The following is a 65,031-nucleotide window of genomic DNA, read 5'->3' as shown; positions in this document are numbered from 1 at the left end:
GCTAAGCTTTGTTAAGGGATAGTTACTAGTACCTTCTGTGGATCACCTCACCTAGACTTCTTAGCGTCTTTAAGAGGAACATACTCTTCTCACTCCCTTTTTACACAGAGACATAGGTGCTTCAGAGTAAAGGAACCTGCCTAAGGGCAGACGGCCGACAGAGACTGACCTCGAACCAAGTACTGTGCTTCTGAAGTCCTCGTTTTTAGCTGCTGTGCCATATGCTGCTCAGATCATAGGCTTTGCTCGTAGATGTTGATCAAAGTAACTCTGTCCTTGGCAGGTTCTGGGTTGCTGCCCGAGCACCCTGCACCATTCATTAGGTAAATAGAGATTTTGGATCAGAAGCCTTGGGGTATGTAATTGGAGAAAACTCTTGATCATAAAGAACTTGCTTCTAAGTCAAACACCACACAAAACAAAACACTCCCCACCCCTGCCCCCAGAATGTGCTTCCCAATTGGGTCCCAAACGTCACCTGCTCTGCTATACTGAGAGGGTAGTCTTGTGAACATGCTTTAATGGAAAAGGAGATGATGCTGCGGGAGTGAAGGGGGTGAAACCTCCCACACCCTTCCCCATGCCAGCTGAGTGCTGCTTCTGCTCTGCTCTTACTCCTGGGAGTGCTCTCTCAGCGCAGCACACTTCTCTTTTGTCCCATTTCCCAGGGATGATTCTGTTCAGTGAAGCAAAGCAGAACGTGTTTGCCCCCGCGCATGTCAGGTGGACCAGATGCACCGTTTGTGTCTGACTAGAGAAGAAGAGTTCTGTTCTCTGGGCTCCACTCTCACTAAACCGTTTGCCTTGGATTCTTCCAGTGGTCCTGAGTTCATCACATTTTATTCTTCTGGATAAAAATGATTTATGAAAGAGAAGGTGGTGGTTTCATTTGGATACCTTCATAAGATTTCCACATGAGCATATCCTCAAATCAGGGAAGAAAAGAAAAACCTTTGTTGGGTTAAATGGGACAGTATTGCATCTGTATCTCTGGCACAGGCTATGTCGTGCCTCAGTGAGTTGATACTTCAACGTTGTTCATTCTGGATGAAGTGTTTCTTCATGTTTATATTGTCCCTGCCCCATCTCTGCAATGATAATTCCGACTGTGTAGAGCAGCAGTGGGTGGTGGAGGTGGTTGAATTTCCAATGTAGATAAACTTCCTTTGTCCTTTGGGGATGGCTGACGGGAAAGTTTCCTTTTGGAGCTCTGCTAAGCAAGACTTATTATTATTATTATTATTTTTAATTTCCCCCCAGGAAGGAAGTAGAACAGTTTCCCAAATATCCCTGCTTGTCAGGAAGCTCTGGGAGCAAACTGTTCCAGATCTTTTGAATCCAAGGGCAGAGTACTTTTCATAACAGAAAATTTTCCCCAACCATAGAGATTGTTTTAACTGGAAAAGAATGAGTGGAATTCATTTATACCTGGGTTTTCCAAAGTGAAATCTGGAGACAGTTCCTGAGGAATTAAAAAGACTGCAGAACCAGAGTACAGAGAGGCTATTCCCTAAAAGAAAATGCTAAGGAGGGGCGCCTGGGTGGCTCAGTGGTTTGGTCTGCTGCCTTCGGCTCGGGTCATGATCTCAGGGTCCTGGGATCGAGCCCCGCATCGGGCTCTCTGCTCCGCAGGAAGCCTGCTTCCCTCTTTCTCTCTCTCTCTCTGCCTGCCTCTCTGCCTACTTGTGATCTCTGTCTGTCAAATAAGTAAATAAAATCTTTAAAAAAAAAAAAAAAAAAGAAAGAGAGAAAATGCTAAGGAATCAGAGCTGCCCTCCCTTTTCCTGCTGAAGGAGCCATCAGGACACAAAAACATAACTGGAGGAGAGTGGGCATCTGAAGGCCGGAGGGTGAAAACGTGCCCCTGTACCAGGAAGAAATATCGCCAGTGTGGAAAAAGAAATGAAGCCACCAGGGCTGAAATGCTCACCTTCAACCCGGATGTCCTTGGCAAGAACACTCGAGAACAACTACCTTGTCAAAATGGAAGACCCATTTGGGAAAACCATCTCCTATTCGGATAAACAAGAGCACTGAATTCAGGATATTGCCTTAAAAGTGTCCCTCTCTGTCTCTGTCACCTCCTACAAGATAAAGAGAGTTTCTGTAAAATAAGGGTGGGTGTTTTAAGAGTGACAGTTTAGTCAGGAGACAGAAACATGTGACATGAATAAAGAACTTATTACAAAGAACTGTTGACTAGGTGTGCTGGGAATCTAAGGTGTCAAGTAGCAACTGCCAGAAGCAACCAGCGCCAGAGCGGGAAAACAAAAGGAACAAAGAGGAAAACAAAAAGATTTCGAGAGGGCACCGCAGAGCAGAAACTGCCCCCCTCCCGCCCCAGAGGGTGCTACCCAGCGGGTGCTGGCGCCCGAAGAAGGATGCCGCGTAGCTGGTTCCGCGCATGCTCTTTGGAAGACCTGTGAACCGGGCTGTTGGGACTGCCCATACCAATACGAAGAAGCGCCACTGGGGGGCGCTCACAGGCTCAGGAAGCGGACAAGAGGAAGCACGTCCCTTTTCTTCTCCAGCCCTGCAGTCTCTTGCGGGAGCCTCCCCTTGACATAAACTAAATGAGAATAGCTGGCAGAACAGAAATGTGGTTTGCAGGGTGGCCCAGAATAGAAGGTGGGTTTGGAGCTGAGGGATGATTACTCCATAGCCGGCACAGGCTAGGTCTCAACTATAAGGATTCTAGAATCCTTCCTCACTGTTTGACTTAGATTTATTTATATTTGCTCACCTATTGTCAGTGAGATGCTGGTAAATGTTCAACTGACTCTGCAGGTGAGGCTGGGGAGACCTTGAGGGACAGACAGTGGCCCGTCTGCCTTGGAAGGGTCAAGACTGGCCACAGGCATTCCTGACTGACAAAGGAGCAAAGGTGTGGACTGAGGAACGTACAGGGGTACAGGTCTGTGATTCACCAGTCTTACACAATTCACCCACTGTTCAGGGGTACAGGTCTGTGTTTCACCAGTCTTACACAATTCACAGTACTCACGATAGCACATACCCTCCCCGGTGTCCATCACCCAGCTACCCCATCCTTCCCACCTCCCTCCCCTCCAGCAACCCTCAGTTTGTTTCCTGAGATTAAGAGTCTCTTATGGTTGTCCTCTCTGGTTTCGTCTTGTTTCATTTTTCCCTTCCTTCCATTATGATCCTCTGTCTTGTTTCTCAAATTCCTCACATCACTAAGATCATATGGTAATTGTCTTTCTCTGACTGACTTATTTTGCTTAGCATTAGTACCCTATAGTTCCATCCGCATCATTGCAAATGGCAAGATTTCTTTTTTTATGACTGCACAATATTCCATCATATGTATGTGTGTATATATATATGTGTGTGTTGTGTGTATCTATATGTATGTATATATGTGTGTGTATATATGTGTTTGTATATATATATATATGTATGTATATGTGTGTGTATCTATACACACACACACATATCTCACATCTTTTTTTTTAAGATTTTATTTATTTATTTGACAGAGAGAGATCACAAGTAGACAGAGAGGCAGGCAGAGAGAGAGAGGGAAGCAGGCTTCCTGCTGAGCAGAGAGCCCAATGCGGGCCTTGATCCCAGGACCCTGAGATCATGACCTGAGCCGAAGGCAGCGACTTAACCCACTGAGCCACCCAGGCACTCTCACATCTTCTTTATCCATTCATCTGTTGATGGACATCTAGGCTCTCCATAGTTTGGTTATTACGGACATTGCTGCTATAAACGTTCAGGTGCATGTGCCCCTTTGGATCACTACATTTGTCTCTTTAGGCTAAATACCCAATAGCGCAATTGCTGGGTCATAGGGTAGTTCTATTTTCAACTTTTTTTTTTTTAAGATTCTATTTATTTATTTGAGAGAGACAGTGAGAGAGAACATGAGCGAGGAGAAGGTCAGAGGGAGAAGCAGACTTCCCATGGAGCTGGGAGCCTGATGTGGGACTCGATCCTAGGATTCCAGGATCATGACCTGAGCCAAAGGCAGTCATCCAACCAACCGAGCCACCCAGGCGCCCTATTTTCAACTTTTTGAGGGAATGCCATACTGTTTTCCAGAGTGGCTGTACCACCTTGCATTCCCATCATTGGCTTTTTAAAAAGTTGGTTGGATACACAGGTAAGGCTACAGTGCCTCAGGGAAACATCACTGGGGCTTGGGACTTGGATTTCATCCCATCTGGCAGTCTGGGGTATGGGGAGTTTACTGGGCAGAGACTTGCAGCTGTCAAGAACAAAGAAAATCAGGGCCCAGAGAGGAAGACGGGCAGGGGTGTGGTAAGATGCAGTGCAGATATGGCCTATTTGCTCTTTCCCTTTTTTTCCTTTGTTTATTTATTTATTTTAAAGTTTGCTTATTTAGATGGTCTCTACACCCAAAGTGGGGCTCGAACAACCCTGAGATCAAGAGTTGCATGTTCTTCTGACGAAGCCAGTCAGCTACCCCTGTTTTTGTTTTTAAAAGCTCTACTCTGCAATGGAAACTGGAGAGAATGGGATAGTAGGGAGAGGGAAAGCCTAACAGGAGCTTCCCAGGGCAAGTAGGAAACTCAGCTTGTTTCAACTGTCTGTCCTCCATCTGTGGCAGAAGCCAGTCCTTGAAACTGCAAGCCACCAGGGGCCTCATTGGGAATGGATCCCTCACAGAACCAGTATGAGCCACACCTTGATATGTGGCTGGCTTTACAAGGAGTCCACCTCATATATGGTTAGGACATTATTCCATTTCTCAACAAGCATATGGCAACCTGCCCTCCAAAATGAGTTCTCAGGAGGCCCTGCGAATCAATCACCTGGTGAGGTGACATGCTTAGCCTAACAACGTGGCCCCAACCCACAACATTCTGGCAAGGCCACCCAACCTATAGCCACGCTACTGGGTATTCCTTGTCCTGGCCAACTGTCATCTCCCACGTGATGGCAGGAGTTTGGAGAAGAGCCAACAGCCATTCAGAGCCAAGTCTTGGGTGGAAGGGCCATGGAGTAAAACCATTTATAATAAACAAGGGTATGACAGAATGAGACAGCTTTCCCATGTTCAATTACAGACTGCCTCCAGATACAAAGTACTTCATAAATGCTTTTGAGAAATGCAGCTCTGTCGGACAGTCCTTTACCCTTACTATTTCTTGGCGGAGTTCTAGGTGCCCGGCACCCCTAAGGAGTAGGTAAAACTATCTCCATTCAACAGGGGGTGCACCTGAGGCAGCAAGAACAGACCTAAGATTGCACAGTTGGGAAAGGGTGAAGCTGGGATTTGAACCCCAGCAGTCTGACACAAGAGATCATGCTTTTAATCACTACATCAAACTGCCTCTTGGTTAAAACAAGGACATTGCTTCCTATGGCGAAGACCTGGAAGGGAGCAAAGCCTGTTTAGAGATGTACAACAGATGAATTAATTAGGAAATCAATTTTGTCACTACATGGTTCAATCTTAAATAGTCACCTGCCTAGAATAGGTCTTGTTTGCTGGTGCAGGCCTGGAACCTGGTGTGATGACTGGCACAGAGGAGACAATGAAATTTTGCTAAATGAAGAAGTAAAGGAATGGAGTTCAAAAGTGTGCATGACTGGGTGAACTGATATTCTAGGCAAATGCAGACGGAACGTCCATCTACTGAATCCCTTCTCCACGAAGGACATGGTGTTTACTGGGGTCATTCAAGTCAACTTCATTCAAACCCCAGAATGTTAATGTTCAATCCTCATCAGGAGGCATTTTACCACCTAGCACACAAGTTTCCAGGGGCTTTTTGGTGACCCAGTACTCCTCTTATCCAACCTCCATAGTTCCAGAAAACTAAGGGCTTCCTGGACACACCAGAGACACGCCAAATCCCTTTGAATTTTGCTTCCCTGTCTAATGTTCCATTACCCCTGCCTGTGGTACGCCCATCAGGTACACATCTCTTGCTGTGCCTCCTTCAGTAGCCCTCCAGCTGTACTTCCTGTTTCTGATCCCCCCTCTACCCCAGTCTCTCAACTACACCTTACCTAGCAATATGGGAATCACCTTCCTCATGCCCACCTCTGGGAGGAAGCCTCTGTACAGGGGATCTGGGATGAGACAGCCTGGCTTTGAGGTAGGTGAGGCCAGGCAAGTCAGTTATCTTCTCTGGGCCTTGCTTTCTTCATTGATAAAATGGGGGAATTATATCTAATAGGGCTTTATGGGGATTAAATAAGACCATGTATGCTAAAGTGGTACTAGGCAAATCCTTGCCATGTGATAAATTGTAAGTTTTTGCTTAACCTAGATGTATTCCCTCTAATCTAACACCTGCAATAAAGCTGCAAAGAACAAACAACCCCCTCCCTGCCTGCCCAGAAATCTGTATGGGTTCCCATGGTCTCCTAAAGTAAAAACTCTCTGCAATGGCATTATGTTTTCAAGAGATTCTAAATTTTATCTATCCAAATTATATTACATTGTTCCATTCCTTACATTTGCCCTTCACTCAACTGAATTGAGTTCCTAACAGTTCCTAGGACATGTGCTTGTCTTCCCACCTTCATCCTTTGCTTCTTCTGTGTTGCCTTGAAATCTCCTTGCCTCTATTGAAATCCTAGCCATCCTTTACGACTGTAAACTCTTGCTCATGCTCCTGAATCAAGTGGCTTCTCTGACCTCCCACAACGCCCCCTTGTGGCTATTGCTGCACCGTTGTTTTTTTGGCGAGGGCGGCGGGGGCGGGGGGCGGGGGGGGGGGCGCTGTTTTTATGAGGAGCTAGTTTCCTGAATACCCTCCAATGGACAGGGGGTCAGGATAGGAAGGAGAGACTTTCTGACAGAGGTGGTGCTGGGGGGCTGTAGTTAAGGGGAAGAGGTGAGGAGGTATGGATCACATGGGATTTTTCTTTTTTGGTAACTTTCACTTTTTAAATTTATTTTTTAAAGATTTTATTTATTTATTTGACAGAGTGAGCGAGAGAACGCACAAGCAGGCAGGGCGGCAGGCAGCGAGAGAGGGAGGAGCAGGTTCTCTGTTGAGCAGAGAGCTCCTATGCCAGGCTTGATCTCAGGACCTTGGGATCATGACTTGAAAGGAAGGCAGAGACTTAACTGACTGAGCCACCCAGGGGCCCCAGCTTTTTTTTTTTTTTTTTTTTTTCCTTAATTAAAACTTTTTGTAAAGGGTTTATTTATTTGAGAGAGAGAGAGAGAGAGATGAGGGGGTGCAGAGGGAGAGGGAGAGAGAGAATCTTGAGTAGACTCCCTGCTGAGCGTGGAGCTTGACATAGGGATCCATCTCAAAACCCTGAGATCCTGACCTGAGCCAAAACCAAGAGTTGGATGCTTAACTGACTGAGCCACCCAGACACCCTCACTCAGCTTTTTAATTGCAGTTACTGTTACATTTCATTTCTCCAAGACTATAACTTCTCAAAGGTTCTAGCTGCATTTTGTTTTTCTCTGAGTCCCTAACAGTGCTCACAAAGTTTAGTGCACATATTTGAGAGGTTACTAAATGAAATGACAGGTCTTAAGGTACAGGAATGCAGGGTCTAGGAGCCTGAGTAACCCTGTGTCCAGGCATGGCACTAGGGAATGTTGAATTCTGAATCTCTGGGCAGAGGCAGCACAATGGGGCACACATAAACTGGAAGAAAATTAAAGTTGAACCCAACTTGGTAAGGAACACCCCCCACCAAGGGCCTGTGCTTGTCAGGGTGTCTGGGTCCTTCAGCTTCCTGGGGATAACCCTGTTAAAATTAAAAAACAAAACAAAACAAAACACCTTCACCGAGATATAATTTATGTACCACACAATTCTTTCACTTAAAATGTATGATTCAGGGGTGCCTGGCTGGCTAAGTCAGTTAAGCGGCTGCCTTTGGCTCAGGTCATGATCTCAGGGTCCTAAGATCGAGCCCCGTATCAGGCTCTCTGCTCAGCGGGGTCTGCCTCTCCTTCTCCCCCTGCTCTTGGTCTCTTGCTTGTACTCTCTCAAATAAATAAAATCTTTTTTTAAAAAGATGTATGATTCAATGATTTTTAATATGCATTGAGTTGTGCACCTATCCCCATAATCTAAAACATTACCAAGACCCCAGCAAGAAAACTTGTTCCCATGAGTAGTCAGTCACTCCCCACTCCTCCTCTGTTTCACAGATAGGTCCACAGCCCAGGCTTGTCTGTGAACATGAATACCACTCCTATAGAAACACAGAAGAGAATCCCTGAAATATTTTTCTGATACGTTTGTGTCAGGTGAGTGAGCCACAGGATGGTCACAAAATAAAAGTCAGTCTTGAGGATTCAGATTTAAATAACCTTCAGTGAGCCCCCACCTTGAGTCAGGCAATTAATTCATTGGGGCTTTTAAACACACTACCTCACTGAATCACAACACATACAGGGGGAAAGTTATACTGCCTCAATTTTAAGAATGACAAAATGATGCTTACCCCAAGAGACCAGGGGACCTCACAGTCACAAAGCCACTGAGGAGCAGAGCTGCCACAAGGACTTGACTGTCCCTTGGAAGGCCCAGGTAGACAAAAATAGGGTCGGGGCTGCAAACTACATGTCTCCAGGAGCCAGGTATGAGAAAACAGGAGCAGTGGGAGGAGCATGTGTATCCTCGAAGACAGCAAATTGCTGATTAGCACTGGACAAGGAGGCCAAGGAGGAACGTGGGTCTCATGCGGCCAGCTTTCTCATTTCTCCATAAATGCTAAAAGTCCAGATTTTTCATGAACTACTTTAAGTAAGGAGTCAACAGCCAAAAATACCCCTGCAGGTCAAAATTGGCCCAGAAACTGCTATAGAGGATGTGCATTCCTTTGGCTTACTATTATTTCCCCTTTCATTCCTTTTTCAACAGGCTCTAAGTGAGGTAACGTTCAGCTCGTAGTTGCCATTCTACAGGCGAGAACAGGTTGGTTAACTCGGGGTGGGAAGGCAGCGGTGCCTCGTGGCCCCGGGGCTCTCTGATGCTGAGGAGGAAATTAAGTCACTGCCTTCAGGGAGCTGGTCCTGCCAAGAGGGCAGCTAGCTGCCTTGGGCTCTGTGAAGGAATGAGACAAACATTTGGGTGCGAATAGGGGCCCGGGCCGGCCCAGAACGAGGGTCTTGTTGACACGTATGGGTTTCAGGTGGAACGGGTGAGAGTTTTCTTTCAACTGTTAAATACAGAATTGAAACCCAAAGGAGGATACCAGTAATTCCCACACACACAGTCTTAAATCTCTCGCTGGGTGGGTGCTTCGGGTTCCTCAACTGGAAAAGGAGCGGGCTGCCACCCCTCGCCAGCACAGCTCACACGGGACGGTGGCCAGTGAGGAAGAAGCAGGTAGAAAAGCTCTTGGGCGAGGAGAGGGGGCTAAGCAGGAGGACGTTTCGCTATGATGTGAGGGCTCCGGGAAGTAGTACCGCGAAGACAGCCTATCCGCGGTGGGCCTGAAGTCGCAAGAAGGGGCCAGAACCCGAGTCGGGGGTGACCGGATTCGCTGATCTGGGCGCCTCGGCCCCGCCCACCCCACCCAGAAGGCCGCGGGTCAGCTCCGAACGTTCACCGGAGACACGCCCCACTCACGCTTCTGGCGCGCGACCCGGAAGCGGAAGGGGCTCGTCTCTTTCCCTCTCCTGTGCGTCCATCCTGCGTTGTTGCGGCGGAGCGGGAGCCGGAGCGGGCTGCAACGGTTTTGGTAGCTTGCGGTGAAGGGAGCGGACTCTGAGATCCCCGAACAGCCGCCGCCATGGCGGATGTGACCGCCCGTAGCCTGCAGTACGAGTACAAGGCGGTGCGTGTGGGCTTGGGGAACGACCCAAGCTAGGAAACCCATTGGGGAGCGGGAGGCGGAGGTTCTAGTCTGAAGGCCTGCAGGTGAACCACGAAAACGGAGTCGAAATCAGATCCGGGAGAAGGTGGGGGTACATGGCGACATGAATAACCCCTGTAGGGACTAGGGCGGGAGGGATAGGCTAAGAGCTCTGCTAGGAGTGTTTGTTCCCTGTCCCCTCGGCTCCATACCCGCTCCCTTTTGTGTCACCCCCAGCGTGCCAACACTTTTCCCAGGTGTGGGTTATCGCGGGCAGTGTTAGGAGCCAGGATCGTTCAGTTGATTTGATCGCTCTTTTCTCGTGCGCAGTTGTGTGGCGCTCTTCCATCTTAAGGAAAGTCTCTTATTCCGAATGTGCTTATCAGCACTTAGTTGCTGCAGTTCTTACTAATTTTGATATTATCAAGTCGTATTCCTGTGATACAGGAAGTGGCCCTACTCGTGTCAGTACTTGGATAACATTGTGATCTTTTCAGAACTCGAATCTTGTCCTCCAAGCTGACCGCTCTCTCATTGATCGGACCCGGCGGGATGAACCCACGGGAGAGGTGCTGTCCCTGGTTGGGAAGTTGGAGGGCACCCGGATGGGAGATAAGGCTCAACGGACCAAACCACAGATGCAGGAGGAAAGAAGAGCCAAGTGAGTATTAAGGAGAAAATGATTTTGGGGGGATACAAAATCCACCTCTTCTTGAGCATTTGAGCAGTGTTTTTGCCAAAATGTTTAGTGCAAGATGAGTACTGAAGTGAGAAAACAACTCTTATAATGATTTTATTTATTTATTTATTTATTTATTTATATATTTAGGAGACAGAGCAAGGGTAGGAGCAGAGGGAGAGGGACAGACAGGTTCCCTGCTGAGCAATAGCCAACTCAGGGCATGATCCACCACTCTGAGATCATGACCTGAGCCAAAATCAAAAGTCGGATGTTTAACCAATTGAGCCACCCAGGCGCCCTGAGAAAACAACTTTTAGATCTTTTTCTAATATAAATGTTTCTGATCCATAGGGAGATCTTAATTTTTTCCATGGTATTTTCAAGACCCTTGCTATTCCCTGCCTCATTAACTCTTTTTCTTCCATTATAAACTTCCCACCCCTGCTTCTTTCCTCTGATGTTGCCCACTTCTGCTTTCATTGGTGTGGACTAATACTGAAGTATCCATAATATGAAAGACAGGTTGTTTGTTTTTTTGTTTTTGTTGTGTTTTGTGTTTTTTTTTTTCTTTTTGGGGGCTATATTTCAAAACTGAAATGGTCATTGAACTTTACTTGATCCTTATATTTTGAAATCCCTGATATCTTTGTCTCTTTCCTCCCATGATGAAGTCTCAAAAAATTGGTAGGCCCAGTTTTAATTAGTTATATTTGGGTTTGTTTGTTTTAAGATTTTATTTTTAAGTAATTTCTGCAGCATGGGGCATGAACCCACAACTCCCGGATCGAGTTGTTTGCTCTTTCCTCTGAGCCAGCCAGGCCCCCTTGATTAGATATATTTGGAATGAGTTAATACGTCACTGGTTCTCCACTTTGCAGATTATGGCTTCCTTTCCAGGTTTGTTACAATTTGTTGGTAATCAGTGGCAGTAGATTCTTTTGGAGCCTCTTTCTCTGGCTGGAAAAAGAAAATGTATGTGAGAGTCGAAATTCGATTAAATAGTGTTGTCATGCCAAGTAACAAGGGTTGTCCTTTTTCAAATGAATGAGGAGGCTATCTCATTGCAACGTTTATTGCATCTAAAGAGAATAACAAAGGATTCCCTTCCTGCTACTAGATGGCCTAGTGGAGGGACACCTGGGTGGCTCGGTTGAACATCTGCCTTTGGCTTGGGTCATGATCCTGGGGTCCTGGGATCAAGTCCCATATTGGGCTCCCTGCTCAGTGGGGAGTCTCTGTCTCCCTCTTTCCCTCCCCTGCTCGTGCTCTTTCTCTCACCCTCTCAAATAAATAAAATTTTTAAAAAAGAAAAAAAAAAAGATGGCTGAATGGGAATCATTTGCTGAAGTACAGATTCATGGGTTTTTTGTTTGTTTGTTTGTTTGTTTTTAAGATTTTATTTATTTGGGGCACCTGGGTGGCTCAGTGGCTTAAAGTGGGTTAAAGCGGGTTAAAGCCTCTGCTCTCTGCTCGGGCTCTCTGCTTGGTGGGGAGCCTGCTTCTTCCTCTCTGCCTGCCTCTCGGCCTACTTGTGATCGCTCTGTCAAATAAATAAATAAGATCTTTAAAAAAAAAAAAATTTATTTATTTATTTGATAGATATCACAAGTAGGCCGAGAGGCAGGCAGAGAGAGGGGGAAAGCAGGCTCCCTTCTGAGCAGAGAGCTCCATGCGGGGCTCGGTCCCAGGACCCTGAGATCATGACCTGAGCCAAAGGCAGAGGCTTAACCCACTGAGCCACCCAGGTGCCCCAGATTTATGTTTTTAAATATTACCTGTGTGCCATGAAGCTGAGGAGAGGAGGGTAGGCTTGATTTAGTTTTGCCTTTTGGGATGTAGGTTGTGCTTGTTAAACATCATGTGTTCATTAGGCGAAGAAAGCGTGATGAGGACCGACATGACATTAACAAGATGAAGGGTTATACCCTGCTGTCCGAGGGCATCGATGAGATGGTGGGCATCATCTATAAGCCCAAGACTAAAGAGACCCGGGAGACCTATGAGGTGCTGCTCAGCTTCATCCAGGCTGCCCTTGGAGACCAGGTGAGGAAGCCAGAGGGTGAAGCTGTGTTTTTGGAGAGGGAGAGAGTCACAGTGGGGAGGTACCAGAAGAACCTTGTCTGTGGATTTTTCTTTGTGGGCCATAGCAGTTTGTAGAAGTGGCTGATATTTAGTGAGCATTCACCTTTCATGCTTGCTTACAGTCCTCACGTTAGCTCTGTGACTAGGTGCAATTAATACTCATTTTCCATTTTATCAATGAGAGATAAGAGGCAAAGAATAGTTGGGTAATTTTCCCACATCACAGAGGTAGTATTTGGCAGGGCCACCATATGAGCCTGGGTGTTCTATATTCGGAATCCCTGCTCTTGATCCTTATACATGTGGGATTAGATTAAGGGTCTTTATAAGTCTCGGAGGCTCTGGTGAGGATGAAGAATTACCAAAAGTTTGATGGGCTGGAGGAGCACTGAGCAGTGTCTCTGTCGCCTGGAGAAAGGCGCCAGACTGTTATGGAAGTTGGGTCCTAATCTTTTAAAATCCACCTACCTAATCTTTTTAAAAACAGATGGGTTTTCCTACAGTTGTTGCGTTGTTTTTTGTTTTTGTTTTAAAGATTTTATTTATTTATTTGACAGACGGAGATCACAAGTAGGCAGAGAGGCAGGCAGAGAGAGGAGGAAGCAGGCTCCCTGCTGAGCAGAGAGACCAATGTGGGGCTGGATCCCAGGACCCTGGGATCATGACCTGAGCCAAAGGCAGAGGCTTTAACCTACTGAGCCACCCAGGCACCCCAGTTGTTGCGTTTTTTAATTAATAGTAATGAAAATGGTCAGAACCTGTATTCAGGTTTTAAAGAGGTGTGGGTCTTCATAGCCCATTGTTACATAAAGCTGGCCAGGGATGTTCTGTGTCTTGTTCTAAATTATTTTTTTTTTGCCACCAGCCACGTGATATCCTTTGTGGGGCAGCTGATGAAGTTCTAGCTGTTTTAAAGAATGAAAAGCTTCGGGACAAGGAAAGAAGAAAGGAGATAGACCTGCTGTTGGGTCAGACAGATGATACCAGATACCATGTGCTAGTGAACTTGGGCAAAAAGATCACAGACTATGGTGGAGACAAGGAAATCCAGAATATGGGTAACTGAGCTCTTTATGTCCTTATCATATTAAGTGGTTGCTTTTGATCTCTAAACTTGATTGTCAAGCCTCAATCATTAAAACCTCTGCATGTGTCCTTGAGTTCCCATAACCTGTTGGGTGTTTGAGAATTTGTGATCTATGAATCCAAGTCCATAGATTGTAACAGCTGTTTCTTAGTCTTAAGACCTTTTTTATAGAACCTAGGGGAAAACGTAGGCAGAGCCTATGTGGAGGTGGGGGTAGGGTGTGCTCAGGTGGTTCAAGCTGTGTGAGGCTGTGTCCAGGCTTGGTGGGTTAGAGAAGGCCTTAGTGGTGGCAGTATGAATGACTCTCTTATGTTAAGTGTCTTCATCTCTGGGTCCTGAGACCATAGATATGTAGTGAGGCTGGGTAGGTCAGGTAGTTGGGGAGGAATTAGCTCCCTAGTGCCTCATTTCACTAATTTATTACTGTTTTTTTCTAATCCCTTATTGTTGCAGATGACAACATTGATGAGACATATGGTGTGAATGTTCAGTTTGAGTCTGATGAGGAGGTGAGTGATAAAGCAAACCGACCCATTGTCGGTTATATTGTTAAGGTGAGGGGACTACTTCTGGCGTAAAGAAGCTCCCTAGCTTAAGCCAGATAAATTTTTATGGTGTTGTATGGGTGTCAGCTTTGGGCATAAATACTACTTTTTTTTTTTAAGGTTTTATTTATTTATTTGACAGAGACATAGCGAGAAAGGGAAAACAAACAGGGGGACTGGGAGAGGGAGAAGCAGGTTTCCTGCTGATCAGGGAGCCTGTTTCGGGGCTTGATCCCAGGACCTTGGGATCGTGATCTGAGCTGAAGGCAGACGCTTAACAACTGAGCCGCCCAGGCACCCCATAAATGTTATTCTGCTAAAAATTTGCTATGGTTATCTTTAGGGATTTATAAAGCAAATTTATGCTTATAAATGTAAACATAACAATACTTTAAAACCAACCAAGTGGATCAGCAAAAAGACAAAAAGTACATTGTATACCTTCATCAAGGGTGTACACCACTATGTTTTATTCCATTGCAATCTTACTGTGAGAATTTTCCACTTTCAGTATTGTGTCCTGCTGCCAGTTGCTAAACCATGCACATTGGCCCAGGAGCATGGGCCTGTTACTCATGGTTGTCTAAGTAACAGTTGTAGCACCGATAAAATTTACCAGCTCATCAGAATTCTTGAATATAACTAAATAGGTAAAAGTGGGACACTTGAAAAAATTTTCAGAGTTGCTTTATGGTTCTCAGTGGGCAAGTTTGGCTCAGGTAAGGTGCTGGCCTCAAAATCTCATATACTGAGTAAGACCAGAAGCAGGGGTAACACAAGAGAGTCAGAGGAAAGAGCCCCGAGCTGGGAGCCACGAGATCTGAAGTTTGGCCCTGTATCTCAGGCAGATCATTTTGCGTGTTCCTCCTCCATCTGCTAAATAAGATGCCTGAAGTGGATGACTGCTAAGCTGCTTCCTGCAGTGTAGTTAATAGGATTATTTTTTAAAGATTTATTTATTTTTTTTAGAAAGAGCGAGAGCATGAGTGGGAGGGCAGAGGGAGAGGGAGAGTTAATGTCAAGCAGACTCCATGCTGAGTGCAGAGCCTGACCTAGTGCTTGATCCCAGGACCCTCAAGATCATGACTGGAGCTGAAATCAAGAGTTGGTTTGCTGACTGACTGCACTACCCAGGTGCCATGATAGGATTTTTTTTTGTTAGTTTCTGTTTATGTAATCTCTGCACCCAGCATGGGGCTCGAATTCATAACCCTGAGATCAAGAGTTGCATGTGCTCCAGGTTTGTTTGCTATTTAAAATCATAAAATCCAGTTAACTAGGGATGCCTGGCTGGTGCAGTCAGTAGAGCTTGCAACTCTGGATATTAGGGTTTTAAGTTTGAGCCCCACATTGGGTTCAGGTTACTTAAAACTTAAAAATAAAGTGGCAACAAACTACAGGGGAGTGTTTCACTTGTAGCATTCATTCATTTATCAGATGTTTTCTAATTAAGTATCTCTTTGTAACCCGATCCTATGCTAAGTACTGAGTACTTACAGTGTGAGAGAGTGTGAGTAAAGACAGTGGAGAGCTAGCTAAGTGGTCTCCACATCTCTGGATCACTGTGTGTTTTCCCAAGCGTAGTTTCTTTATTGTTCTTCTCTCCTGTTAGTTGATAGCTCTGTTTTTTTCACTTACTGATTGTGCGTATATGAGGAAGACCGTGATCCAGTTGGTTGCCTCTGTGGCAGCCTAAGGGGAGAGGCAGAAGAGAGGGTAGAAGCATCTCGTGAACCCGTGCCAAGGGGACTTAGGGTAGTGAGATCATTCAGTTACGTGTACTCTGGAATAAGGCTGACCCTGGCTCCGGGAAGCTATTGGTTTCCCCCCAGAGCCATTGTTCCAGCCATGGAGCTAATTTTAAGGAACTCAAGGGAGAGGGTCTGTGCTGATGTTAGGGTCACCTCCAAATCATGAATTGGTGTTGGGCTATTTTTGTAGGAAGGTGATGAAGATGTGTACGGAGAGGTTCGAGAGGAGGCGTCTGATGATGACATGGAAGGGGACGAGGCTGTGGTGCGTTGCACCCTTTCGGCTAACGTAAGTACGGCTCTTCCTTGCCCTTTGCTGCAAGGCTAGGCGATTTCTGGGTGTAGGGTTTGTTTCTTCTACTTAGGTCCTGTTATATACTAACTTACCAAGGTAACCTTTTATAGGAGCCATATTAAGCTTTTTTTTTTTTTTTAATTTTTATTTATATATTTGACAGAGATACAGCAAGAGGGGGAACACAAGCGGGGAGTGGGGGAAGGAGAAGCAGGCTTCCTGCCAAGCAGGGAGACTGATATGGGGCTTTGATCCCAGGATACTGGGATCACGACTTGAGCTAAAGGCAGATGCTCAGTGACTGAGCCACCCAGGTGCCCCCTTAATAAACTTTTCAGTGTCTTGATTTTATTAAGATTTCAGTCACTCATTCTTCCCAAAGGCATGTGTTGATGAAATGTTAGTTTGGTATGCTTCTGAACTCGATATAACAGGGTTTTGTTTTTTGTTTTTTATTTTAATTCTGGGAAGTCCTCAAAAGGCTGGTAGGCTCTGGGTGGCAAGGAGAATTTTGTTGCAGGATTATGTGAGAGCAGTTGGGCAGACGGAGACATGGTGTGAGCTAACGACCTGGTTACTTCCGTAGCTTGTAGCCTCAGGGGAACTGATGAGTTCCAAGAAGAAGGATTTGCACCCTCGGGATATTGATGCATTTTGGCTACAGCGGCAGCTCAGTCGCTTCTATGATGATGCCATTGTGTCACAGAAGAAGGCAGATGAAGTGTTGGAGATCTTGAAGGTATGGCCAAGATGTTGTTTTGTGCTCATGTATGTGTTTCAGCAGATGGGACAGTGGATGAGGCAGATGGCTGCGCTGTTACTAGTGGCATTACCTTCTCTCTGCAGACAGCCAGTGATGATCGGGAGTGTGAGAACCAGCTGGTTCTGCTCCTTGGTTTCAACACGTTCGATTTTATTAAAGTGTTGCGACAGCACAGGATGATGAGTGAGTATACAGTGGTCCTTTCTAGAGCACGTATGTGATGTGTGTGTGTGAAGGAGACGCTTAACTTCCATAGCTTCGGCGCCTGTTTTTGTTAGCTTGCTTTCTACCACAGCCCCTCCTGTTCAACTTCCCTTTCTTCCTTTTGCTGTTGGCAGTTTTATACTGTACCTTACTGGCCAGTGCACAGAGTGAAGCCGAAAAGGAAAGGATCATGGGAAAGATGGAAGCTGATCCAGAGCTCTCCAAGTTCCTCTACCAGCTCCACGAGACTGAAAAGGAGGATCTGATCCGGGTAAGACCTGGGTTGGTTTATCTGCCTGATTCCCGAGCTAGAGTGTTTGCTTTGGAAAAGAGACATCAGTTAGAAGATTGTAGCTTAGGAGTGCCTGGATTTCTCAGTTGATTGAGTGTCTGACTCAATTTCTTCTCAGGTCATGCTCCTCCTTGAGATCGAGACCCATGTCGGGCTCTAAGTTGAGTGTGGCGCCTGCTTGGGACTTTCCCTCCTTCTGCCCCTCCCACTCATGCACGCTCTCTCTCAGAAAAATTGTAGCGTAAAGCTGAATTCCTATTACAACGCGATGTTGAGGGGTGCCAGGGTGGCTCAGTCATTAAGTGCCTGCCTTTGGCTCGGGTCATGATCCCGGGGTCCTGGGGTGGAACTCCACTCATTGGGGTGTTGGCTTTTCCCTCTGCCCTCTCCCCAACCCTGCTTGCGTGCTCTCTCTCTCTCTCTCTCTCGTTCTGTGTGCACCCTCTCTCTCAAATAAAATCTTAAAAAGTTGGGGGTGGGTTGAAGAAGTAAAGTATTTCTCTGAATTCTTTGAGGTTTGTCACTGGTAGAAATTAGAATTAACACACTCACATTGGTGTGGTCAAGAGTCAGCCGGCCGCCTGCTGTCTTCACCAGCACCAGGGGCCCTCCACGGTTTACACAGAAAATCATGGTATCTACTGAAAATGCAGGGATAGAGCACGTATGTTGGCTGAACACAGAACCCACACTTCTACCCTTGGGGTTAGCCCCCGCTTCCCCCCCCCCCTTTTTTTAAGATTTTATTTATTTATTTGACAGACAGAGATCACAAGTAGGCAGAGAGGCAGGCAGAGAGAGGAGGGGAAGCAGACTCCCCGCCCCCCGAGCAGAGAGTCTGATGCGGGGCTCGATCCCAGGACCCTGGGATCATGACCTGAGCCAAAGGCAGAGGCTTTAACCCACTGAGCCACCCAGGTGCCCCAAGTTTTAGTCCTTGATGCTGAATTGTTGAACATCTACTTTTGAAATCTTTGCAGTATGCACTGTCCTTTTATATATATTTTTTTTTACAGGAAATTTTTTTTTTTTTTTTAAGATTTTATTTTTTCATTTGAGAGAGAGGAGAGTGTGCACACCCATGAGTGGAGGGAAGGGCAGATTGAGAGAGACAACAGACTCCCCACTGAGTAGGGATATTGATATGGGGCTTGATCCCAGGACCCTTAGATTATGACCTGAGCTGAAATCAGATGCTTAACCTACTGAGCCACCAAGGCCCATCTGCATTAAAGCTGTTCACTTGCTTTCATCATTCTGGTTGTCCCTGCGGCAAGTGTCTGAACATAAAGGACTGTCTTTCTGTCTTGGGACTTACTGGTCAGCACCTGTGAATCAGGCTTAGCTAAGCAGGGACTGAAAGGGACCAGAACCTGCAGTGGTGATGAATTGTTGTTCTTTTGCCTTTCCCATTGCAGGAGGAAAGGTCCCGGAGAGAGCGAGTGCGTCAGTCCCGGATGGACACAGACTTGGAAACCATGGATCTGGACCAGGGTGGAGAGGTAAGTCTTAGGGTCATTTCCAAGGTGCTTCCGGATGGGAAATGCATTTGTTCACCTCGCTCATTTTGTGTTTTTGTTTTTTATACTCCTAGGCACTGGCTCCACGGCAGGTTCTGGACTTGGAGGACCTGGTTTTTACCCAGGGGAGCCACTTCATGGCCAATAAACGTTGTCAGCTTCCTGATGGGTCCTTCCGTCGTCAGCGCAAGGGCTATGAAGAGGTGCACGTGCCTGCTCTGAAGCCCAAGCCCTTCGGTTCAGAAGAAGTGAGCGAATTGCTCTTCTCCGTTTTCTTCAGTTTTCACCTCCCTTCCAGCTTAGATTTTAATTTTAGACCATTGGCCAAAATGTGACCTTGTCTCATTGATGGTTTATCTGTGATGTGGAAGCTGCTTCAGGGGTCCCCGTGTTTTGATCTCAAGTCCGGGGAACAGTAGTGAATCTCCGTCAGCAGAGAGTGCCGTGGGGGGCAGTGCCGGGAGGTGCGGTCCTGGCCATCCCACTGAAACAGCGTGCGCCAGGGTGCTGCCAGCAGGACGTGAATGGCGTTTCTCTCTTCTAGCAACTACTTCCTGTGGAGAAGCTGCCCAAGTATGCCCAGGCCGGATTCGAGGGCTTCAAAACCTTGAATCGGATCCAGAGTAAACTCTACCGTGCTGCGCTGGAGACAGACGAGAACCTGCTGCTGTGCGCGCCTACTGTAAGCATTGCCCTGACCGCTCTGCTCTGGCAGGAAGTGCCGTCTGTTTTCTGTGGCGAGATCGTTTGTCTTCACCCATGTCCGTCCATAGCACCTCCCCCGCCCGCCCCAACTTTTTTCTTCTCTGACGGAAGAGATGTTAAACGGTCAGATATAATTCCCTCGACATGCTCCTGTATCTGTTTTGGTGATAAGCCTGGGAAGTGAGGGCAGGGGAGCAGACCTTCTCATCCCTGACTTCCACCTTAGGGTGCGGGTAAAACCAACGTGGCCCTGATGTGTATGCTCCGAGAGATAGGGAAGCACATTAACATGGATGGCACTATCAACGTGGATGACTTCAAGATCATCTACATCGCTCCCATGCGGTCTCTGGTGCAGGAGATGGTGGGCAGTTTCGGAAAGGTAAGGCGGTGGAGGGGTATTGGGGATGGGTCTGGGGCATCACTGCTTCATTTGCTGAATGTGAACTTGATTTGTTTCGGATATATGTTTTTAGTGTTTGTAGTCTAATTCATTTGATATCTCCCTGCTGGGTTGATACCTCCTTCCAATACCTTCCTCTCAGACTTCCCAAGGTGTGATGGCAAGACCCCCTTTTTTTGCCTGACGTGCCTCTCCTCCACCTAGCGCCTGGCCACCTATGGCATCACTGTTGCAGAACTGACTGGTGACCACCAGCTGTGCAAGGAGGAGATCAGCGCCACTCAGATCATCGTCTGCACCCCCGAGAAGTGGGACATCATTACCCGCAAGGGTGGGGAGCGCACCTACACGCAGCTTGTGCGGCTCATCATTCTGGTGAGCAGGGAGTACTTGGGGATGTAGAGACCAGGCCTGGTCAAGGAGGGTTTCCTGGGATTATTTTTATTGATTTATTTTTTTTAAAGATCTATTTACTCATTTGAGAGAGTGAGCAAGTGAGCAGGGAGGGGTGGGGGTGGGGGAGAGAAAATCTCACGCAGACACCCCACGGAGCCCAGAGCCCACCGTGGGTCTGGATCTCATGACCTGAGCTCGTGACCTGAGCTGAAATCAAGGGTGGGATGCTTAACCAACTGAGGTGGGTTTCAGTGTTGACCATTTCTTCCATGCTTTCTTCCAGTCACTAGCCTGTATGGTGACAGCTGTTGTCAGCATTGCTGTTACCATTAAGTGAGAATTTGCACTTAATTGAAGAATTTCTGAGGATGTGCATGGTATTTGCCATGTTGTTCCTCATGTCTTTTTTATGTCTGGAGTATTTTGAAATGAATGTCAACAGACATAACTGATTGTGTCTTCCCAGGATATTAAAGGCTTTATAAATGAATAATCCATTCCCAGGGAATGAGGAAGGAGTCAGGAGATTGTGTTCCATATACACAGAAGCACACAGGCAAAAATGACTTTGAGTCTGAGTGTAGTTTCCGTAAGTTGTCTGGGAGAGTGGAAGGAGGTCCTGCGTGTTGATTTTCAGTATCCTAGAGCAGGGGTTGGCTGACTCTGGCTCCTGGTTTTGGAATACAGCCGTACCCATTTATTTACATAGGGTTTACAGCTACTTTTCTGCTGCATTGACCCAAGTTAACTATAATGGACTCTTGAATAACACAAGCTTGATCTGTATGGGTCCACTTGTATATTGATTTTTTAAAGGTAAATACAGTATTGTATTATAAATGTTTTTTCTTTATATTTTTAAGTACCTTTTTTAGCATACTTTGTTGTAAGAATGTAGTATATAACAGATATGAAGTACATGTTAGCCAACTGTGTATGTTACTATAAAACTTCTGGTAAAGGGTAGGCTATTTGTAATTCAGTTTTTGGGGGAATGAAAGTTATGAGTAGATTCTTGACTATGTGGGGGCACCCTAACCCTCTGTGTTGTACAAGGTTCGACTCTGTTTGTAGCAGAGATTTTATGGCCCACAAGCCTAAAATATTGATTGCCAGCCCCTGCTTTTGAGCCTTGCTAGTTCAAAGTCTTTTATTTTTTTATTTTGTTATTTGACAGAGAGGGAGATAACAAGTAGGCAGAGGGGGGGGGAAGCAGGCTCCCTGCTGAGCAGAGAGCCCAATGTGGGGCTCAATCCCAGGACCCTGAGATCATGACCTGAGCCGAAGGCAGAGGCTTAACCCACTGAGCCACCCAGGTACCCCAGTTCAAAGTGTTGTTACAGGCAGAGTACCTGGCCCCATTCCACACCTACTAAAATATAATCTTTTTTTAAAAGATATTTATTTATTGAGAGAGAGAGTGAGCCAGGAGAGCTAGAGGGAGAGGGAGGGAGAGAATCTCAGTGCAGAGCCCCTGGGGCTTGATCTACTTTTTAGTGATATGCCCTGCTGCATGCTGAAATTCAAACAGCACTGCATTAGGCTATGTGAGCTCATCCTTTTATGCACGATGCCTTTTGCAAGTACAGAGTAGTAGGGATCACTGTGCAGAGGTGAAGCCTTGTGTGATAGAAATATGGTCCGCGCAGAAGCTTCATTTCCGTAAAGAAATTTTACCTTTGAAGTTGTGAGCTCATTGACCTAAAGCATCAGATTTTCTTGCATTAAAGCATATGTTTCACTAAACTAGCAACACAGCTCAATGGTCACAGCATGGTATTTCCTGGGGTATTTCCTAGTGAATGTTGTCTTACCCTTTGGGTTTCTCTTGCTGGGATCCCTTTTCTTCCTTATTTGGCATATCTGGTACATATTACAAGACAGGACCGTTCTCTGGAAAGAGGGCTCCATTTTTCTGGTTCTAGAGGTAATTTGTGGCCCCCTCATCCATATCTTAGGATGAGATCCATCTTCTCCACGATGACAGAGGTCCTGTCTTAGAAGCTTTGGTGGCCAGGGCCATTCGAAACATTGAGATGACCCAGGAGGATGTCCGACTCATTGGTCTTAGTGCCACCCTCCCCAACTATGAAGATGTGGCTACCTTCCTGCGTGTTGATCCTGCTAAAGGCCTTTTCTACTTTGACAACAGGTATGAGAAAAAGCAGGAGAAGTTTAACCGGGGTGACCTTCCTGCTGCCCTTCCCCTTTTTCAAGGAGCTTTGTTGGATTGAGTATTAGAAGGTTTTTGGGTTTTAACATGGTGTGAATCCAGAAAGGAGTTATCATTCCTGGGCAGTGAAAATGGTTTTATTTCCTCAGTTTTCTATGCCAGAAGCCTCATTTGTCTAACTGTTGAACTTCTAGCTTCCGCCCCGTGCCTCTGGAACAGACTTATGTGGGTATCACAGAGAAGAAAGCTATCAAGCGTTTCCAGATCATGAATGAAATAGTCTATGAGAAAATCATGGAACATGCTGGAAAAAATCAGGTCTGTCTGTGGTTTCCTGTTGAACTCCGTTTTTTTGAATTTTTGACTTATAGTCAGGCAAGATTGACAAAAATAGAAGACACAACAGAGATCTCCAATATTAGGAATAAAATGGGATAAAAAGTGGATATTAAAGGAATACGTGAAGAATTTTACATGTAAATTTTGACAACCTGGAAGAAATGGGACAATTCCTCAAAAAATATCAACTATCAAAACTTAGCCTAGATGAAATAGATAACCTGAATAGTCTTGTAACCATTATAAAAAATTGAATTTGTAATTTAAGAACTCCCCAAAAGAAATCCCCAGGTGTGGATAATCAGTCTGTCTCTCTGTATTATCAGGGATCCTGCCATAATAGATTTGGGTGGCTGACACTAAAAATGTAACACAGTAAGAATAAAGGTGAAAATTAAAAACTAGTGAGAGCATTTTACTGGAAAAGATGTTATAATTTTTTAATTGAGCACAGTTTAGTCAAGTTCACCAAGACACAAACTAAGGAAAAGCTACAGGTCATGTATAGATTTTTGTCTCATAAAAAGCATTTGCATTTAAATGAAGAGACGTATCTTTTCTAGCACTAAATACTTGACTGACTTTCCTACCAAATGGTACTAGTCTCATCCTGAGACTTAGTTCTTCGGCCCTTTTTTAGAGGCTATTGCCCATCATTTAATACAATATTTCAGTTGTTACTTTGCAGACACATTCCTCAGGTGGCTTACAGTCCTGTCAGGTACCTGAACACAAAATTTGTAATTGAGATTCCTGAATTTCCATCCTCACTATGTTTAAACGTGGTTTCAAAGGTAGAGTGCATAAGTTAGCTTAGTTTCCCAGCTACAGGGCTCTGCCACGCTCCTTTGTAGTTTAATTCACATAGGGTCTTGCCGGCGTCTGAATCAGTATATGTTCCTGTCGTTGCTCCTTTTCTAGACCTCGGTTTCTCACCTCAAAATGGTGTAGCCTCTGCTTCCTGCTGCTGGTGCCTCAGGGCCATAGGAGTGACTGTGGTAGCTGTGTCTCTTAAACAGTGATTTTTCCATAGGTGCTGGTGTTTGTCCACTCCCGGAAAGAGACTGGGAAGACGGCCAGGGCCATCCGGGACATGTGCCTAGAGAAGGACACTCTAGGTCTGTTTCTGAGAGAGGGCTCAGCCTCCACAGAAGTCCTTCGGACAGAAGCTGAGCAGTGCAAGGTGAGGAGAGACAGGCCCAGTTCTCTGTTTCCTGCCTGGTAACTGGCTCAATGCAAGGCTGTCCAGACAGTCTTTGACTGCACTGTGCGGCTGTTGTTTCAGACAGGTTAAGGTCAGTTGGCTGGGTCTGGTTTTGTGTACTAGGTTAAGGGGCAGGGTCTCCTGTGAAGAGATCTGCTCAGTCTCTGCAGCGTTCTCCCAGCGAGGCTCACCTCCTCACCTGTTCTTTTTCTGTCCCACAGAACCTGGAGCTGAAGGATCTTTTGCCGTACGGCTTTGCTATTCATCATGCGGGCATGACCAGAGTTGACCGGACACTTGTAGAGGATCTTTTTGCTGATAAACACATTCAGGTGAGGGTGGGCAAAGTGCAGGCTTCAGAAGACCTGAAAGTCAAACGCCAGACGTTTGTGCCCGGTGCTTTGTTTCTGGCTCAGATAAGCCAGGTCAGGGGTCATGGTAGTACAGTAGACCGAGTGTTGTGCCGCCCCTCCTAGCTCTTTACATACTGCATGAGGAAAGGTGAGTGATTTAGGAAAGTGTCTGAGAAGCATGACAGAGGAAGCATGTTCTGTGACTCCAGATACCTGCAAGCAGGTCCTCATGAAGTTAGGACCTTGTTTGTTCTCTCTCAGGATAGGGTGTATTACTGATTGTCTAGTAATCTTAAGTTGTTAACATTGGCCTACACTTTCGCCTGTTAAATATCTTTAGAACCATGAAATGTTACTGGGTTGAATAGAAACTAAGGACTCCTTCCGCCTTTGTTCCAGTGTTATGCTGACAAGTGTGGGGCCTACTTCAGTCGCGTTAGGAGCTCTGTGGCTGGTTTCCTGGAGGTCTTGGGGATACTGACCCTCTGTTGGTAACATCTGTTTTCCTTATTACCTTGCCTTTCTTCTGTAGGTCTTAGTTTCCACAGCAACGCTGGCTTGGGGTGTGAATCTCCCTGCACATACAGTCATCATCAAAGGCACCCAGGTGTACAGTCCAGAGAAGGGGCGCTGGACAGAACTAGGAGCACTGGACATTCTGCAGGTATAGAGCCTTTGAGGTTATTTTCAACTGGAAAAAGTTTACCGTGTATAAAATGCAAGGAGGCCAAAAAGGCGGCAGATGGAGGAAGGTGGGCGTCTGTAAGGTAGAAGCCTGGGAACAGATCCATAAGCTCTGTGGTCATAGCCTTCTCGGTTTGGTTTCTGACCTAGATGCTGGGACGTGCTGGAAGACCCCAGTATGACACCAAGGGCGAAGGCATACTCATCACATCTCATGGGGAGCTACAGTACTACTTGTCCCTACTCAATCAGCAGCTTCCTATTGAGAGCCAGATGGTTTCAAAGTTGCCTGACATGCTTAATGCCGAAATCGTGCTGGGGAACGTCCAGAATGCCAAGGTAGGGAAGGGCTCTGCTTTTGGTGCTTCTTGCTTTCTCGGGAGAAATTGGTACCAAGGGTGGGATGGTCTCCATTGTGACATTTTGGGCCACCAGCACCCAGGGTCCTTTAGCCCTGGGCCCCACGTCTTTGATGGAAGCAGTCTCTCTGAAGCTTGTCAAGTCTGTGGCAGGCAGTTCCCCTTGTTACCAAGATCTCAGAAAGCATTCTGTCTCTTTAGTAATGGGATGTTAAAAACTTTCAGAAGATGACATAATACACATTTTTATAGTTGGGAATTAATTTGCAAGTGATCTGCGGGAACATTTCATTTGGACATCAGTTCTCCACGCTAAGATCCACGAGCTGTCTCTCCTTTTAGGATGCGGTGAACTGGCTGGGCTATGCCTACTTGTATATCCGGATGCTCCGATCCCCAACCCTCTATGGCATCTCTCACGATGACCTCAAGGGGGATCCCCTGCTGGACCAGCGCCGACTGGATTTGGTTCATACTGCTGCCTTGATGCTGGATAAGAACAATCTGGTCAAGTATGACAAGAAGACAGGCAACTTCCAGGTGAGTGTGCTGAGGGATGGAGGCAAAAGTCTCAGTAAAAGCACTTGCCCCAGGCGACAGTTTCTCACATTGTGTTCTTGATTTGGATGCTGCCTAATTGCCCATTGCTTGGAACAGTAGAAAAACAGGTGGGATTAGACCGTGACTTTTGAATCTGGGAACTTCCAAAATGGTATAGGAGAATCTGCTGGTGCCTCCTTTCTGTCACTTGGCGTCGAGGTAGCTAATTCAGCTGTCTATTCTGTATGGGCATTAGCTCACCATCGGTCAGTGTACTGTACCATCTTTCCTCATGTGTGTGCCGGGCTCTTGTGTTGCTGGGAATTCATCCAGTGGGCACCTGGGGCACCCACTGTCCACCATGAGAGGTTGCCACTTGTCAGTGATCGCTGTTGGATTGAGTGTTCCTCCTTCATAGGTGACAGAACTGGGCCGCATAGCCAGCCACTACTACATCACCAATGATACCGTGCAGACCTACAACCAGCTGCTGAAGCCCACCCTGAGTGAGATTGAGCTTTTCAGAGTTTTCTCCTTGTCCTCAGAGTTCAAGAACATCACTGTGAGAGAGGTGAGTCCCCACAGCATGTTGGGACCGGTGGTTGGTACTCACTGCCGAGTTGCTGGATGGGTTCTCTGGTCACCTGGCTTTTCCATGACCTGTTTACTTCTTTTGGCAGGAAGAGAAGCTGGAGCTGCAAAAATTGCTGGAGAGGGTGCCCATCCCTGTGAAGGAGAGCATCGAGGAGCCCAGTGCTAAGGTGGGCCCGCTCCCCTGCTCAGGCCAGGGAGTAGGTGGTGGTGTAACGTCCTGATTCGAGTTTCTCCCAGTTTTTGCATTCTTCTACATGTTCTTTTTATGTGGAATAATGATTATTTCATGCTTCTGAAGTAAGATCTTAAACCTGGCATGTACTCCAGAATAGAAATGTGATTTGCTTTCGTGGACCGGGCTAGTCAGTGACTGGCCAACCTCTGGCCAATCTTGCTTTTTTCCAGATCAACGTGCTGCTCCAAGCCTTCATCTCACAGCTAAAGTTGGAGGGCTTTGCACTGATGGCGGACATGGTGTATGTTACACAGGTGAGAGCAGAGGGTGCTGCCAGAAGAGACCCGAACAGCTCCAGCCCCTGGTAGTGTGCGTCTTGGAGAAAGGTGGCCTGACCCTAGTGAGGGGGAAAGGAGGCCAGGTTTTGCCCTAGTTGACTTGTTGGCTGATGTGTGTCTGTTATGGCTACTCTGTTTCACTGACCTTGAGCATGGGGAGAGGTAGGGCCTTAAGAGATCAGAGTGCTGGGGAGAGCCACAGACATGGTGTCTGCTTCCTCCAGGGGATGGTTTCACACTATGGCCACTGGGCTCAGATACAAATCCAGAAACGGCAAAAAAGACTCTTAGCTATGTTTTGTTTTTATTTCTAAGGCCGAGTCACTAGCTCTTGCTAGATCCCTAAGTGCTAAGTGATCTGAAGCTTTAAAATCATGCAGTGAGCATTAGGTTAAGAGGTACGGTGAGCTCGAGCTGCATTTTTCTATTTTATGTTCAGCAAGCATCTGTACGAAAGGGGAACAGTAATTACGAGAGGACTTTGTTTCTGAGTGGTGTGCCTAAGTGTGTCAGAGCTTGAGGTAATGAAGTGTCAGGTGGCTTCATTAGGGCTGGGGAGAGCGGGGACTTACCAGAGGGAGTGCTTTCTCTTTCCCCAGTCGGCCGGCCGGTTGATGCGCGCCATCTTTGAAATTGTCCTGAACCGGGGTTGGGCGCAGCTTACGGACAAGACCCTGAACCTCTGCAAGATGATTGATAAGCGCATGTGAGGGGCCGGGGGTTTGGGAGCTGGTCACTGCGAGTGAAGGTCCCCGGGCTAAGGGGTGGTAGGGAAGCCTGGGAGTGCGCTCTCTCTGGCCTTCACTAGTGAATTGGGACTTGCACTGTGTGGAAGTTGAGAAAGGGAAGCCTCCTTGGGTGGAGCCTGGGTAGAGGGAAAGGGGTGGGCGGTGATGGCTTTCAGGTGTCGTTGCGGTGCAGTTCTGAATCCCTTCCTTCCTGGCCAGGTGGCAGTCCATGTGTCCTCTGCGCCAGTTCCGGAAACTCCCTGAGGAAGTAGTGAAGAAGATCGAGAAGAAAAACTTCCCCTTTGAGCGTCTCTATGACCTGAATCATAATGAGATAGGTGTGTGGGAAGCTCTCCTCTTTGTCTTTACGGCTCCGACATCTTTCTGCTCCTTCTTCCTTCCCAATTCCAAGCCCTGATGCCCTGTTGTCCTGCGTTCACTTCCCACCACCCACTGAAGTAACAAGGCCAGCTCTTGGTCTTGGGCCTTCGAATCCTCTGGGCTGCACTGTGAGTGGGGGGAGGAGTCTGCACCCCAGAGTGGAATGTGCCTCTCGCCCTCAGGGCCCAGTTTGCAGCTCCTGCGTGGCAGGCTGCAGCCCCCATAAGCTCCTGTCCTTCTAGGGGAGCTCATCCGCATGCCAAAGATGGGGAAGACCATCCACAAGTACGTCCACCTCTTCCCCAAGTTGGAGTTGTCAGTGCACCTGCAGCCTATCACACGCTCCACACTGAAAGTGGAGCTGACCATCACGCCCGACTTCCAGTGGGACGAGAAGGTGCGTCCTTGCCCGGGGAGGGCCTGCTTGCAGACGCTCCTGAGAAGAGCTGGCCTAGAGCTGGGAGTCCACGTGGGCTCACGTTCTTTCACCTGTGCTTGCGTTGGTAGGTTCATGGGTCGTCAGAGGCCTTCTGGATTCTGGTGGAGGATGTGGACAGTGAGGTGATACTCCACCATGAGTATTTTCTGCTCAAGGCCAAGTATGCCCAGGACGAGCACCTCATCACATTCTTCGTGCCTGTCTTTGAACCGCTGCCCCCTCAGTACTTCATCCGAGTGGTGTCTGACCGCTGGCTCTGTGAGTGTGTGTCTGCATGTTCCCGTGGGGGCAGCTCTCCTGGGGGAATTGTGAGATTGTCTGCCCTTTCTGTTGGACTGGACTCTGGGGTCAGAGCGATGCTAGCTGCTGACTAGCTGTTGCCTTGGGGTTTCCAGTGTGCTTGGAATGGCTCCGAGGGGCCATTAGTAAAGGGAGGACTGCCCGTGACCCATCCTGTTTCTGTTGTGGCAGCTTGTGAGACGCAGCTGCCTGTCTCCTTCCGGCACCTGATCCTACCAGAGAAGTACCCACCTCCAACCGAGCTTCTAGACCTGCAGCCCTTGCCTGTGTCTGCCCTGCGAAACAGCGCCTTCGAGAGCCTTTACCAGGATAAATTTCCTTTCTTCAACCCCATCCAGACCCAAGGTAGGCGTTTCCATCCCCAGGAGGTCATTTCCTTTGGGAGCCTTTTAAGGTCCCCTAGAGACTGTTCTTTGGCAGGAAGGACAGGAGGGTGCTCAGGGAGATGGAGCTCAGCAGAGCCAACCGCGGGAGCACGGTGGGGCTTTTTCCCTTCTCAGTCCTTGGTCACAGCTAGATTTCTTTTGCTTTTCTGCATGTGTCACTGGGGAGAGTCTGTAGAACAAGGCCTCCTGTGGTGCACTGTTGTTTCTCAGGCAGCTGGGTCCATGTGTGCAGCATTGACGGAAGCCTCCTTCCCCTCATTGTTTTTGACAACAGCCATGGTCACAGAGCGTGCCTAAGTCCTTTTGGCTGAGTACATCTGGGTGTTTTCTTCTCCCTGCCTCCTACCGATCCCATGAGGGATTTTCTGTCGGTGACAATACTGTTTGTACCTGTTGTGCAGATGAGGAAACTTGGCAGGGAGAGGCCCCTCTGCTGAACCACCTGATAAACAGAACTTGGACTTTAACCAGCCTTAATGCTGGGATGTAGGCTTTGCCTTGTTCTTTAGTAGACTGTTTCCAGGGACCAGAGGAGAGTGTTGGAGGGGCAGAGAAAAGCAGCCAGTTCTTTCTGTTCTGCGTCCTGGGCCCTGAGAGGACTGGCAGACAAGCACAGGGTTCTGCCATCCTGCAAATCTCCATGCTGCCCAGACTCTTAGTCCGTGCTCTTCCCGTGCTACCTGCGTGTGAGGGGAAGGATGGGGGGGGATGTGGTAGGCTGACTGCAGGTAGAGGCTCCGATGGCAGCCCCCATGGTGGCACCTGAGGGCGGGCTGGCTGGCTGAGTTTCTTCTGGTGGCCTCTGTTCTGAGGAGCGGTCTGAGTATCTCCTCTTCTCCCCTGTTCTCCCCGCTGCTCTGCTGGCCTCCAGTGTTCAACACCGTGTACAACAGTGACGATAACGTGTTTGTGGGGGCCCCCACGGGCAGCGGGAAGACCATCTGTGCAGAGTTTGCCATCCTGCGGATGCTGCTGCAGAACTCAGAGGGGCGCTGTGTCTACATTACGCCCATGGAGGCTCTGGCGGAGCAGGTGTGTGGTGTGGTGGTGTGTCCCCGGTGCGCTTGCCTGGAAGCTGCTTTCCTCTGAGCCCAGATCAGAATTCCTTGAAATTTGCAGGGTCAGTTGTGGCAAGACTCTGCTCTCTTTTGTCGATGTCCTCGGTGTGTGTACCGAATGAAGACACTGCCATCCCTTCAGGGTTGATGTGGGCTTATAAAGTAATTTGAGACGCACAGATCAAGTCTGTTTGGCTTCTAGGGCTTTTCTTGTTAAAAAATGAAACGACACCTGGCCTGATGTTTTCGGCTCTTCCTTTCCTTGCATGCCAGGTTTACATGGACTGGTATGAGAAATTCCAGGACAGGCTCAACAAGAAGGTGGTGCTCCTGACAGGGGAGACTAGCACAGACCTGAAGCTTTTGGGCAAGGGCAACATCATCATCAGCACCCCAGAGAAGTGGGACATACTCTCCCGGCGATGGAAGCAGCGCAAGAACGTCCAGAACATCAACCTCTTTGTGGTGGATGAAGTCCACCTTATCGGGGGCGAGAATGGGGTACGGCTTGACCTTAAAGCACAGGAGAGTGGTTGTGATGGGCTGAGTGGCCTTGGCATTGGGACTTACCTTTGGGTCTGAGGCAAGAGACTAGGTGCTTCTACCAAGAAGATTCTGCTTGTCACTTCATTCCAGAGGGACAGTGTGGGACTTTTTTGGTAGTACTCTGGGAAAATAGCATTGCTTAGTGGAGATAGGGTGCCACAGAGGAAGTGGAACCAAAGGTAGGAGCCGTCCAGATTAGAAGGAGGAGATAGGCGATCATTTCGTGGTGGTTGGGCTATACGGAAAGGCTAGGGACAGGGTGCCTGGGCCTGTAGTGACTCCCTCTCTGTGTCCCAGCCTGTCTTAGAAGTGATCTGCTCCCGGATGCGCTACATCTCCTCCCAGATTGAGCGGCCCATTCGCATTGTGGCACTTAGCTCCTCGCTCTCGAATGCTAAGGACGTGGCCCACTGGCTGGGGTGCAGCGCCACCTCCACTTTCAACTTCCACCCGAATGTGCGCCCGGTGCCCTTGGAGCTGCACATCCAGGTAGGGTCTGCCCTCCCCGCCTCCCTGCCCTCCCTGCTCTCCACACTCCTCCGTGACCTTGAGTCAGCGGACCGGCTCCGACTTCTCTCTGTTTCCTTCGGTCTCCAGGGCTTCAACATCAGCCACACACAAACTCGCCTGCTGTCCATGGCCAAGCCCGTGTACCATGCCATCACCAAGCACTCTCCCAAGAAGCCGGTCATTGTTTTTGTTCCATCCCGAAAGCAGACCCGCCTCACTGCCATCGACATCCTCACCACATGTGCCGCAGATATCCAGCGGCAGAGGTGGGGTGGGGGGAGTTGGGCCACTGTGGTGGGCTCACCCTAAAGGGCACTCTGTTGCTGATGGTGGCAGTTAGCCCCCCCAGCAGCACAGTTGGAAGGGTCTTGCCAGGGACTGGAAGTGCTCTGAGCTGAATCCGTGCCCATGCCCCCTAGGTTCTTGCACTGCACTGAGAAGGATCTGATCCCATACCTGGAGAAGCTAAGTGACAGCACGCTCAAGGAAACACTGTTAAATGGGGTGGGCTACCTGCACGAGGGGCTCAGCCCCATGGAGCGACGCCTGGTGGAACAGCTTTTCAGCTCAGGTGAGAAAAAGTCTTGTGGCCCAGAGGGAGGTGCTAAGGGTGTATCACAGGCGGTGGGCACCCACCTTTTCGATGCGGGTGATACTTTGAGCACGCTAATCACCTTCAAAATACTTTTCTGATTCTTTTATCTATTATCTCATTCGATTGTCTCCGGGGCTTTGTGATATGGGTAGAATATCGTGCCTACATGCTAGATGAGAAAACAGGCAGGCACAAAAGGTGGTATTACTTAAGAACCGGCTTTTCTAGAACAGGACCTTTGACCAGTAGACCTGGTTTTCCATGGATACCACACTAGCCAAGGCTGTTAGACCTTAGAGGTGTAGTAAATGCTAGAACATGAGTCTCCTCTGGTGTGGTCTGGGTACTGCTCTCCCTTGCTGACTTGCGGCCTGTCACGCAGAGCGTTCTCATTCTGACACTCTTCGGTGGAGCTGCGGTGGAGATGCTCCTGCCACAGTCAGTGGCACTCTCTGTTTCTTCATCCTGTCACTCACAGCTCAGCATTGCTTCCACATACAAAGCCAGCCCATGACTGAGGTGGCGTTAACCCTTTCCAGTCAGCAAGGCCAGTGTGTCAGGCAGATGGCTAGGCCTCGCTTTCCCTGGGTTTGGGATTCCGTTCCAGGATGACCCCGTTTCCTGTAGGCTGGTCTTCTGAGCTAGGCAACAGCAGCATGGGCCACCTCTTGGAGGATTGTGTCAGCCCTTAGTTATTATTAGGGCTCCTTCCTGGCCAGCTTTGCTGTGAGTTCTGAAACGGAGCACAGGAGAAGCCCCTACCTGCGCAGGAGATAAAGCCCCCCAGGGAGCCCTGCACTCAGGCATCTTCTCCCCTCTGCCTTAGGGGCCATCCAGGTGGTGGTAGCTTCTCGGAGTCTCTGCTGGGGCATGAATGTGGCTGCCCACCTGGTGATCATCATGGACACCCAGTACTACAATGGCAAGATCCACGCGTGAGTCTCGTGGTGCTCTGTTAATGGGAACCTTCCTCCTAAAGGGAACATAATAGCTGCAGATCCAGGGCTTAGGAAGGAAATGGGTTAGGAAGATAAACAGCAGAGATTCCCCCATAGCCAGGCGTCCCAGAGTTTTTAGTCTCAGGGCCTACGCTCACTTTTGGTTCTATTGTGCATCTGTTGTATTTCAGCAAGTTGGAGAAATGGAGTTCGAGCTAGAGACTAGGTAGTCTCCTTTATAGATTGGGAAAGTGACATGGTTCAAGTCACACGCCTTTGTGGTTACAAGAAGGCAAAGGTTTGGTTTTTCTTAGAAGAAGTTTGAATGATTTATTTCTTAATACTTTATTCTCAAAATGTAGATTTTTTTTTTCATGAAGTGAATGTTGTTTATGGTTTATCTTAATATCTAAAATTCCTTCTAGGTTTAGATTTTAGTCAGGTGACTTACTGACCCATGGCATGCAGCTGTTTGAAAGCTTGACTTAATATTTGATCCTTTATTAGGGAGTTACTCGCTTTTGGCAATTGCTGGATTTGTAGCTTTGGTTCAGGGACCCTGAACAGCAAAGTCCGAACTCTCACACTGGAAAACAGCAGTGACCTAGAGACAAACAAGTGACACTAGGACCTGAGCACAGGTCGTCCTAACCACAGGGATTAGTTGTAATTTGCTACTGTCGCACTTACTCTTTGACGTCGAGGGAGCCAGAGTCCCCTGCATGTGGTCTCCGTGTTGACATACCTTTGTCGCCTTTCCTCTCTCCTCTTGCCAGGTATGTGGATTACCCCATCTACGACGTGCTTCAGATGGTGGGGCACGCCAACCGCCCTTTGCAGGATGACGAGGGGCGCTGTGTTATCATGTGCCAGGGCTCCAAAAAGGTCAGTCCCGGCCTTGGGCAGGCTCGTGAGATCCTGGGCCTCAGAGTAGGTTCTTGAATAGGTGTCTTTCCTCATTTACATTCTTTCCTGTCAACTTCTGTTTCTTTTATTTTCCACATTGCTTTTGTAGTAAGCCTCTCAGCCACATGGAATCTTGTAGCCCTTTGTTTTTGCTGCTGCTGTTGACTCCACGTGTTGAGGTCTTTACTTTCTGGCTGGTTCTTCGTGTACTATTAGGCCTGCATGACTCGCTTGATCCCTGTTCCCATTTTAAGACTAACCAGGGATGTGGGTGGGAATAGGCGCCCACACCCACCATTCCGCGTGCACACCCGACGTGCCAGGTGCAGACCCAGTTCACCCTGTCGGTGCCGTGATTTCTTCCATTGTTGAATTAGTTGTGTCTGTCACACAAAGGCTCTTCCCTGTCGATTTGCCCTCGGCCCTCCTTTGTGACCTTGTTGTCACTGACACTTTATTACTATCTTTCCTTTTCTAATGCACAGGATTTCTTCAAAAAGTTCTTATATGAACCATTACCAGTGGAGTCACACCTGGACCACTGTATGCATGACCACTTCAATGCTGAGATTGTCACCAAGACCATAGAGAACAAGCAGGACGCCGTGGACTACCTGACCTGGACCTTTCTATACCGCCGCATGACCCAGAACCCCAATTACTACAACCTGCAGGGTCAGTGGACTCGGGGGGAGGCACAGTGTCCTTTTGTGCTTCTCCCAGCCATTGCTGGCCATCACCTGGTGACTCCTGCTTCTCTCACCTTCACAGGCATCTCCCATCGTCACCTGTCGGACCACTTGTCCGAGCTTGTAGAGCAGACCCTGAGTGACCTTGAGCAGTCCAAGTGTATCAGCATTGAGGACGAGATGGATGTGGCACCCCTGAACCTGGGCATGATCGCTGCTTACTATTACATCAACTATACCACCATTGGTGAGGGGCTGGCAGGGGCTGCTGTCCGTGGAGTCCGAGGCAAAGAAGTCCCTTGCAGGGGCCTGTAGCCCACTGGGATGAGCAAGCCTGGGGCTTCGAGTGCCCTGTGTGCTCGTTGGAGGGATGGATTATAGGGTAGTGCCGGGGTAGGTTAGCCTCTTTTCTGACTCCCCTTTCTATGCATCCTTGGCTGTCAGAGCTCTTCAGCATGTCCCTGAATGCCAAAACCAAGGTACGAGGGCTTATTGAGATCATCTCCAATGCGGCAGAGTATGAGAACATTCCTATCCGGCACCATGAAGATAACCTCCTGCGGCAGGTGAGGACATCTTGGATTCAGGACAGTGTCTTTGGAATTAACACTTGGCCTCTGTGCCCAGGGTACATGGTGTCCTTGTCACCACCAGAAAACCCCAACATGTCCATCACCCACATTTCTCTTTTCATTTGTTTTGTTTTTAAAGATTTTATTTATTTATTTGACAGATCACAAGCAGGCAGAGAGGCGGTTGGGTGGGAAGCAGGCTCGTGCTGAGCAGAGAGTCCCTTGCAGGGCTTGATCCCAGGACCCTGAGATGAGACCTGAGCCAAAGGCAGAGGCTTAACCCACTGAGCCACCCAGGCGCCCCCAAACGTCTCTGTTATTGAAGGGTTGTGAGCTTGGGCAGGTGGTACATCGGGCCGGAGAGCTGTCCTTGGGCAGGGTCATGTGTTCATCACTAGCTGTTTTTCTTCACCTTCCAGTTGGCTCAGAAGGTCCCCCACAAGCTGAATAACCCGAAGTTCAATGACCCGCACGTTAAGACCAACCTGCTCCTGCAAGCTCACCTGTCCCGCATGCAGCTGAGTGCCGAGCTGCAGTCGGATACAGAGGAGATCCTCAGCAAGGTAGGGGTGGGTGCAGGTACGGGTGTGGAGTGGAGGGGCCCGGGCTGGCCTGCGAAAGAGTCGTACCAAGCCTGTCTTCTCCGCTCCTCTACCCATTTAGGCAATCCGGCTCATCCAGGCCTGTGTGGATGTCCTTTCCAGCAATGGGTGGCTCAGCCCTGCCCTGGCAGCTATGGAGCTGGCCCAGATGGTCACCCAGGCCATGTGGTCCAAGGACTCCTACCTGAAACAGCTGCCACACTTCACCTCAGAGCATATTAAACGTTGCACAGACAAGGTGAGCCGGGTCTGGACCTGGACCGTTGCATGGCTGAGCCAGGTGGCCTGGGAGGTGGGGGCAGTTGCAGGGCTTGTGGGTGGTGAGTCACGGTAGGGGGTGGTTGGAGTTTCTCCGAGTTTTTCTGAGGGTGTTGCGTACTAAGATACTAGCGAGCGTGATGTCTGTGCAGTTGTAGGCTGTGCTTTTTCTTAAGCTGTATCTTTAGATGATCTGATAGCACAGGAAGTAAAACTAGCAGCTGTCTGGAGCCAAGTTTCATTTGCTGTTAGTATGTGTTCTCCTCCCTTGACCTCCGGATCCCCGCTGCAGGGAGTGGAGAGCGTTTTTGACATCATGGAGATGGAAGATGAAGAACGCAACGCGCTGCTTCAGCTCTCAGACAGCCAGATCGCGGACGTGGCCCGCTTCTGCAACCGCTACCCGAACATTGAGCTTTCTTACGAGGTGGTGGAGAAGGACAGCATCCGCAGGTGAGTCCGGTCCAGCCACGTGCCCTGCCCCGGGGGCCCTGCTGGGCTCGGCGTGGCGGCGCACCCCGACCCCCCTGCCGCGGCGCTGATGAGCTGCCCTGCTCTTCCCCACAGTGGCGGGCCAGTGGTGGTGCTGGTGCAGTTGGAGCGTGAGGAGGAAGTCACGGGCCCCGTGATCGCGCCTCTCTTTCCACAGGTGGGTCCTGATAGCTGGGCAGGAGTAAAAACCAGATAGAAAGCTTCCTAAAATTTTCTCCTGAAAGTTTGTTATAACTAAGATTTTAAAACTGTCAAAAAGAGCCTCAAAGGAACTCCCTTTAAAAAAAAAAGATATTTATTCATTCGAGAGAGCGAGAGAGAGCATGAATAGGGGTGAGAAGTAGAGGGAAAAGCAGACGTCCCTGCTGAGTCAGGAGCCTGACGTGGGGCTCAATCCCAGGACCCAGAGGTCACAGCCTGAGTAGAAGGCAGACACCCAACCATCTAAGCCACCCAAGCGCCCCATGGACTCTCATTTTTGAGTAGCAGTATGCAGTTTCTTCCAGAGGCCTTGACCTTTATTTAGCTAGTGTTCAGAGTTTAGTGGTAAGTTGTAAGGGGAGGGCGATTTAGGGTAATGATGAGCCCCAAGGCCGAGAATGGGGCCATGGGTGGTTTTCTTGTTTTTTGCTTGAAGACAGTTCAGGTGACTGGTCATTGTTAAAGACATCAGGACTTTTCTAGTTGGTATTTCTTCTCTCTCACTGCCATTTCACTCTGCATCTGGTTACTTCATTCTTTACCACCAGAAAGAAAATCTGATGCCTTAATTTGAGAAAATAATTGAAGACTGAAAGCAGAAACCAGATACAATGTAATGTTTCATTTTATAAACTAGTGGTTTAATAGGCTCTGGGGAAGGAGCTCTTTGAATCAGAATACTTGGGCTTTCTGACAAGGATGGCCTGCTCTGGGTCCTGTCCACAGGCCAGCTCATCTCTGCCTCAGCGTGTTTCACTTACCTGACGTAAGTGCTTTGAATCTAAAAGGGTCTCGGAGGAACTCCGCTGCCAGGCCTCAAAGACTAGATCTCTTGATAGTGGAATCTTGGATTCATTGGCAAGCATTGAATGTCAGAAGAAGGTATTTTGAAATAAATAAGGAAATGAGCCAGAACCAACAGTGAGTTCATCTACTTAAAAACAGAGTTCATTTGAGCGACCTTTTTGACAGCTTCGAAATCTTTTTTTTTTTTTTAAAGATTTTATTTATTTACTTGAGAGAGAGACAGTGAGAGAGAGCATTAACGAGGAGAAGGTCAGAGAGAGAAGCAGACTCCCCATGGAGCTGGGAGCCTGATGCGGGACTCGATCCCAGGACTCCAGGATCATGACCTGAGCCGAAGGCAGTCGTCCAACCAACTGAGCCACCCAGGCGTCCCGACAGCTTCGAAATCTTAATTGTACCAAATTGTCTTTTAGGGGCAAATTTTATTTCATTTTAAAAGATTTATGTATTTTATTTTTTTTTAAAAGATTTTATTATTTTGAGAGAGCAGAGCATGAGTGAGGGGGAGGTACAAAGGGAGAGGGAGAAGCAGACTCCCCGCTGAACAGGGTGGCCAGTGTGGGGTTTGATCCCAGGACCCCAGGATCATGACCTGAGCGGGAGGCAAACGCTTAACCGACTGAGCCACCCAGGCGCCCCTTATTTATGTATTTTAGAGAGAGCGCGTGCGCTGGCCGGGGTGGGTCGGGGACGGAAGGAGAGGGGCAGAAAGAATCTCAGGCAGACTCCCTGCTGAGTGAGGAGCCCAACGGATGGTCTCAATCCCAGGATCCTGAGATCATGACCCCAGGACCCTGAGATCATGACTGGAGCTGCAATTCAGAGTTGGCCACCTAACTGACGGAGCTGCCCAGGCGCCTCCAGGAGGAAATTTTTAGAAAGCTTTCTATCTGATTTTTGTTCTCCTACTTTTATAACCATTCTCGTGGTCTCATGGCCCTCAAGTTCTACATGCTGAAATTCTTGGCTTTTGGTCACTGCAGAAACGTGAAGAGGGCTGGTGGGTAGTGATCGGTGATGCCAAGTCCAATAGCCTCATCTCCATCAAGAGGCTGACCCTGCAGCAGAAGGCGAAGGTGAGTTAACACTGACCCCAGCACTTGATCTGAGATGGGGTCAGGGTGAGGTTCCTCCTCCTGTGTCTGTGCTCACCCTGGTTTCTGCCTGCTCACTCTAGGTGAAGCTTGACTTCGTGGCCCCAGCCACTGGTGCCCACAACTACACCCTGTATTTCATGAGCGATGCGTACATGGGATGTGACCAGGAATACAAATTCAGTGTGGACGTGAAGGAGGCGGAGACAGACAGTGACTCGGACTGAGTCCAGAGGCACTTACTCTTAAAAAGACAAGAGAAGAATTGCACCTGAATCAGGAACATGTACAGTTCCATGGGGACCAGGTCTGTTGTGAGATCTGGCCAGCCAGGGCAGGTGCTGTCCGTGGCCTCTTACTTAGCCTCTTACTGCTTTGCCATCTCAACTTCGGATCCAGTGTCCACAGGTGTCTTGTCACTGTCCAGCAGAAACTATGTACAGCATTTTTAGGCATGTTCTGTGTAGTTCCGTTTGTCAGACAATCTCATCAAATAACTTGGAGAAGCCATTTGTCTTTGGAGTATTTCCAAATTAAAGTTTCCTTCCTCTACCTAAGGCCCTTGGCCAAAAACATTTGGATTTTTTTTAGCCACTGAACTTGTTTCTAATGAATACTTCTAGAGGACAGGGCTGCTCTTTAGTTGGGCTGTCACCTGCAGCCTTTCCAGTCGGTGCAGAGAAGGGAACAAAGTTAGATAGCTGTCAGGTTTATGCCCTTGTCTCCCACCTCTTTTGTTACCCAGGTATCAGCACTACTATAGGAACTAACACAGAACTTGAGTCTCAAGATCTGTAGTGTCCCCTCCCATAAGAAGGTAGTACCAGAAACAGTATTAAGATGCACCAGCTGGGTGTGGCCCAGTCTTGGTGAACAGTTTTCTGGTCTAGATTTACAAATTTTGCTCTTCAAATTCTTGCCTTCTGTTATTTAGGAATAAATGTGCATAAAATCAGGAGGTAATTTTCAAGCGTAGTTTCTCTAGGTCAGCAGTTTTCAAGTAATAGGACCTCAGGACACTTTTACATGACAAAAAGTTAAGAACCCCAGAGATACCTTATCATCTTGGTTATATCTGTTGATGTTTACTATATTGAGGATTAAAACAAAACAATGCATTTTAAAATAATTTTTAAAAAGGATTTTGTTTATTCATTTGAGAGAGAGAGAAGCCAGCTTCCCCATGGAAGCCCAATAGGGGCTTGATCCCAGGACCCTGATATCATGACCTGAGCTGAAGGCAGATGCTTAACCAACTGAGCCACCCAGGGGCTCCAGTAACTTAGTTGGTTTTTTTGTTTGTTTGTTGTTGTTGTTGTTTTATGAAAAATACCTTCTAAAACAAATCCAGGGAGAAGACTGCATTTTACATTTTTACGAATCTCATTAGATCAGGTCTACTCTAATGGAAGACATCTTCATAGCTGTTTCCATAATTTTGCGTATTGTTTGTTGAAGTGAAATGAAGTAGAACTGTCTTTACCCAGATATGATGTCAGAAAAGGGCTTTTTTTATTTTGAGATTTTTATTTATTTATTTGACAGCACAAGTAGGCAGAGTGGTAGTCAGAGGGAGAGGGAGAAGCAGGCTCCCCGTTGAGCAGAGAGCCCAACACGGGGCTCGATCCCAGGATCCTGGGATCATGATTGGAGCCAAAGACAGACACCCCCACAAAAGGGTTATTAAAGCCTCTTCAGGTGATTATCTATTTGATACTATACTGAGACCCTGCAAGTGGTAGTTTTTTAAAGGCATTGCGGAATCTAAAACCTCATCAAATAAGCCTCAGTTAAAACCACTGGTCTTGGGGTGCTTGGGTAGTGCAGTCACTCAGGCATCTGACTTGGTGTAAGCTCAGGTTGTGATCTCAGGGTCATGAGGTAGAGCTCCACACTGGGCTCTGTCATTTCCACTCTTTCTAAAATAGATCTTAACAAAAATATCTCACTGGTTTTACGACTTTTGTTTATGATTTTATTTATTTGAAAGAAAGAGTACAGGGAGGGGTAGGGACAGGAGAGGGAGAAGCAGGCTCCATGCTGAACAAGTGCAATTCGGGGCTCCATCCTAGGACCCTGGGATCAGGGCCTAAGCAGAAAACAGATGCTTAACCTACTGAATCACTCACCTGGCCCCCACCCCACTTTTTAAAAAGATTTTATTTATTTGGTCTTACACTTTGAATGAATTTCTTAACCATGAAAGATTTTGTAATACCACACATTAGTCGTGTGGAAAATGCTCGTTCATTGATTTAGGCAGATCTTCCAAATAACACATTTGGTCATATAGATCACCTCTGTTGATACCACCAATCTCATCAGAAGAGTCTTAAGCGTTGGGAAGATGTCAGGCTCAAGGTGGCAATACAGCTTTTCAAAAACTTTATTTTTTTTCTTGAGAGCTTTGTTTTTTCATTGGCAATACCACCAGTTTCCCTTGAAGTGAAAGGCTTACTCCATCCATTTCCCAGAAAAATGTCTGCCAAATAAGCCAAGTCCACCTAACAGAATTTGCTAGTTTCTTCAGGAAGGGGCCAGGAAAACAGTTCTGCTTGCACAATGGCTTTTCGTCAAGACAGCCTTACTTCAGTATTCGGCAGAAGGGCTTTATCCTGCTTCCCACTGTCAGCACGTTAGCTGTGTTCTTGAGGGTCAAGATTTAATGCAATTTTTAACCGACATTTCTAAATGAGGTTGCCACTGTTTGTACTGTGAGGACAAGGCAGTGATGACTGACCACTAAGAGTGGTGTGCCACTGCTTTGACTCCTGCCACAGCTGACTGTACAGGTCCCCTGAAAGGCTCTCGGGACCACACACTAACAGCCATTGCGCTAGACACTGTCCTCAGCTCTTTTCAAAACCCAAGGTCGTGATCTTAGTGGAAAAAAAATCAGGTGAAGGCTATAGCTTTGGGGAGGTCCTCAAGTCCAAACCCATTATGGAAGTGACTTCCAGAAGACAACCTGAATGAGGTTGAAGTGATAGCTTAAGGACTGATTGTCTACCATTCTTCATTATCATCCCCCTAAATGAACCTTATTAGATGTCTTTTTTCTATTCGCCCCCACCATGAAAATTTAATACTGGAGGTTCATTAGAGAGCCACAAATGATGGTCTCTCAGATTTTCTTTTGCCCCCCCCCCCAAGAACTGATTTTCAGCTTCATTGAGAATGTATGCCTGTAGCCAGTAATAACTCTTTTAGGGTTCATACCCTTCCGGATTTATTTTTCAGCATTTTCAGTTGCCACCACAACATAATGGCTGGCACAGAAGATAACACGAGTTTCTAAGGGAAAGCAGAAGCATGTCTCACTCTAAGCCAGCCTACATTAAAAAAATTTCCTTCTAATACTGACTGAATGTCTTAAATGTAAGAATTTACCCAGAAACCAGGAAGGCAGGACCTGTTTCAGAAAAGGACTCACCATGGAATTCTTTTAAGTTGTGAATGTCCTTATGAAATAGGACTTGGGATTCAGATGACGTATTTCTATAAAGCTTCCAATTTCTGAAAAGCCTAAGATGTACCCCTTCTACACAGAGATAGGGTGACTATAAATACTTTATTCACCCCCCAAAACTGAACACTGGGCCCTCAAGCAAGCAAAACCTGTGGCATAACCACAGCCAACTGCTGTTCTATAGCTCTTTACCAAGGGCCCCATGTCAAAGGGGACGAGTGAGTGGTTCTATGACTCTGCACTTCTCCCCAAGTCTGAATGGAAGAGAGCCAAGTTAGGTGAAGGTCAAGGGTCCTCCTCCAGGTCATCTTAGGGCTGGGAAAGTCTTAGGACATTTTCTGGGGAACCATGATTCTGTCCAAAGTCAGGGTGGCTCAGATGCCTTCTGGTCGTTGATACTTCCAGAAGGCCACCTCCCCGTCATCGCTGCAGGAGGCCAGAAGCCCCTGCTCCTTAGGGTTCCAGGCCACACAGTTGACATCCTGGGAATGGGCCTGAGGCAAGTGGGCTGTCAAGGAGAAGGTGGGCTGCTGTGGATCTGAGCTGGGATCCTCCTCGAACACACGGATGGCATCATCGCCACAAGCCGTAGCCAGGGCCCCTGTCAGCTGACACCTGTGAGGAACATGTGCACCCGTGAGTATGCAGGTGGCTCCTCCCTCCCCAACCTGGCAGATTAGGCATAAGACATTACAGTCTTCCCGCAGCTCTTCCCGAACTGCAGGCCTCCACTTAAAGTCTATTATCGAAGAGCTTCCCTAACACAAATATCACCTCCTCATTCTTCAAGGGCTGCCATCTAGGTTAGATCTCCCCAGTCAACCCCAAAACTCCTTGACTCTGAACTGCACTTCTGTCACTTAGCACAAGCAGCTTCCCTTATCACCAAGTCATCCTTAACTATTGAGATAGTAATAGGCTGCTGAATTTTACCATACTTCCCCTAAAGTCACCTTTGTCATTGCTAAACGTTTGCTAATATAAAAGCTTATATAAGCTTAATATATAATATAAGCTTAATTTCAAGAATAAATGAATAAATCTTTCTGGATATATAAGGCTGTGTGATTACCCACCCACCCCCCCCCCCCCAACACAAGGCTGGTGCTGACCTCACAGCTTGTCAACTTAAAAGTAGCTATAGGCCAGGCTATCGGCCTGGGTCTCCTATGAACCTCAGGCCAGCTGGCCCTAGGCCAGCATGGTAGACAGTCTGCTGGATTGAAAGAAATGAGGGTAGCTGCTCCCTGTCCACGTACTCCCAGAGGTGGTAGAGAGAAGCATGGGGTTTTTTGTCCTCTCTAAAATCTCTCCAAATGGGTGGGTGTGGGGATGGAGGTCTTACCAAGCAACGTCGTAAATGGTCCTGGAGTGGAAGCCTGACAAAGTGCAGATACATTTCCAGCTGGGGTCAGAGCCGCTGCATGCCACCCCTGCACGACAGACTTCTCTTGAGCCTAAGACATGTCTGTGTCCTGGGCACCTCGGGGGCGGAGATCCTCACCTGCCCTCCCTCACCCCCACCCTCAGTCACTAGGTCTCATTTTTGTTCCTCTGTCCCTATCCTTACTGATCTGCCTTACATACTGTGGCCAGACAGGGATTTTTACAGCAGAATTCTGAGAAGGAAAGATCCTGTTCTTTAAAAACTTTCTGCTACAGACTAAGTCTGACCAGTCAGCCTGCCTTTTAAGGCCACCAACCAGCCCAACTAGCCACCCGACTCACCCTATCACTCCCCAAATCCTTTTTGCCCTATGCTCCATCTAAAGGAATCACAGTGCCTGATGTAAATCTAGGCTTTTGCACCTTCAATGCCTTTGCTCATGCTGCTCTGTTCTCAACCAGAAGTCTCTTATCTTATTAAATTCTTCTTGTGTTAAAATCTTACACACATTTTCCAGTTCAGATGAAATGGCTCCTCTTCCACACAGCCTTCCCTGATTCTGCCAGGACTCACTTGGGAGCCCTCTCGTGCCACATGTTCCTCTCTACTCCAATTTGCTGTGATTCACCTATGTGTCTTAGACCCTTAGTACACTGTAAACCTCAGGAGACAGGCGTCTCCTTTAGCTTTCTTACTGGCCCCTCACCTTGCTCATTGTCCGGTAGATACTGGCGCCAGATACGCACAGTACGGTCGTCACTGCAAGATGCCAAGCGCTGGCCACTGGGGTCAAAGGCTAAGCTCCACACAGTGGATTCATGGCCTTCAAGGGTGGCATAGCATACCCAATCATCTTCTTCCTCCCGGTACAGCTTCACTGTGTCATCATAGCTGGCAGAGGCTAACAGCTGAGGGGAAGGGGGGGAAACACAGCACTTGTTTATATGGTTCAGGAAGTGCCTAGAGTTCCAAGACCTCTCCCAGCTAGGACAGTCCCAGCACTCTGTCTCTAGAAAGGGATTAATAAAGTCTTTCGGTCTCAGAGATCCACAGGTGGAGGCTGAAGAGCAGAGGAAGGCTGGGTGCAACCCTCCACACCAAAATCCCTTCCCACCAAGAAACTCCACCTCACTCTTACCTCCTGGCTTGGATGCCAAACCACATGTTTGACATCCTGTGTATGAGAGTTGAGGACACTGACACATTCATACTCATCTTCTTCATCAACTGTGGGAGGGAAAAAGAAAAGAGCCCATGAGCTGTCTCTTATCAGGGACACAGAGGGGGATGTCTGTTCACTAGCTCCCAACCACATCTGGAAGGATCTAGACTCACCTTCCCAGACCCACACACTCTTATCTCGGCTGCAGGTAGCAAGGAGGTTGCCAGAAGGGGCCCAGGCCACTGACTTGACCTCATTTTCATGGCCCTCCAGAGTAGTTACACACTGCAAAAACAGAAGAAAAACAAGAATCAAGCAACTAAGACCTCTAGTGTTCTTTTCATACGTACAGCCAAGATAGCCCAGGTTGGCTCAGGTTCCTGAACCAGCCATGGGGAGCAAAAGGACAACAATCCTGCTCCCATCCAGCCTGGTTACCTCAAAGTCATCCTGGTTCTTTTTCCAAATGCAAGTGGTAGCATCAAAACTGGCGGAGGCCAGGTAATTGCCACAGGGAGACCAGGCCACCTTCCGCACAGTGCGCTGGTGGCCTTCAGAAAGGACAGATTTGCAGATCCAGCTCTCACCTAAAAGCAAATGACAGGTCAAGCTCTAGAGCTGGGTGCACAAGAAGGTGCAGAAGCACTATCAATACAGTTGGATAATGGGGGTTAGTACTGTAACCGGAGCCGGAGCCAAACTGGGCTTACCAAGCTGGGCTTAATTGGTGTATTTAACAACAGGCTTTCAGGGGCGTCTGGGTGGCTCAGTGGGTTAAAGTCTCTGCCTTTGGCCTAGGTCATGATCCCAGGGTCATGATTCCAGAGGATTGAGCCCTGCATAGGGATCTTTGCTCAGCAGGGAGCCTGCTTCCACCTCTCCTTCTCTCTCTGCCTGCCTCTCTGCCTACTTGTGATCTCTGCCTGTCAAATAAATAAATAAAATCTTTAAAAAAAAACAAAACAATACAGGCTTTCAGAAAGCTGTAACTAACTACTTCCTACAAATCAGAGGAGTCCCCCTTCTGATTTAAAACTGTCAACGGTTCCCAAATTCCCTCAGGATAAAATTTAAACTTCACATCCTGTTGTAAATTTCTCTGGGGACTACATTCCTAACACCCTTCTCTCCTTTTCCGGTCTCAGCAACTATCACAATTCCCTCAATACTTCCAGCCTATGGATGTTTTTGCTTCCAATACTTGCCGACTCCTTCACCCAAAAAGTCTTTCCTAGAGTGGAAAACGTCTAACTTGAAGGTGGCTTTTCCCTCCTTCCCCCAGGCCTGTAACCTCATTGCGGGTCGTCTTGCCCCAAAGGTTGCGCACTCCCTGAACCCGGCACCCACACTATGCGCAAGCTGAACCCTCTGCAGCAGGAGTCGTCCAGCGAGGCCAGGACTGACCTTCCGTGCCCCAGATGCGGACTCTACGGTCACCACCGCACGACGCCAGGAGGGTTCCCGCAGGGTTCCAGGCCAAGAACCAGCAGCGGGAGTCCGGGTGCGCCGGGACGCGAGCCAGCAGCACCAGCGAGTCCTTCATGGCGGCCCAGAGGAGTGTGTTGAGAAGGTGGGCAGAGGTGGTCGCGCCGACCGCGAGTTCCACGGCGCAAAAGCCCGCGACGCCCACTACAGCCTCAGACCGCACACGGATCCCGCTGCTTCCGCCGGAGGGCCTGGGTTGTCCTGGGAACTCAGGTGCCCGCTGCTGCGGCCGTGCTGCCCTCTGGGAGTTGTAGTCAGCTTGCCACGCCTGGCGGCAGGCACCGCGCGGCAGCCTCGAACTACCAGTCCCGTGAGGCCCTGCGCAGGGAGCCGGGGGCGCGCCCAGGCTGTGACGCGCGCGGGGTACGGGGCGGGGTGCCGGAGGAGGCGGAGGCAGAGGTGGAGGAAGCCGGAAGTGGATCGGGCCCGGGTCGGTCCGGGCGTTGCGGGTTTAGGGCCTGGGATCGCTTTGCCCCAGGCAGCTGCAGAGCCTGTGACGGAACGGAGCGGCGCCATACCGGCCTTGAGGCCTGCTGACCGGTGAGGAACAGGGGTCGGTGTGGTGGAGGGTCGTTTCTGGCCACAGGTCGCAGCCTGAGCACTGTTCCCAGATCCCGGATCCCCGATCCCAGCGGCCCAGTCTGGTCCTCGACCCCTCGGCACTCTCTGGCCGAGACCCCAGAGCCGGCTGTCTCTCGCATGGGTAACCGATACCCACGCCCCAACTCCGGTCTGCCCAGATCCCGACCGGCTCGCAGTCCTCTCCGGGTCCCTGTTCCGCACCTCCGCAGCCCCATTCCAGAGACTCCGTCCCCGCCCTCCACCCCCGACTCCCTGCAGCCCTCCTGTCTGTGCTTGGCCCCAGGTCCCACCCCCTATCCTCCGGTGTGGGCCCTAACACCGCTGTGCCGGCCTCCCCTTCTGTGAACCCAGCGTCTTGCTCTCCTCCCCGGGACAGGCAGGCTCAGCGCGCCCTGCGGAGGTCCGCGGTGACCAGCAGCGACCTCGGAGCGACGGCGGGCGGCCCCGGGCATGTACGCCCCCGGAGGCGCAGGGCTGCCCGGCGGGCGCCGGCGGAGGAGCCCGGGAGGCAGCGCTCTGCCCAAGCAGCCGGAGCGTAGCCTGGCCTCGGCTCTGCCGGGTGCCCTGTCCATCACGGCGCTGTGCACTGCCCTCGCCGAGCCTGCCTGGCTGCACATCCACGGTGGCACCTGTTCCCGCCAGGAGCTGGGGGTCTCCGACGTGCTGGGCTACGTGCACCCGGACCTGCTGAAAGGTGAGGGCGCTGCGCGCCGGCCCTCTTCTTTCTGAGTGGTAGAGCCTCCTTGGCTGAGAGCTGGATGTGGTGCGGGCTGGAGCAGAGATAGCCAGGGGCAGGCACTTGGCTTGAAGGAAGCAGCCCCATTCCTGCCTAGTGTTCATGCCCACCAGGTGGCTCTGTTTGGGGTCTGGCCCCTCATTAATTCTGATGTTATTCAGCCAGGCACCTACTTCTCACGCCGTGCTAATCTGGACTGCTGCTATTTTCGGATTCTGCCGGCGGAAGGGCGCTGTGTATTGAGAACAGATAAGGGTGCTAGGCATCACAATTAGCTGCCCCCTTCTAAGGAACCCATGGGATATGGGAAGGTTTCTTGGGGCAGCCTGTTGAAGGGAGAAAAGGAACTTTTTTTTTTAATGTGGCTGGATTTTGAAAGATATTTTGGAGTTCTGCTATAATGGAATTTTTGCTAGAGAAAAAGGAGTCTATGGCATTTCCCATAACCAGAAGTCAGTTTTGTTGCCACTCTCAGTAAAAACAATTGGAATTTGACTCTTGGAACCTTTACAAATGGTCTTGACTGAGGTAAGGTTGCTTTGTTCATCATCCTGCTTCCTAGCTAGGCAGGCAGAGCAAAGGAGAAAGGGACTGTGCTCTTTACTGGGCACAGAAGAGACCAATGTGGGGGTGGGAGTGGGGGGCTGTTCCAGGGAGCCCCATAGGTCATCCTGCCCAGCCCTGTCTCCAGTAATGAGAGTAAAGGCTGTGTGAGGGCAGGACTGCACTTTCCTGGTGTCTACCCAAAAAATGGTCAGAGGACCCCAAGAAGCCTTTAGTAACAGCATAGTTCATCACCCCCAAGGTCTTCTGAACCATTTGTGAAGGTCTTCATATTTTCCTCTCTGGACCACTCCCTGGGGCTATGATACATTCCAGATGTTCATTACTCCATGTATCAGAAGCATTAAATATCTTCACCTTGCCTCTTTAAGGATTCAGGCCCTGGGATTTGGTGAAAAGGTCAAATTCCCTTCTGTGCTGTGATTTACATACCACTTCTGCAGGTCTAATCTGAAAAGCTGTAACCTTGTAGCCTAGTGTTGCCTTTCTCCAAGAGTTCTCTTGCTGTTTTGCATCTCTGAGTTTTTAAGGCTTTAGCTAAGTTTTGTAGAGAACAGGATGGGATTGTCTGGTTTATTTCCAGATTTCACCATGATGACGGTCTATGCTGGTTTGGCTCATTAAGACCCAAGTTATACACACGATGATGGAGGCCTCGAGACATGCAGCTTTTGTTTGGCCTATAGCTGGTGGCAGAAAGGCCATCAAGCTGGTTTGGAATCTGGATGGTTTTTCCCTCAGCATGGTACCTTCTTTGGAGCACAGCTGCTGCCTTTCCACCACTCCAATCAGGTCTTTGCCATCGATTCCCTGCTGTTCCAGGGTTTTGGGGATGTGGTATCTCCCACAAGCCAGGAGAGAGTTTATGATGCTTCTTCTCCCTTTCAAATCATTCCTTGGGAGGCTCACCAAGTTCGTATGATGGAGGGGGTGGCACTCTGATCCTTGTTTCCAGAGGTCAAGGAAGCTTGGCTCAGACATGAAGTGATCTCTCCAGGGCCTCAGAGCTGGGGGCACAGCTGCATTGACTCCAGCGCAAAATGATGCTGTCTCGTGTGTGTGCGCATCTTAACCTTTGCTTGACTTCTGTGTCATCGAGAATGACCTCCCGTCTACTCCACTTTGGAGTGCACCCTTGTCAAAGGCATTGAAAAATAAAAATAAATTCTTGATGCAGGTTCTCCTTTGTTTACATATATATTTGCCCTTTTTAAGAAGTTTTTAAAGCCAGATTTTGTCTTTTATAAAGCATGCTGCCTTAATCTTTACATTACATTTACTCATGTGTTTAGGGATCTTAACCCGTGGATAGTTTTTTGCTTGTGTGGTTCTTTTAAGATTTTTCTTTTTATTGGGGGGGCACAGGGGGAGAGGAACAAGCAGGCTCCACACTGAGCATGGAGCCTAACATGGGGTTTGGACCCACAACCCCGAGGTCATGACCTGAGCCAAAACCAAGAGTCAGACGCTCAACCACGCAGGCGCCCAACCCGTGGATAGTTTGAACCTGCATTTCTGTGGCCATTTTCTTGGCTGTTATAAGCTAGGAGCACACGGGTGTCCATTTATAAGAGAAGTGACCATGGTACCTCACGAACCATCACAGAAGAAGGCAAGGAATTAGGAGGGCCCAATTGCTTCTTCTCTTCCTTTACTCTGTGGGTTTTTGCTTACCCGGTGGGCCTTTAGACACGGGCTATCCTATGCGATTTTGTTGATCCTTAGGGTCTAACCCATGTCCTAACATGGAAGCCTGGGATATTCTCTATCTTGGGAGGGAACGGAGCTTTGGGGCACAGATGTGATGGCAGTAGATGCTACCAGAGGGAAAACAGGCCTTATCAGGTCTGTGCAGGGGAAGGAGGATGGGCAGGGTTGGCAGGCCTCGGAGCAGTGCCTTCCTGTTTCTCAGCCCCCTGCCCAAGTGCCAGGCATTGTGCTAGGCACACACCATGTCTGGCTTTAGTTTCTCCTAAGTGTCTTTATTGGATAGGTGCTGCCCCACTTCCAGTTCACAGAGGTTGCAGGCTCAGGGAGGTCGGGTACCACGGGCTTGGAGGCACAGAGCTGGTGTGCGTGCTGTGGACCCCACTCTTCCATCGCACCTGAGCACACTCTAGGTTTCTTTTTACTTCCATCAGAGTTGTCCAAGGCTTATTATTTCCCGATTCTAGTGGAGTTTTTCTCACAAGTCCCGCCGAAGCTGTGGTTCTTATCCATCATTGCCTCAACATTCTGGCTCAAGTCAGTGAGCCTGAGGCAAAGCCACTCACACTCCCGCTGTCATTTGCAGATCTCCAAAAGGCTTTATCCAATGCTGGCCGGCTGAACAGATTTGGTCCTGAATCCTTCCGCTCCCCAGGGGTGCCTGCTTCTCACACAGCTCCTCGCCAGGCCCAAGTCCAGAGATTTGCTCAGACTGCTGGTGGCCCCAAGCAAGGGGCGGGGGGGGCACAGATAATCATTCCTTCTGAGCCCCAACCCTCTCTATTGAGTGTGGCCAGCAAAGGGCAGCTCTGACAACAACTTCAGGAAGCATCTTTGGAGAATGAGGAAGTTTGGGGGGTTGAAGTCAGTGAATCACAGTTGACAACAAGCCACTGGAAATGCAGGGCCCTATCAGGAAGGGCCAGTGCGCCTGCTGGGTGGTGACTAATGCAGCTGGCACTTCTGACGCCTGCCTGGCCGTGGGGGCCTGTCCCCAGAGGCAGCTCTGCTAGAAGCTCGTATCTGGTGATACCCAGCCAGGCACTAGAGAGCCCTGCTGGAGTCCTATGTTAGAAACCTGTTTGGAAGCCCAAAAGTCACAGTGGGCTATGCAGGTGGGATGGCTGAGCTGAGCGCAGAGAATGATACGGGCCCTGGGGAAGGGTCTCTAACTCCCAGGGACTCCAGTGAAGGCCGAAGGGAGGGAAGATGAGGCAAAAGAATGGTACTGTCCAGACGCCACTTTACTCTTCCTGCCTGTAATGGGAGCAATGGGCAGGTAGATGGGAAGTGCCAGGGCCTTCAAAACAGATCCAACCCAGTGACTCACCAGTGACCTTGGACAAAGTCAATTCCTTGGGATCCTATTACACAGCAGCTGCCTTCTTCTCCGGTGACTGGAGGGGACAGTCAGCAATAATTACCAAAATAAATAGCACGACGGGCGAATGGGCTGTGTTCTCTGTCTTACCAGAGTGTATACACTGCACCACTTGTTAGAAATTAGGACCCTGCCCCGTGTGCCATTTCTCTCCACAAATAAAATCATACGTACATCACCCTTGGGGATTTTGCTTCCCCTGAGCAGCCCTCGAGGCGCTCGGCATTCATTGCTCCCCCTGCCAGACATTAGTCTGGGAAACAGACATGGGAGATCCTGACCCGAGGAGAGTCAGAGCTGGGTTCCGAGTGTGTCTGGGGTAACTCCACCTGGCTTCTCTGTGTGCTCGGAGACCCTCCGATGAGAAGCTGCCTGGGATGCGAGGCAGACCCCTGGTGTACCTGTAAGCATCACTCCAAGGGAAGTTTACGTTCGGCTTCCCCACCAAACCTAAGGGTTCACTCACGGCTTTGGAGTGGAGAAGGCAGTCATGTTGAAACAAAACCCATTTGAATTTTGGGTCAGAGGCTCTGTATCTGCATCATATCATCTTGATGGCCGGGCAGAACCTTAGTCTGGCTTTAGTAGGCTCTTGCCCTGGCCCACACTGGCTGATGTGTGCTGACAAAGTACCAGTGGAAGGAGGAAAGGCATACCAGGGACGACGCCGTGGCGGCCCAGCTGTACGGCCCCGTGCCGAGGTAGTAGGCTGGTGGCAGGCCCCACGGGCTCGTTCCTGGCATGGCGTGAGGCGACTAGCAGCACAGCCCTGTGTATGGGGAGCAGGTGTTATAGCTTTCACTGGGTGCATGAGGGCAGCTAAGTGACTTGTTGGAGCTAACACAGTCTGTTGTCCGTCTAGGATTTGGTGCCACGTCTGGTGCCTTTCCGGTGTCCCTGCTGCTTCTAAGAGCCAGGCTCTCATGGCTGCAGAAGCCTAGACCACATCAAGCAGATATTGCCCAGTAACTGCCAGTGTAAGCACTCTTCATGGCTTCATGAGCCAAATCTTTTCCTGCCTAGAAGAGGTTTCATGCTTCCAGCTGTTCCCCTAGTGAGCTCAGCAGCTGCTGGCTCTGGCGGTGACTCTGACAGCATTCCTTTTAGGTTTGGAACCTCCATTCAAAGACTGCCCTTTAGGGTTAGATTAATTATGTCCATCAGGGAAAAATGAAACTGCTAACTCTGGTGCTTGGTGTTTCCGAGCATCATGGTGCAAGGGAGCCTAATGCAGGTTTGGGGTCTTAACTCCATCTACTGTGTGATCTGGAGGAGGTCACGTAACCTCCTGGAGCCTCTGAGTTCTCCAAGCTGTGTGATGAATCCCCCGGAGTGCAGGGAGGCTTAACCAAAATAACATCTTTTTTTTTAAGTCGGCTCCATGCCCATTGTGGGGCTTGAACTCATGACCCTGAGATAAAGAGTCACACACTCTATTGACTGAGCCAGGCTGACACCCCAACTAGAAACTTTGACCTCTCTGGTGCACAGGCTATTCCTTGGAGTGGTACACCAGAAACAACCAACAATGTTTGTCTCTTGGGAGGAGCAGTTGGACATTAGGAAAGGGAGGAATATCTTCCCTGAATCTTCTTATCATGTGCAAGTTTTCCTTATTATTTAAATAAGAGTATTACGAAACATAAGACATATAGGAGTGTACATAATAAATGTATATATTTTTAAGATTTTATTTATTTATTTGAGAGGAAGAATGAGAGAGAGAGCATGAGAAGAAGGAGGGTCAGAGGGAGAAGCAGACTCCTTGCCAAGCAGGAAGCCCGGTGTGGGACTCGATCCCGGGACTCCAGGATCATGACCTGAGCTGAAGGCAGTCACTTAACCAACTGAGCCACCCAGGCACCCAATAAATGTACATTTTTAAGGATGGTAATAAAATGGACATCCTGTACTTCCTCTGCAGCTGAAGGAAGTGTCTGAATTCAGCCCTGGTGTATTTCTTTCTTCAGTGAAAACTAACTGTTGGGCACCTGGAAGGTGCAGCCAGTTGACCTCCTACTGTTGATTTTGGCTCATGTTGTGAGTTCAGGGACTGAGATCGGCCCCACATCGGACTACACACTCAGTGCACCGTCTGCTTGGGAGTCTCTCTCCCTCTGGCCCTCTCTCACCTGCACTTGTGCATGTGCTCGCTCACTTTCATGAATAAATAAGTCTTTGGGGAAGAAAAGTAATGGTTCAAGTTGAGTTGATTTTTAAGAACCACAATTAAAGCACCACTCGGAGTACCTGGCCACATTAAGGAACGCTGCTGGAATCAGAACAGAGCCTGCTGAGCTCGGAGCGCAATGTGAGCCTTGCCGCTCTCAGGTTATTCTCGGAAGTCCTAGAACACTGGTCCTGCCCCATCCCTGCTGCCTGCCAAGTGGAGCCCGATAGGAGCTATCTCAGAGAGCTTTTAAAGATACACCAATAAAGGCAGGAAATAGCATCTGCCTCTGGGAGCTTTGCTTGCAGAGAGGCCTGTGGGTTTCTAGGCTCCTTTAGGCCAGCTGTCTTAGGCTCCGCAGGGCTGGGTTAAGTGAAGGCTAGCCCCGGCTGCTGGCCGAGCTTACACAAAGGAAGCCTCTTGGCCGCAGACAGTTTCCCAGCCTGGAATACTGGGCCCCAGACAGATGGTTAGCTGACAGGAGAGTAGCGGATAATTCTGGGGCAGCTTAATGGAAGATCTGTAGCCAGATCAAGGCTCAGGAGTCCCGTGTGGGCTAAGCCAGCATCTGCCTGGTGAATTCTGAGCCTGAGGCAGGGAGTGTGTGCTGTCACAAAGGCGCAGAGTCTCTTGATACCTGGTCTGGTTCTTCAGTATGGGAGGCCAGACTCTCTACCCAAGACCCAGGGATGTCAGTGTCTGTTGGTTTGAGTCTGCCTTGTGGGGGTCAGGTCCCCTTCCAGGTTCTTGGACTTCAAAGCAACAGTCTACCTTCCTCTAGGTTCAGGATCAGTGTTTCTGGGAATGTAGGGCTTGGCCCCACAGCTGCTTGCTGTGATCCCACAGCCTTTCCGCCTGAGATCAGGACCCAGGAAAAGAGCCTATGGTCTAAGTATTGCCAGCCGTTTCCAAATTGTCCCAAATTAGCTGACAACCCATGGCCTAAATGAAAGAAGAACTTGCCCACCGCTAGACTAGAGGAAAGAGAGGAAGTTGAGGCCCATTTCTCTTTATCAAAGCTTAAAATGGTTTCTTTTTGGATCAGCCTTTATTCTGTGTGTTTCTGGGAGCACTAGTTCACATAGATACAAAACTAAATAGATATAAAACTGGACTGACAGTGTTGTCTAGATCAATTTTCTTTTTTAAAAAAGGTGTTAAGTCTTAGAAGTTCACTTTATGTGTCTGGTATATGGTTTTCATCCTGGGACCTCCCTTCTCCTTGACCCCAGGGACACTCTAAATGTCGGGTCTCCTGTTTGAGCATCTTTCTTTTTCTTGGTTCACTCCTTCATTGTGGTGGAGCAAGAGCATGCACCCGTCAATGGCTTCACCCTCATTTTAGAAGGTGTCAGTTTTGGAGTCTGTCAGGCTTTTGTGGTATAAACTGGTCTCTTCTTAGCTTTTCACACTTCTGGCTTAGACTTGAGCTAATCTAGTCCTTTAAGTGCATTCTAAGTAGGTCCAACTCTTTAATTTCCGGTTCCCAGAATTTTGTTTTGACCCTTTCTTCTTTGTGAGGGTTTATGCCTTAAAATTTCCTTCTTTTGTTTTAGTAGGGTGCAGGGAGGAAGCAGAAATAAATGTGAAAGTCTGGTCTGCCATCTTTCCTAATTTATTCAGTACTTTTAATTCTGTGTTTCTCTAAACCGCTTCAGCGTCTTTCAAGGGACTGAATGAGTGACTGGATAGACAGTGTTAATCGGCCTCTGTGGCTCTCTCGGCTCAGAACTCAGTGGGCTTTTCCTGCCAGTCTAAAGCACGCTTTAGCAGAATGGGCTGACATGTCAGGCTAATTGTCAGGGTCTTTACAAATGGTTAGCAGAGTGTGGCAAGTACAAGGAAGTGGAGCCCTGCACTTAGCGTGATTTTGTTGGAAAGGGAAGAAGGACTTGAGGCACAGGGGAGCCTGTCTGCAGTTCCTCTCTGCAGGCTGGCTGGGAGCAGGAGCAGGAGCAGGAGCTGAGACGCAGGCCCCTCGCCATACTCTGCTGATTCCCCAGGACTGGGGCGGGGGTGGCGGGGGGTGGGAGACACAAGCTCTTCCCAGCAGGAGGACTTTGGGAGGATGTGGGGCCCTGATGATTTGGTTCTTGCCCTACAGATTTCTGCATGAATCCCCAGACAGTACTGCTCCTGCGGGTCATTGCCGCCTTCTGTTTCCTGGGCATCCTGTGTAGTCTCTCCGCATTCCTCCTCGATGTCTTTGGGCCCAAGCATCCAGCCCTGAAGATCACCCGTCGCTATGCCTTCGCCCACATCCTCACAGGTAAGCATGGGCCTGCTCGCCGTGGGGAAGGAACTGCCATGGGGTGGAGGCGCCCTTCTGGAGTTGCAGGTGGGGACGAATAGGCTTCTGTGAGTAGATACCATTCCAGATGCTTCTTTCAGCTCTAGCCTTTCACAAAGCAATGGACTGTGATAGCGACTTGCTGCTTGCGTTTGCATGTATGCCTGCCAGGACCACAAACCCACTCAGCCCAGCTGTAGAAGGGGACCATCATTAGTATTCCGCAAGAAATCTCAGTGCTAAGAACTGGAGCTAAAGCTCAGTGGGGCTCATGGGGCCCACAACGAGCAGGGAGGGAACCAGGGTGTCTCACTGTGTCTCCCCGGGAATGCATGGTCTCATCAGACTCTCTTCTTCTGGCTCGTCTGCACGCCATCTTTCTCTGCTTCGACGCAGCTTCTCTTCTCCCTCCTGACTGGGCTGCTGTGTTGATTTTGACATTGTGATGGTGCCGACTCCGGCCCCCCAACTGCATGACCCGGTCTATCCCTTTCAAGCACCCAGTGACTTCTAGCAGCCTGGTATCCCAATTCCAAATTCTGGAAACAGAAAGACTCTGGCCCAGAAGCAGTCAGGCATCTGGCCCCAGCCCCCATCCCCATCCCTGTCCCCGCCGGAGAATCCCATGGCCAAGAAAGCTCCCCGTCACAGGGTCTGGGAGCAGGCAAGTTCTCTGTGAATGGGGTTTGGAGAGAGGCTCAGTTGGTTCTTGAAGCATCCTGACTGCAAGATGCCTCCTAACTTCCCTTCTCTGCTGTCCTTCTGTCTCCCAGTCCTGCAGTGTGCCACCGTCATCGGCTTTTCCTACTGGGCTTCCGAACTCATCCTGGCCCAGCAGCAGCAACATAAGAAGTACCATGGGTCCCAGGTCTATGTCACCTTTGCTGTTAGTTTCTACCTGGTAGCAGGAGCTGGTGGGGCCTCAATCCTGGCCACGGCAGCCAACCTCCTGCGCCACTACCCCACTGAGGAGGAGGAGCAGGCCCTGGAGCTGCTGTCCGAGATGGAGGAGAACGAGCCCTACCCAGCAGAGTATGAGGTCATCAACCAATTCCAGCCACCCCCGGCCTACACACCCTAATGCTGGCCCAGGGCTTTCTTCTGCAGCAGCCCCTCCCCACTCTGCAGCGCCTCTCAAACCCAGAGGAGCTCCTCTCCCCAGCAGGCCTCACTGGTAGGATCCTGACCATTTCACCAAACCTTCCCAGGAGAGACTCTGCCTTTAGGGTGGTTCATGTATCCCTGCTCTCGAAACCTGGGATTCACAGATTTTTTATATAATGCACTGTTTCCCCTCTTGTCACCTTCCTGTCCCTTTGTGGTCACTAGTCATTACCAGCCAGGGATGGTCATACAAGTTTTCTCCCTTCATGGGCCATAGCTTTGAAACTGGGACTTTCCCTGGGGAGCTGCTGATGGTGGGGACTTACAGATAGAAGTGTCAGCAGGCCCAAAGGGAAAGGGGGACTGGGCCCTGTAGGCTCATTTCGTAACAGTCAGTGTTTGTCCCACCACTATAGCCCTGGACTGATCCCCACCCCCAATTCCTACTTGGAGTGCTGCGGCCCCGGGCCGCTCGCTCCGTGGAATTCTCTGCACTTTAGTCTTTGGACTTCCCATCACACATCTTGTGGTTTTCTGGGAAGAAGGAATTGCTGTCAGGAAGCTGAGCCTGCGCTCTTCCGCCCTGCCCTTGAGTAGGTGGCTGGAGCCCAGGCAGGGAGCGCAGCAGCTGGCATGGGCCTGAGGCCCCCTGGTGCCCATAAAGGATCAGAGTAAGGGCGGTTCACGTCTCCCTAGCCCCTTCACCTTTTAAAATGTGAGTGGTTTTAAAAGGAAAAAGCAGAACCAATCAACAGCAACAATACTCTTTTTAAACTAGCGACAAGCCTGTTGTCGTTTTTTCAGACATTTTATCCCATTCCTTTTGGCTCAGCACTGTTTTGGGCCACGGCTTCCCCCAGGCAGCTCCTCCCCGAACCTCTTCCAGCAGAATGCAGCCTCTTCCCTTGCCTCCTCCCCCACCGCGACCCGCAGCCCTGGGCCCTTCCTGTGGAACCCAGAGCCCTGTCGGCCCCGGCCCTGAGGGCAAAGGACTGTGGCCTGGCTGGCTGGCCAGCGTGGTGCTCCTCAGGACTGTGGCACTGAGATATAACCTGGCCTCCGTGCAGGAACAGGGGCCATAGCAGGGCAGGAAACCCGCCATGCGCCACATAAGAACCGCAACCAGTGGGGTCCCGTTGCGTGAGGTGCCAGAAGCAGCCCTTCAGAGCAGCAGACCTGGCTGTGTCCTTCAGGCTCAGTGTGTCCCCTAGACTGTGATTTGGGGCAACAGCTTGCTGCATGCCCCTTTTCTCTTCTTGAATGTACTCTGGTCTTGCCGTGCGCTCCCGGCTCTTTCTTGCCCGGCCATCATTCTGTCCCGTCTGCCACACAAGGCTCTGGGTCTGGCTGAATGCTGGGCCTGGAGATCTGGGGCACAAAGTGGGAGAAACTTGAGAGACCTTCAATGTGGATCCAGATGGCCAAGCTCTTTGGAATCAGTGTCCGGTGCTGAGCTGAAAAGCAGATTGGATCCCAGTTTCCTTTCACAGGCAATAGACAGAGCAAGACTGGAGAGTGGATACCACTGTCGAATTGTGGCTAGAAAGGGACTCTCTTGTCCCTTGTCCTTCTTCAGCGAGTTTGCCTGGAGATGTCTGGACAGATGCCTGTGTGGGAGGTGAAGACCATGTCTGTGCATGAGTGAGCGGCTGCCTGGAGTTCACTCTGATGCCAAAGTGTGTCCCAGGGTGACTCTCACTCTTCCAGACTCTTCCCTTAGGCAAGAAAGACTGCAGTATGATACCTGAGCACAAAACCAAGGAGCTAAATTAAGTCTTATGTCTTTCTGTAAAGTCCAAGTTTGCCTTTGGCAGATCTCCAGGGTGTGGCCAGCTCTCTCTGACCATGAGGGTCTAAGCAGGCAGAACAAGAGAGTGGGCACCAAACACGCATGCCAAAGTGACTAGTCATCTCGTGAGGACCTAGACATGACCCTGTGGACCATTCCACGTGACTCGGAACCCACTTTTTATTAGCTTCCCCACACCTCTGGCCTTTCTCTTTTCCCCTGCCATCCTGACATGGATAGTTTGTCATATAAATTCCCCTGGTTGTGTTTTTTTTTTTTTTTTTCTAGAAAAGAAATTAAAAAGCAAAACAAAACAAAAAACAAATTACAAATAAGAATGTAAATGCCAGTGGCTCCCTGTCATTTTTCTGTCACAATTTCCCTGACTTGGTTTGTTCCCTTGCTCCTAGAAAAGCAGGAGAAATTTATGATTAAGTGTGTAATTAAAAAAAAAAATGGGGAGGGAATGCTTGCATGTGTTTATTCAAATGCAAGGCATTTTTCCTTTTAAGACCCTCCTAATCCTGACAACTTCTGCACCAGGGTCCCAAGGCTAGGAGCAGTAGAGACCTCCAGCCCAAGTCCCTGACTTCAAACCCTGAGCTCTTCTCTGTAGCTGCTCGTTAGTGGCAGAAGAGAAAGCTGCTTCTGAACTCCAACCATTGTGTGGGAAGAAACAGACTAGGACTTGTGGAAGGAGCTGCACTTTCTTTTGAAACCACAGGGAATGGTCACTTCCAGGGAGAGGCATGTGAGTGGAGACAGTTCCGGGAGTGTACCTTGTGGAAGAGCTCTACAGTGTCCGTGCCTCACACGGTTACCCACTTTCCCTTCATTCAGCCGACACTCTGGGCCCCAGATGGACATCACAGTAAAAGAGCTTCAGGCTGCCTTTGAGGAGCAGCCCGTTCAGGTGTTCTTTTTTTATTCCTTGGGAGAGTATACATACTTCTTGAGAGCTAGGAATGTGTTCTCTCTCCTTTCATTTCAGATATTTACGAATGGTGCCTTGCGTTATATACAAGGTACTGTTGGGCACTACAAGAAGAAACATGAGGACCAATGGGCCTGTCTCCAAGACTTTTATATTCTTAGTTCAGGAGATAGACTTGTTCACAAAAAGGCAGTGAAGTAAGTGGTCTAATGGACAGTCGGGGAAAGTGTGCCAAGAAGGGAGGCTGGTTGTGACTTGAGCAATTATGAAAGGCTTCCTGGAGGAGGAAGCTTGAGTCAGGCCCACAGTGAGGGTTTGGAGGTAGGGTGTGGGGAACTCCCACCGAGGGGATAGCAAGAGCAGAAGCACAACTGAAGGCCAGGATGTGAGAGAAGAGGTTAGAAAGGTGAGAGGGGCCCATTTAAGGCACTCTAAGAAGTGGGGAGTCCTGGACAGGTTTTGAGAAGAGGAAGGAGAGACCCAGGTTTATTTTAATGACTGGTGACAGTGTGGAGGAGGCTCAGCCTTATACTAAGTGGAAGAGTCAGAGGGTATGGGAAACAGGAAGTGGTGTGGGGCCTGGAAGCGGGCAGAAGAGGAAGAAGAGAGCAGTCACTCTTGGCTCCCAGGGCCTGGCGTCTCACGACATGGAGGCAGAGCCAGTAGTGCGGGCCTAAAGGGGCTCATGGATGAGAAGATGCAGGGTATGAAGAGCAGCAAGGAGAGAACCTTGGGGAACAGAGGAAGAGGTGGTTACATCTTGGGGAAGAACAGTTTTCTTAAAATAACTAGAGAATCTTCAGCTGACATCTCACCTACAAATGTGCACTCCATCAGCCACTAAATTCATAGGACTCAAGGTTCTGTGGGGAGACAAAGGAACTAATACACTTTGGGCCCTTGGTTTCAAATAGCCTAAAATCCTTCTGTCCTGCATTTTTTGTGGGAGTGGTATTTAATTTTAGTTTTCTAAGATTTTATTTGTTTGGGGTACCTGGGTGGCTCAGTGGGTTAAAGCCTCTGCCTTTGGCTCAGGTCATGATCCCAGGGTCCTGGGATGGAGCCCCACAGCAGGATCCCTGCTCAGCAGGGAGCCTGCTTCCCCCCTCTCTCTGCCTACTTGTGCTCTCTGTCGGTCAAATAAATAAAAAAAATCTTTTTTAAAAAAAGATTTGAGAGAGAGTGAGAGCAAGCACATGAATGAGCACAAGCAGGGGGAGCACAGAGGGAGAGAGACAAGCAGGTTCCCCTCGGAGCAGAGAGCTTGATGTGGGGCTCGATCCCAGGACCCCAGGATCATGACCTGAGCCGAAGGATTTAAGGAGGTGCCTGCTGACTTAAGTCGGTTAAGCATCTGCTTCTCCTTCTCCCCTTGTCCTGCTCTCCTGCTTACTCATTCAAACAAAAAACAAAACAAAACAAAAAACAAAACTGAAGGATTTGTATTGGCCTGACCTGCCCACTAAGCTGAGTGGGAGAACAACACAGTGGGTAGTGAGGGTCTTTGTAAGATGAGTTCAAGGAGAGGTAGAGGCTCCTTACCCCAACCTTGTGTCTATAGAATTTAGTAATGAAAAACTTTAAGAGACATCTGTGGTTCCATCTTACTTAAGGGCTTGTATGGCTCTGAGAATGGGGCTGAAGGCACAGGGCCTGTAGGCAGCCCTGTCTGGAAGCTTCCTGTTCTTTTTGTCTCTGTAGCAAAAATGGCAGCTAGCCCTTATGTAAAGGATCTTCCCTACATGGTGAAGTCTGATTAGACACTGTAGCTCAGTCTTCCATCTTGGTTTTACCTTCCTTTTGGGGTTCTCTCACCTAGATTTCTAGTGCCACTACTATCAGCAGGGAGTTTCCTTCTGGAATAACCTTGGGGTGGTGGGTGGGTTTTGTTTTAAAAAGGAGAAGGCTGTCCCTTAGTCTCATTCTTTCCCACCTGTTTGCTTCTAGTAGAGTGGTGAGAGAATTTTGTGCGTTTTTTGACCTTTGAACACACAATTATACTGACAGGCTTTATGTCTTGTTTTTTACATTTTGAGTTCATTAGGACCAGGGGGTGATGTTTTCTTACGCATTGTTCACACACCAAATAAAATGAACACAGTGTGCTTTGTGAAGGATGCAAAATTATTAACAGTCCTTGCCCTCAAGGACCTTCCAGTCCAGCTGTCAGAAAAAAGGAAATCTGTAAAGCAGAGACCTGACAAGGGCTCCTGACTGCCCCTTGAGACTGTAATGGTCCAGGAAGGCTTCATGAAGGGGGAGAGACTTTATATGGGCCTTGAAGAATGGGTAGGCTCTCTTGAGGGTAATATAATCAATGGGGTGAAAGCCAGAAAGAAAGGGACAGGCTTTGGGGGACAGTGAGTGTTTTGAGCAGTGTGATAACCCACTGGAGGGGAGTGATAAGGTGAATGGACCCAACCCATGAGGTCCTGGAATGCAAAGGTATTATCAGAATACCTAAAGCCGCAGGATCCAGAACTCTTAACAGAGAACTATTTTTTTTTTTAAGATTTTATTTATTCATTTGACAGACAGAGATCACAAGGAGGCAGAGAGAGAGGAAGGGAAGCAGACTCCCTGCTGAGCAGAGAGCCCGATGTGGGGCTCGATCCCAGGAGCCTGAGATCATGGCCTGAGCCAAAGGCAGAGGCTTTAACCCACTGAGCCACCCAGGCACCCCACCGGAGAACTATTTTATTTTATTTTATTTTATTTTATTTTTTTTTTTTTAAGATTTTATTTATTTATTTGACAGACAGAGATCACAAGTAGGCAGAGAAGCAGGCAGAGGGAGAGAGAGGAGGAAGCAGGCTCCCCGCTGAGCAGAGAGCCCGATGCGGGACTCGATCCCGGGACGCGAGATCATGACCTGAGCCGAAGGCAGCGGCTTAACCCACTGAGCCACCCAGGCGCCCCGGAGAACTATTTTAAATAGAATTTATTGTTTCCTATAACTGAAAAGGTGACCTGGCTAGATCCAGATGCTCAAATGATAATGTCACAACATTATTTCTCTTTCTCTCTCTCTGTTCTATTCATGGGCTTAGGAAGTCTCTCTCCAAAGGTGGGGAAGATGGCCAACAGCAGCCCTAGGCTCACACTAATCTCTTGTTTAAGGGCTGGAGTGAGTCTCTTTTATCCAAGGATTTTGATCTGGTTCTGGAAGAGCTGACACGAGGTATCTTTGGCCTGGTGGTTTCAAACACAGCTCTGTCCTTGATGACAAAAACAGATGCTTCCATGAATTGTTTCTAACTTGTAAATTAGGAGAAACTGCCTGCTAGGAAAAGATTGCACATATGGATGAGTAAGTGGATGAATGCTGTCAACACTTTGTTCTGAATAATTGATGAACAGAGCTTTTGGTTACATACCGTTTTGAAGGGAAGAGAAGGCAATTAGTGTTGCCTTGTGGCTGGACAGTTGGAGTCCAGGGTTTGCATCAGACTCAGGCAGATTACTTTCCAAGTACTTGGGGAAAAGACCAAGGCATGGGCATCAAAGCCGAATTAGCTTACAACGGGCCCATTTACTTCTCTGGGGAATGCCTGTCCTCAGGTATAATACCTACGAAATGGTTTTTACATTTGCTGCCAAGTCAATGAATTGGTGCTTCCTCCTCCTGCCAGATCCCCAAACCAGGAGAGATGATGTCCAGTGTGGGACCTGGAGCCTGCATGAGGAACCTGTCATGAGGAAGGGCAGGTCAGAGGACAAGGGCATCTGCTAAGGATACCAGAGAAAGACAGCTGGAGGGGAGTATGCAGTGCCCATAGCACTTCCCAGGCAGAGAGCCCATGACCTGACTTCCAGTACCAGCTCTCTGGACAGACACACTCTACTGAGCTTGATGACAGAGGCTCTTTCAGGTTGGGTCCCCTGGGCAGCAGACTGAGATGAAAATTAGCATGTGGTATTAGAGGTGATCTCAGCTTCAACACATATGGAGGAAGGAAAGGAAGTAATCTTGGTCAGAGGAGGAAGGTGTGGTGTAAATGCCTGAGCTAACTCCCCAGTTCTGAAGCTGGGATGGCCTTTTGAGTTGTCCTGAATTGGGGTGGGAGGACCAAGCCTTTACACACTAGCTTCAGTCAGTCATTGGATGCATGCTGTACCTACAGAGGACAGTGTTACCTTGGTTGAGGAAATGTGTCACCCGAGGGCAGTTCCTGAAGTGGGCTGGTAACTGAGCGCTGTCTTCCAGCTACTCAAAGTAGGTAGGGGCAAGAAGCCCTTCAGTCCTGAAGGTGGACCTGATGGCATATAATGGTGTCCAATATTCCTTATGCCTACTACTCAGACCCACCTCTTTGTATAGGCTTTGGGAGCAGCTTGACTTTTCTGAGGGAGGCTGATGGTTAATGGGATGAGCCACATTTCCCACCACTACAGCTGGTCTTGAGCCCCCAACTGTTACCTTCTTCCTCCTCTACCACCCATTTTAGGTGCTTCTCCCCTCAAGAAGCCCCTCTGTTGAGTGCCTGGTCACCACGTCCTTTTCAAGCCTTGGCTGCTGCACTTCTCCATTTACTTTCGAAACTGAGCCAGGGTATAACAATGAGACAGCCAGCTGGACTGCATCAGGGTTGAAAACATCTTCCTCTTTGCTCCTGGTTGTATAACTGCAGCCCTGACTCTTCCTGATAATCAGGGTCAGTTACTGCTGCCAGGGTGGTGACTCCTGCTTCTTGCCTGCTGCTCCCTTGGCATGAAGAGCTCAAAGTGCCACATGGCACTTGTAAATTAAAGTGCAATGGGATTTTTGCTATAGCCCCTGATGAAAAGACTTCATCTTTGGGAAATAGGACCTCAAAACCCTTGGAGAGCAGAGTTGCAGTGACAGAAATACCCAACGGGATCACTGGGCTTAATGCTAAGTGAAGTCACTCCTATTTCCACCCCTTGCGCCAAGGACCTATCTCTATTCTTCTTCTTCTTCATCTTCTTCTTCTTCTTTTTTAAAAGATTTTATTCATGTGACAGCGAGAGAGGGAACACAAGCAGGGGGAGTGGGACAGGGAGAAGCAGGCCTCCCGCGGAGCAGGGAGCCCAATGCGGGTCTTGATCCCAGGACCCTGGGATCCAAGGCCAAAGGCAGACGCTTAATGACTGGGCACCCAGGTGCCCCTAGACCTTCTTATTGGGACATAGCAGCACACTGACAGTTGACAGACCGTACACTGTGCTGTGGTAGGTGGTAGCCCATCCTTAGTTGGTACCATCTCTATGCTGGAACCTCAGCTGTGTCTTCACAGGCTGTTCCTTCTCTGTTCATGCTGGCATCCAGATGGTACAGAATGTGATAAGGCCAGTGGATCCCATGGTCACGTGCCATTGTCCTGCCTCCAAACAGTGCAATGGGTCCTTTGCTCTGATGCATTTTGACAAGGGATCCTATGTCAATGGGTCAGACAATCAACACTGAAGATACTAGTGCTGGCTGAGGCCCTGCGGGCAAAAGAGGCAAACGACACCAAGAATGTAGTAATTCCAGTCAACATA

General features: G+C 48.9%; 3 protein-coding genes across 3 annotated transcripts; 2 read left to right on the top strand and 1 right to left on the bottom strand.

Moving 5' to 3' along the window:
• Window positions 1-9,717: 9,717 nt before the first annotated feature.
• SNRNP200 (small nuclear ribonucleoprotein U5 subunit 200) lies at window positions 9,718-39,339 on the top strand. Its single transcript, XM_032352832.1, has 45 exons — window positions 9,718-9,762; window positions 10,278-10,441; window positions 12,334-12,505; window positions 13,410-13,602; window positions 14,085-14,140; window positions 16,118-16,216; window positions 16,809-16,961; window positions 17,069-17,168; window positions 17,324-17,460; window positions 18,900-18,983; window positions 19,076-19,249; window positions 19,546-19,683; window positions 19,933-20,088; window positions 20,314-20,484; window positions 22,464-22,657; window positions 22,873-22,996; window positions 24,051-24,200; window positions 24,443-24,553; window positions 25,107-25,238; window positions 25,409-25,597; window positions 25,960-26,157; window positions 26,576-26,728; window positions 26,838-26,918; window positions 27,157-27,240; window positions 27,864-27,970; window positions 28,212-28,330; window positions 28,616-28,770; window positions 28,881-29,070; window positions 29,284-29,457; window positions 30,370-30,530; window positions 30,830-31,057; window positions 31,400-31,591; window positions 31,700-31,878; window positions 32,032-32,183; window positions 33,034-33,142; window positions 33,922-34,030; window positions 34,537-34,726; window positions 34,823-34,987; window positions 35,185-35,306; window positions 35,732-35,875; window positions 35,976-36,152; window positions 36,465-36,625; window positions 36,740-36,821; window positions 38,656-38,748; window positions 38,850-39,339. The coding sequence occupies exons 1-45, from the start codon at window positions 9,718-9,720 to the stop codon at window positions 38,991-38,993; spliced, it is 6,411 nt and encodes a 2,136-aa protein (XP_032208723.1). The 3' UTR covers window positions 38,994-39,339.
• Window positions 39,340-41,574: 2,235 nt separating this feature from the next.
• On the bottom strand, window positions 41,575-46,519 carry CIAO1 (cytosolic iron-sulfur assembly component 1). The gene is made up of 7 exons (XM_032352829.1): window positions 46,189-46,519; window positions 45,223-45,371; window positions 44,958-45,069; window positions 44,761-44,849; window positions 44,329-44,530; window positions 43,581-43,668; window positions 41,575-42,850 (listed from the first exon to the last, which is right to left on the bottom strand). Exons 1-7 carry the CDS (start codon window positions 46,325-46,327, stop codon window positions 42,610-42,612), a joined length of 1,020 nt encoding a protein of 339 aa, XP_032208720.1. The 5' UTR covers window positions 46,328-46,519; the 3' UTR covers window positions 41,575-42,609.
• A 127-nt stretch (window positions 46,520-46,646) lies between these two features.
• On the top strand, window positions 46,647-58,876 carry TMEM127 (transmembrane protein 127). The gene is made up of 4 exons (XM_032352830.1): window positions 46,647-46,809; window positions 47,228-47,545; window positions 55,514-55,678; window positions 56,473-58,876. Exons 2-4 carry the CDS (start codon window positions 47,302-47,304, stop codon window positions 56,778-56,780), a joined length of 717 nt encoding a protein of 238 aa, XP_032208721.1. The 5' UTR covers window positions 46,647-46,809; window positions 47,228-47,301; the 3' UTR covers window positions 56,781-58,876.
• The last annotated feature ends 6,155 nt before the right edge of the window (window positions 58,877-65,031 follow it).

This window comes from Mustela erminea, chromosome 7 (genome assembly GCF_009829155.1).
Source record: "Mustela erminea isolate mMusErm1 chromosome 7, mMusErm1.Pri, whole genome shotgun sequence".
Taxonomy (NCBI): Eukaryota; Metazoa; Chordata; class Mammalia; order Carnivora; family Mustelidae; genus Mustela; species Mustela erminea.
Note: the sequence above shows the minus strand (reverse complement) of the source record. Positions and strands in the feature narration are given on the sequence as shown.

What these genes read in the sequence shown, in the direction of transcription:
- CIAO1 (XM_032352829.1), bottom strand. Translation starts at nt 46,327, where the DNA reads ATGAAGGACTCGCTGGTGCTGCTGGCTCGCGTCCCGGCGCACCCGGAC. An exon ending in CCGCATCTGGGGCACGGAAG is followed by an intron (nt 45,372 to 46,188) that starts GTCAGTCCTGGC and finishes ATTTGCTTTTAG; the next exon opens with GTGAGAGCTGGATCTGCAAA. An exon ending in TCTACCGGACAATGAGCAAG is followed by an intron (nt 43,669 to 44,328) that starts GTGAGGGGCCAG and finishes TCTGTCGTGCAG; the next exon opens with GGGTGGCATGCAGCGGCTCT.
- TMEM127 (XM_032352830.1), top strand. Translation starts at nt 47,302, where the DNA reads ATGTACGCCCCCGGAGGCGCAGGGCTGCCCGGCGGGCGCCGGCGGAGG. An exon ending in GCACCCGGACCTGCTGAAAG is followed by an intron (nt 47,546 to 55,513) that starts GTGAGGGCGCTG and finishes CTTGCCCTACAG; the next exon opens with ATTTCTGCATGAATCCCCAG. An exon ending in CTTCGCCCACATCCTCACAG is followed by an intron (nt 55,679 to 56,472) that starts GTAAGCATGGGC and finishes TCTGTCTCCCAG; the next exon opens with TCCTGCAGTGTGCCACCGTC.
- SNRNP200 (XM_032352832.1), top strand. Translation starts at nt 9,718, where the DNA reads ATGGCGGATGTGACCGCCCGTAGCCTGCAGTACGAGTACAAGGCG. An exon ending in CAAGGAAATCCAGAATATGG is followed by an intron (nt 13,603 to 14,084) that starts GTAACTGAGCTC and finishes TTATTGTTGCAG; the next exon opens with ATGACAACATTGATGAGACA. An exon ending in AGTTTGAGTCTGATGAGGAG is followed by an intron (nt 14,141 to 16,117) that starts GTGAGTGATAAA and finishes CTATTTTTGTAG; the next exon opens with GAAGGTGATGAAGATGTGTA.